The 72,089-nt window shown below is 41.2% G+C and overlaps 3 protein-coding genes and 1 pseudogene across 3 annotated transcripts in view; 1 reads left to right on the top strand and 3 right to left on the bottom strand.

Moving 5' to 3' along the window:
* Defb131b (defensin beta 131B) overlaps positions 1-2,019 on the bottom strand; it is a 5,555-nt gene extending 3,536 nt beyond the window's left edge. Inside the window, exon 1 of the mRNA XM_046459342.2 lies at positions 1,759-2,019. Within this exon, the coding sequence (XP_046315298.1) occupies positions 1,759-1,816 (58 nt within the window). The 5' untranslated portion in view covers positions 1,817-2,019. The remainder of the gene's footprint in view (positions 1-1,758) is intronic.
* Positions 2,020-16,785: 14,766 nt separating this feature from the next.
* Defb130b (defensin beta 130B) lies at positions 16,786-19,456 on the bottom strand. Its single transcript, XM_046459298.1, has 2 exons — positions 19,399-19,456; positions 16,786-16,967 (listed from the first exon to the last, which is right to left on the bottom strand). The coding sequence occupies exons 1-2, from the start codon at positions 19,454-19,456 to the stop codon at positions 16,786-16,788; spliced, it is 240 nt and encodes a 79-aa protein (XP_046315254.1).
* Positions 19,457-44,113: 24,657 nt separating this feature from the next.
* Positions 44,114-49,035, bottom strand: Defb108b (defensin beta 108B). Its single transcript, XM_046459341.1, has 2 exons — positions 48,978-49,035; positions 44,114-44,277 (listed from the first exon to the last, which is right to left on the bottom strand). The coding sequence occupies exons 1-2, from the start codon at positions 49,033-49,035 to the stop codon at positions 44,114-44,116; spliced, it is 222 nt and encodes a 73-aa protein (XP_046315297.1).
* A 10,034-nt stretch (positions 49,036-59,069) lies between these two features.
* Positions 59,070-62,054, top strand: LOC124102897 (golgin subfamily A member 2-like; annotated as a pseudogene).
* Positions 62,055-72,089: the final 10,035 nt, after the last annotated feature.

Below are 72,089 nucleotides of genomic sequence, written 5' to 3'. Positions count from 1 at the left end.
CCAGGAGCAGGACTAAAGATAAATTGGACACCCTTCTAACACTTGGTGTTGCTAATCTGTTGAGCTAATGAGTTTTAGAACTGTCTGATTTTGGGATTCCTTGTTATGTGAAATCATAAATTTTACTGAAGGCTTCCAAGTCTGGGTTGTCTGTGACTTGAATCTGAAAACTTACTCACTTGACACAGTAAGTATGTCCAGTAAAATATTTTTTAAAAAACAATGTTCAGGATAAGAGAAACTACTTGAAATTTGTATCTGATAAGGATTTAGTATAAAAAATACACAAAGAACTCATAATCCAATAACAAAAAGGCAACCCAATAAAAATGGGCCAGTGATTTGGATAGACATTTCTCTAAAGAAGGTGTACCAATGGACAATCAACTTATGAAAGTATCCTCACTCTTCACAAATTAAAACTACAATAGGATATTGTTTCACACCAACTAGAATGACAGCCATGACCAACCAGAATGACATAGAACAGCAAATGCTGGTGAGGCTGTAGAGACACTGAAACTTTACATTGCTTAAGGGAATGCAAAATAAAGCACCCAGCTGTGGAAAGCACCTTAGCGATCCCCCAGAAAGCTGAACATAGAATCACTGTCTAACACAGCAATTGTAATTTTAGATTTATGTTTGCACAAAAACGTGGGCACAAATATCCTGAGTAGCTTTATTGACAAAAACCCTCAAAGTGGAACCATCCATGTGTCCATCAATGGATGAACAGAATATAGTATATTCATATAGTGAAATATTTTTCATCAGTAGAAAGCAATGAAGTACTGATACGTGGAAGATCCTTGAAAAATGCTAAGTGAAAGGAGGCAGAAAGGGTGGTGGGCTGTAGGATCCTATTTGTATTATATGTCCAGAATGGGCATATACAAAAAAAAAAAAAAGTAGGTGAGTGGTTGCCAAGGCCTGGGAGACAGGGAGAATGGATAGAGTTTCTCTTTGGGGTTATGAAAACTTCCTGGAATTAGACAAAGGTGGTGGCCGCAGACCTTTACAAACACTCTGAAAGCCACTGAACGGTACACTTTATAACAGTGAATCTTGTCTCAATAAAAACATAGAAAACAATAACAATGAGAAAAATCTTAAATTGTGAGGCATCAAACTGCTCTAAGGGAATTTGTGCATCAGAAAAACAAACAAATAAATAAATAGATAATAATACAAATCCAGGTGTGTGAATTTGTTATATAACACTGGCAAATTTTAAAATTAATTGGAGATTGATTATTCAATAAACATATTTATAGATTTGATTAGTTATTTCATTACAAATTAAGGTATACTATTAATTTCCCCCAGACATAAAATAATTTCCACATAATGTAGATAAAACCATGAAAATTTTAACAGACTTGAAGCCTAGGCCCTTGCCCCGACCAGTGGCAGGAATTCTGAGGACCAGCCGTTAAGGTGGAGCACACACCCCCTCACCCTGCCACCTGCTGCCTTCTAGTTACTCCTTTCTCATTTTCTCAGTTCTCCAGATTTCCTTTGTTCTGCCTCCTACCATCTTCAGGTCAAGCAGAGCCTTGAAGTTAAAGTTTGTAGGTTAAGTTACTAAAAAGAAGCCCCCCCCCCCTTGATATTGACCTTGACACCAGCCCCCCAGCCCCCCCAGCAGCCTTCATGCTGCAGTGATGTCTGACCTTGTTTATTTTCAAACTCTTGGAAGACCTTCCATTCCCTTTCTTTTGTTTCAGTCACAGGAATGAAAACCCTCTGTCTTACCTGGGGGGACGACAGACAACAAGATGAGGACTCCCAGGACGGAAAGCAAGACCCTCATGGAGGAAGAGGTAAGCTATAATCAGTGGCTGTGATGAAGAGAAGTTCTCAAGAGGTGTGCTGCTGTCTGATTATTGAACCTTCAGGAACAAGAACATTATTATGTTCCAGTGAGACTCTTCAGGAGATAGCACAGAAAGGGCACGGCTATCAGTCACTCAAAGAACATCTGCTGAGTGCCCACAGGGTGTGGGCCAGGGTGGTCAGAGGGCCCAGCCCGAGGGGCTCTGTGAAGCAGGAGAGAGAGTCTGTTAACAATTGACATTATCTACCGTTTCTGGAGGAACTACAGAAGATAAAGTAACATTTATGGAGTAAAATTATGCACTTTATTGCCCTAATAATAGAGAAGAACTAGAAGTAACAGCATGCCAACTTATTAATATTTTTTGGGGGTATACATTAGCCCACTTGAGCAATGACGTGAAGGTACACACAGGCTGGTGAGGTATAAAAAGCTTTGGTTTGTAAATGAGTTTTGTAAATGTAATGTGCAGTAAAATAATTGGACTTTCTGTCCAAGCTCTAAATGAGATCCACCAACTTGTGTTTAAGTATTAGTGAACACAGAGTCTTTACACTTCAGCTGTATGTAACACGGGAAGCCAAAGAAAGAAGAGAGAGCCTTAGGGGACCTGCCGCACACTTAGGAATGCAAACGATGTGCAAAACCAGTGGTGCTGCCAACGGAGTGGATCTCTGACTAAATGGCACCCGCGACTTCTTTGACAACAGAGATGAACATAAGGGAACCGAGAGCAGTGTGGGTGGCCAGGAAGGCTTCAGGAGGGCCTGTGAACGCATCTGCACCCCTGGTCTCCTAGGGCCCTCATGACATTCCGGCTGGCCTCATTCTGGGTCTGTACTTTCCAGCACCAAGAAGGAAGCCAGCGGTCTCCTCCCAGGGTGCTCCTTGGGCTTTAGGGTTTCAGAGAATGGAACATGAAGTCGTGTGGTCTAAGCAGTCCTCTGGGGCTGTTGAGACTTTGAAAGTGACCTGGTGAGCTGAGTGGGGGCTGAGGGATGGAGGGGAGCCGTGGTACCACTGCTGGAGCTCCTGGAAGAGGCCGAGTCAGGGAATAAAAGTGCTGGGGACGATTCTCCAAGTCTGGGTCCACCTTCTTTCTCTTCTCAAAAGGCTGGAGCCGCCCCCAGCTGCCTAGAAACTGAGTGGACATGGAGGTCACTGCACTGCACCAGGGTGTGTGCTAGTTATTGAACACTGTTCTATTCTCCAAAATCAGACTGGTCTAGGATCGTTATCATACCTGATCATGAGTCCTAAATTTCATGATTTTTCTCATGCATCTGTGAGTTCTTGGTTTCTTGATCACAAGGAAAAGTTTGGAAGCATAGTTTACATGGCAGAGCAATACAGTTTTTTTTTTTTTTACTTTAAGTACTTTTTTAGTTATACATGGGCACAATATCTTTATTTTGTTTATTTATTTTTATGAGGTGCTGAGGATCGAACCCAGTGCTTCACATATGTGAGACAAGCGCTCTCTCACTGAGCCACATCCCCAGCCCAGAGCAATAAAAATTTATGAGGACAAATTAATTGAAGTCCTTTAGGGAGCACAAAGGGCAGAATGTTCAGTGACTTTTTGACATTTTCTAAAAACATTTGTTTCCCTGCTTGATAGATCTGGAGCTGGGCAGCAGGCCTGGAATGCTGCCCAGGAAGCCCATGAACATTGTGTGATCCCTGGGCCGGCAACTGGGGACATCAAAGGAAGGGTGATTGCATTCCGGGGGTGAGGCAGTGGACGGCCGGTTAAGTGTGGAAAAGTACTGCACATTGAGCAGCAGCCTGAAGGAGACACGGTGCTTCGACCAATGTGGTTTCTCAAAAGAACACAGAGTAGAGAATCAGGTAGATATCAAGGTATCAAGCACACATCGTTACAGAAGGAGACAGAAGCGAACTTGCCCTGACACAGTGGGTTGGGCCTAGGAATCCTCGGGTTTTACTGAGAATAGCTTTCTAGAAGGGTCCTAGATAGTCAACAAATAACGTCAATCAAGTACTCGTTGTTTACTTTTCTTCCCTCTGGTCTGCAATATCAGAATCTTGGAGGCTATGGTGGATTAATTATCTTTTCCTCCTTGTTGCAATTTAAAAACATATTTTCCTCTTTACCGTCTGTGAATAAATCCCCATATGTTAAAAACAAACACGAAATTCCTTCCTTGTGTCAAGTGTGCTTTTTACTCAACACCCCAGCTTTCCTGTTTCTTCTTGGGAAAATAAAGTTCTGGATGCTCTATTTCTACCTCTTTATCCTTCATTCACTGCTTTTTTGAAAGTTATAGATAGATTATTTTTATGAATATTATTCAGAAAGAGGAAGGCAGCTAAATATTCCACATATATGTAGATTTTTGAGAAATGTACTTATTCTGTCTTAAATTTCCCCCCCCCCATAGTTTAAACATCATTTAGTTTCCACTTAAGTAAAATCCTGACTTTCTCTAGGACAGAGACAGTAAGCTTCTCATTCATTTTTCACCCACAGGTTTTTGACATTTTCCCACATTTTTCTTTTCTTTCTCCCCCATTTTTCTATTGAAAAAACTTCTGCTAAATCACTAATAAACTTTTCTTGTATAAAATAAATTCATATATACATGTAAATATATGCCTATATACTGTGTGCATATTTTGTTTTTCATTATTGTTCTTATTTGTGTATTTTTTATTTAAAATTTAGAAAACCAATAAGGTTATCAATATAATAATGGGAATAACATATTACTCTGTTGGTCAGTTTTTTTTTTTTGTCATTGTGCCTCAAATACCTGACAAACACTATTTAGAGAAGGACAAATTTATTTTGGGCCATGGTTTCAGGGGTCTAGTCCATGGTTGGTGGATTCCCTTGCTCTGGACCCAACGTGAAGCAGAGCACCATGTGGAAGGGTATGGTGAAGGAGTGCTGCTCCATTCATGGCTGCCAGGAAGCAGAGAAAGGGGCCACGGGGAAGAGAAACCTTCCAGGGCAGCCCCCAGTGACAGACCTCCTTCAGCCACATCCCACATGCCCACAGTTACCACCCAGTCAGCCCGTTCAAAGTAGGATGGATATTTATTTCAGAGATTCAAGGATGGCCTAATCTACACAAATCAATATATGTCATTCATCACATAAATGAAATTAAGGACAAAAATTACTTAGTTATCTCAATAGATTCAGAGAAAGCCCTTGACAAAATTCAGCACCTATTCATGATAAAAATAGTGAAGAAACTAAGATAGAAGGAACCTATCTCAACACATAAAGGCTATTTACAAAAAATCCAAAGCAAACCTCATAGTAAGTGGGGAAAAACTAAAAGAATTCCCTTTAAAATCTTGGAAAAGACAAGGATGTCTGCTCTCACAATTCCTATTTAATATAGTGCTAGGTATTCTTCTAGCCAGAGCAATTAGAGAAGGAAATTAAAGGGGAAAAATGGGAAAGGAAGAAGTCAAATTATCACTTTTTGTATATTGATACAATCCTTTACTTAGAAAGTTCAAAAACTCTACCAAAAGACTGCTAGAGCTAATAAGCAGACTTGGCAAAGTAGCAGGTTACAAAATCAATACACAAACATCAATAGCTTTCCAATATACCACAATTAATCTGCTGAGAAAGAAATCAGGAAAAATTTCATTCACAATAGCTTCAGAAAAATAAAATACTTAGGAATAGATCTATCCAAGGAGGTGAAAGACTTATATAATGAAACTATAGAAAATTGAAGAAAGAAATTGAAGACCTCAGAAGATGGAAAAACCTCTCAAATTCATGGGTAGGCAGAATTAATATTGTTAAAATGGGCATACTAACCAAAGCAATATAGACATTCAAAGCAGTCCTATCAAAATACCAAGGACAATCTTCAAAGAACTAGAAAAAGGTCCTAAAATTAATTTGGAAGAATAAAAGACCCAGGATAGACAAAGCAATTCTAAGCCAAACAAAATAAAACAATCAAACAAACAAAAAGCAATGCTGGATGCCTCACAATACTTGACTTCCAATTATACTATAGTAACAAAAATTGCATGGTATTGGCATGACCACAGACACATAGACCAATGGTACAGAATAGAAGACACAGAGACAAACCCACCTAGATAGAGTCATCTGGTACTTAACAATGGTGCCAAAAACATAATGGAAGAAAAGGAGCATTTTAAACAAATGGTGCTGGGCAAATTGGTTCTCCATATGTGGAAGAGTGAAACTAGACCCTTATCTCTCACCCTGCACAAAAGTCAACTCAAAAGAGACCAAAGACTTTGGAATTGGACCAGAAACTATGCAACTCCTAGAAGAAAATGTAGGGTCAATACTCCAGTATATAGGCACAGGCAACCACTTTCTCACTAGAACGCCTAAAGCTCAGGATACAACGCCAAGAGTTAGTAAATGGGATGGCATCAAATTAAGAAGCTTCTACACAGCAAAGAAAATAATTAGGAATATGAAGAGATAACCTACAGAATATGAGAAAATCTTTGCTAGCTGCTCTACTGACAGAGGATTAATATTTAGAATATATACAGAACTGAAAAACTTAACCCCCCCAATTAATAAATGGGCAAATGAATTAAACAGACATTTCTCAAAAGAAGAAATACAAAGGCCAACAAATATATGAAAAAATGTTCAAGATCATTAGCAATCAGGAAGACGCAGTCAACACTACACTGGGTTTTACCTTACTCCAGTCATAATAGCAGTGTTCAAGAAAATAAATAACAGCAAGTGATGGAGAGAATGTGGAGAAAAAGGAACATTTTTATATTGTTGGCGGGACTGTAAACTAGTACGACCGCTATATAAGTCAGTATGGAGTTTTCTTAAAACACTACAGTAATAGTGGAACCATCATATGATCCAGCTCTACCCCTCCTCATGTTTATCCTGAAAAATTAGAGTCATCCTACTACAGTGATACATGCATACCCATGTGTATAGCAGCACAAGCCACAGTAATCAAGCCATGGTGCCAGCCTAGGTGTCCATCAAATGATGAATAGATAAAAAAAATGTGGTCTATACACACAATGGAGTCTTTTTCAGCCATAAAGAAGAATGTAATATGTCATTTGCAGGGAAATGGATGGAACTAGATACCAGGATGTTAAATGAAATAAAACTCAGAAGGTCCAGTGACTTATGTTTCTTCTCATATGTGGAAGCTAGAGAAGAAAAAGGAAAATAAAGTTGGGAACAGATCTCATGGAAATCGTAGGGAGATCAGTAGAGGAAAGGGATTAAAGGGTGGGGTTAGGTATCGGAGGGGGGGAGTTCTGGGGAGTGATAGTGGCCAAATTATATTGTTACATCGTATGCCTGTAGAGGTACACAAATCCCATCATTATGTATAACTATAATGCAATAAAATGTGGAAAAAATAAAACAAAGGAGAAAAAGCAAAGGAAAAAATACAAAGTAGGATGGACTGATCAGGTTATAGCTTTATAATCTAGTAATTTCAACTCTGAACATTTTGCATTAACACAGGGCTTTGAGGGGGAAAACCTCACATCCAAACCATAACATTCTACCACTTAAAAGAGTATTGCTATTTTGGTTTATTTATTTTCCATCAAATTTCTCTCTCTCATAATTCACTTTTAACTTTAATTTTACGAATACTAGTTTATTATGAATATTTTCCCATGTCTTTTTAGAATATGCTAAAACAGTAATTTTAATTTCTACATGCTATTCTACTTTGTGAATTTCCATAATATATGTGATAATTCTTATATTTTTGGTGTTGTTTTGTTGTTAGGCAGTTTTCTCAGGCTTTTTATATCAGAGTGGATGATGTTCTACAAGCCTCCAGGAAACATACTGCACAAGGTAGCTCTTCCTCTCTGTGCAACTGAAACAGTAGCTCTAACCTGGACATTTTACTGAGCCTGGGGAAAAAAAATCCAACTGTTTACCTGACATTTATGCATGGGTGTGCACTAAGCAACTCAAATAGAACACTTGATTACTACCACCTTCCCTAGTAAAACTCACTCTCCTTTCCTCTCCCTCTCAGTGAAGAATACTTCCATGCACCTACCAGCTTTGGTAGGACAAAACAAAATAAAAACTCAGGTGACATATTTGAATCTTAATTATTATATATAATTATGAAATTATGATTTCATAATTCCTTTGGTCAATTTAACTCTGTCTTTAAAATGCATCTGGAGACAAACCTTTTCATCTAACAGTGTTTGGTCTCTATAATTGGGAAACCTTTCCTCACCGCCTCTGACACTGCGGCCTTTTCCAAGTCACCTGTCTTCCTGGAAACAGTCCCCCAGCTGGTCTCTGTTTTGATTATTGGTTTTCATATTCTATGCCCAGCCACCCAAGTAATGTCTTAAACACGTAAATTAATTCCCACTACTTCCTATGGAAACCTAAGGTTTGCTCGTTTTACCATACGTAGGGTACAGTCGGTCGGTCTTTTTACATGGCCTCCCTGTGATGTCCTCCCTCATCTGGTTGAGGAGTATTTCTGCAACCTCTTTTGCTGCTGTTTCTTCTCTTTCATTCTGTTCTACTCCTTCTGGTCTCCTTGTTCTTCCTTAAGCACACCAAGGTAATTTCTACCCCTACTTTGCCTTTGCTCCTGCTGTTGCCTCTGCAAACTCTTCTTCCCCAAGATGTTCCCACAGAACCTCATCTCCCCGTTTCATTCACGCTCTGTGTCTGCGTCACCATCTTGGTGAAGCCTTACCTGATCATTGCCACAGTCCAGCTGCAGCAAAATAACCCGGGGGTGACGTGCAACTTGTGTAGATTGATACAGCAGGAGTGGGAGCTGTTTATTGTAGGACAACAGAGGTATTTATACATTCCACACAGCTTATCTTAATTAACATAAACTCAATACAGCAGTCAACCAATCAGGAATCTCCACACTTAATGGCTCACTGGCGTTACTTCTCAAACCACTCCCTCTGGCATTTTGCCAGGCGCCATCCAGACTTGTTTACAGACTCTAACAGATCATGAATAGATTCTGAAATAAGATTGATAGCACAAGGACTAGCTTTCTGAGGCAAGATGATTACACTGGAAGTGCACAACCATGAGCTGTATCCCCCAACACGTACATACAGAAGTTAAAACACAACCCATTCCTTCCTAACACTTGGGATAAGGAAACATGAAAGTTAAAATGAACTATTCACACCTGAAAACATTATAACAACATAAATCAAATCCTGAAGGATAGAACCAAGGGGACTTTTGTGTTTTTAAATGCATTTACTAGAAGTCATGAAAGTATGAAAATAAATTAGTATAGTGTTCAGCTAAAGAATCAAAAGAACAGAAAATAAAAGATACAAAATAGAAAACAGTAAACAATACAAAATAGGAAATACAAAATAGAAAACAGTAAACAATACAAAATAGTAATACAAAATAGGAAAACAGTAAACAAAGACAGTATCATACAAAAATAAAAGAGAACACAAAACAAAGCAAGAAACATATAATTTCCCTCTGTATTTGTTGTTGAGACTTGTTTTATGGTTTATTTTTATTTTATGGTTTATCTTAAAGAATATGAATTCTGCATCAGTTGGGTGAAATGTTCTGTAGGCTGTTAGGTACTTTTGGCATACAGTATGGTTTACTTACTCTAATGTTTCTTTGCTGAGTTTTTGGTCCAAATGATCTGTTCATTGATGGAGTGGGATATTGCAGTCCCTCGCTATTGTTGTGTTGGAGTCAGTCCCTCCCTTTTCATCTAACAGTGTTTGGTCTCTATAATACAAAATAGTAATACAAAATAGATGTGGTACTTCAGCAGGGAGTGCCTATGTGTTTATCGTTGTTATTTCCTCTATTGACTGGATCTTCACACGGTGTCCTTTGTCTCTTTTTGTAGTTTTGACTTAAAGTCTATTTTATCAGATACAGGTGTACCTTCCACTTACATTGGGCTTTCATTTGCATGGAATACCTTTTCCAACTCTTCACTTTCAGTGTGGGTGTGCTTTTATGGTAAAGTGAGAAGATGCACCCCTCAGACTCAGTGGTGGTGCATGCTGATGGCAGCAGAGGGCAGAAGGGTAGGGTCAGGGATGAGCTCCAGGACTCAGGGGCAAGTTTGTTTGTTCCTCTGGTCCTGGGGCTGTCCTCCCACTTCTTGAACCACCTGTCTGTCCCCTGCAGTGCAGGGTACCCATGGGCTTGGGTGCTGCGGTCACAATCACATGTCTGGGTCTAGTTGGGTATGTGAGGCTGCAGCCTTTTGTGCAAGTGTAGTGGAACCCCAGGGCTGGGGAGGTGCTGAGGCACCTCTGTGGCACGACATACTCTGGAGTTCTCAAGGTGGTACTGGATTGCAGCAGCTGGGACTCAGAGGTTGGGGGCAGACAGTGGGAGTCCTTCTACGAAGCAAAGCTACTGTGCAGACCCTGGTAACTCCCTTAACTGGACCCGTGACAGCTTTGGAACTCTCCTGCAGCGAGGCTCGCTGTGGATGTGCAGTGGCACCTGCTGAGACTTGCCTTCCACTCTTTTTCCTATAATGGGATGTCCCCTGGAACGTGGGTCATGTTTGCTAGGGAACTTTTCTACCTGTTATGGTTTGGATCTAGGAACATCCTCCCAAAGCTCACACATCATGTGATGCAATAATGATCGGAGGTGAGGAGATTGGATGCTGAGAACTGTCACCTTGATGGCGGATTATTCCATTTGGTGGATTCATCATTTGAATGGACTGATGGGCGGCAATTGGAGGCAGGTGGGAATGGTTGGAGGAAGTGGGCCATTGGGGGCCTAGCCTTGGTCTGTATCCATTCCTGGCCCCTTCCCTTCTCTTTGTCTCTTTCTCTCTCTTTCTGCTTCCTGACTGCCATGAACGGAGCACCTTTCCTCCACCATGACTTCCTGCAATGGAGTCAGCCAGCCGTGATTCGAGACCTGGAAACCTCGAGCCAAATGCCTTCCTCCTCCTTCCGGTTGCTCTTGGCAGGTGTTCTGGTCACAGCAATGAAAACAGGACTAACACAGGCCTCTGTGCTGCTAAAATCCCCAGGCTTCCCCTCTCTCCCTTGCCGAGTCCCGGTGCTCACGGGTGCTCACTGTGACATGTGGCTCTTCATTTGTTGTTTTGGTTCTTCTCTGTGGAGGAGACCCCACTGGTCACCTCTGTTTGGTATGTATTCTTCTGATTCTCTCCCACCCCCATTGTTGTTGTTTTTCTTTCCCTTACCTATTTGTTCTTGCTCAGAGATGAAGAACAGGGATCACAGTAGACTCGGAGTTTCATTAATCTTCCTTGAATAACTGAAGGAAGTTTCTAGTGGAGAAGGAGCAACAGGTGATGATGATTTTGTTTTTCACTCCAGTTGAAAATTGGGGGCTTTAATAAAGGGAAGATAATTTCATTTTGGGAAGTAATTTGTATTCTAATATTTTGGGGATTTAGTATGTCTTTGAAAAGATTCAATCTTTGAACTTTAGTCTCAAAATTTAATTTCTTTCTAGAAATTTTTTAAGGAGAGGAGTTACATTCAAATATGGGGAGTTCTTTTTGCATTTAGCTTTTTATTACAGGGGAATACTTATGACAAAAGTATCTCTTGTTTTTTTTATTAGTGCATATTAATTATACAGGGGGTTCACTGTGGCATATCTGTATGTGTACATAACACAAGTTGATCAGTCTCTCCCAGTACTTCCCCTTCCCCTCACTCCCTCCCTCAGGTCCCCTTCCTCTACCCTAATGGTCTCCCTTCTATTCCTTTTATTTCCATGAGAACACTTTTTTTCCTTCTCTTTTTGCCCTCCGGCTTCCACAAATAGAAGAAAACATATAATACTTGTTTTTCTGAGTTTGACTTATTTTGCTTAACATGATGCTCTCCTGTTTCATCCTTTTTATTGCAGTTGACACAATTTCACCATTATTTATGGATGAATAAAATTTCATTGTGTTTATATACTATGTTTTCTCTATTAATTCATACTTGACAGACACCTAGTCTCGTCCTGTAACTTGGCTATTGTGAATTTTGCTGCTATAAAGATGAGAATGCATATTTCTTCAAAGTATGCTGTTTTAAATTATTTTGGATAAATACTGAAAAGTAGTATAGCTGGGTCATATGGTGGTTCCATTCATAGTCTTCTGAGGAATCTCCATATTCATTTTCATAGTGGCTGTACTAATTTTATTTTCCTACCAAGACTGTGTCAGGGTTCCTTTCCCCCCACATCCTCATAGAGTTTATTGTTATTTGTATTCTTGATGGCTGCCTTTCTAATTGGAGTGAGATGAAATACCAATATAGTTTTTTTCTACATTTCCAGAGTAAATGTAAATAAAAGTGTAAATAAAATAAAAATAAAATTTTTATTTTAACAACAGTTTGTAGGAAATGCTGCAAAATTATGTTCAGAACAGCTTTCAACATTTATTTACACACTTAGACATGTTAAAGGTTCACATCTTAACAATTTGATACCTCAGTAAGCACTCTATACAGACAACTTAGCACTGTGGATGAACTGGATTTACTTATATGTTTATCAGTAAAATATAGAACATGCTAACTAATTTATTTTTGTCTACATAGAAAAGCAACACTGATAGTCAACCTTTAAATAAAAGTCTGAACCTATTACTTAGCCATTTTGCCTGGCAGTAGAAGTGAGTATCAACTAAAGGTTGTTGTTCAGAATTAGAAATGTGCAAGATAACTGCAAATTTATTTATTACTACTAGTTTATTTCATCACACGAACACCTGAATAACAATAATAAAGGGACATTTTTCAGGTACATTTTTCCCTATAACACGGAAAACATTTTTTTTTCCAGTGCTGGGGATTGATCTCAGGGCCTTGTGCATCCTAGGAAAGTGCTCTACCACTGAACTAAATCATCAGCTCACTTTTTTCCTTTATGATGGAGAAAATAATATTTACTATTGTACAGAGCATAACATTTGACTTTGTCATCCCATAGTAGTTTGGATTTGTTTTTCCTGTATGGCTAAAGACTTGAACAGTTTTCACATAATTATTGGCCTTTGTATTTCTTTTGAGAGGCATCTGTTTAGTTCATTTACCCATTTATTGATTGGGTTATTTGGAGTTTTTATTGGTGCTGAGTTTTTGGAGTTCTTTTGGAGTTCTTTATATAGTCTGGATATTAATCTTCTGCTAGAAGAGTAGCTGGTAAAGTTTTTCTTCTCTTCTGTAGGCTCTCCCTCTATGCTCTTGTTTTCTTTGCTGTGCAGAAGCTTTCCAATTTGATGCACCGACTCAATAATTCTCTTTTATTTTCTGCCTGTATGTTGGACAGAACACTGAAAGAATAAATCAAAGAAGACAACTGAAGAAGGAAAGACCTTCCACATACATAGGCAGGCTAAATTAATATTGCTAAAATGGCCATACTACCGAAAGCTATACAAAAGTTCAATATGATCCACATCAAAATACCAACAACACTCCTCTCAGAACTAGACAAAACAATCCTAAAGTTCATATGAAGAAAAGATGCAAAATAGCCAAAGCAATCCTGAGCGAGGGTAACAATGCTGGAGTTATTGCAATACCCAACTCCCAATTGTACCACAGAGCTCTGCTAACAAAAATAACAATGCTACAGGCATGGAAACGGAACAGCACCGAGGACACAGACAAGCCCACATAGCTACAGTCATCAGATTCTTGACCAGGATGCCAAAAACGTAAGTTTGAGAACAGTCTCTTTAACAAATGATGCTGGGAAAACTGGACATCCATATGGAACACTGAATCTAGACTCCTATCTCTCACACTGCACACGTCAGCTCAGATTGCATCAAAGGCCTAGAAAAGACAGCCAGAAACTTGACAGTTGCTAGAAGAAAACAGGGGAAACACTTCCATCTGTAGACTTATGAACCATCTTCTGTAACAGGGTTGCTAAAGAATCTTAATGTTGCTATTTAATGTGCTATGTTCCATAATGTGGCAGCTACATTTTGAAATGTTTGAAATGTTTTGAAATGTTTGAAATGAAAGGCAATAAGAAGCAAATTTTAAACTGAGTATAGTGTGATTGGTAAAGATTTAATCAATATATTATCCTGAGACCAAGTTCTCAACTGCGCAAGAGTAGTCCTAAGAGGACACTGGAAAGAATAATGGTTATTAAAAAACAGATCCAGAAAGATGGGATTAAAGTTAATTCAGGAGGACTCCGATGTTGCCTCTGTTTAGGGAGATAACTTACCTTCTCCTGATTCATTGAATTGACTTTGTGGTAAAGAAAACGAGAAGGCTTGAAATTTATTTATGTGATAATTTGGCCTCATTCTCCAAGAGTCATTCCATTTTCTTGGGACTCATGTCATGTACCACCCCTGGTCTCTTCCTCACTCTTTAATTTTCTTAGCTCTAGAAAGTGGTATTGTGCAATGGTGTAGTTGGAAAGAACTAATTTGGCATGCTAAATTCTCAGCTCCTCTGGGCTCCAGCTTCCCTATTCCTCCTGATGAGCCTACTTGTAGGGTGCAGGTTCTCTATTTCTCCAGAAGTAGGGTATAGTGAAGGGGATCTCTCCGGTTCAGGTTCACTACTGGCATGACTGGGGATAAGTAGAGTCCCTTGGTACTGATCATAATCCCAACAAAGAGAATCCTGAACTCCATAATCCTAAATGTCAAAACCCCGAAAGATCAAAATCCCTAAGATTTAAAAATCCTAAGTCTAAAATCCTGAAAAACTAAAATCCTTGATATTGAATCCTGGAAGCTGAAATTCCCTTAGCCAGGATCAGGCTGTAAAAAAGGGATAAAAAGCTGAATCCTGGGGAAAGGATTGGAAATGCAATACAGCAATGAAGAAGACCTTGATTTAAAAATGCCTCCTTTGCCTGAATTTTCATTCCTTCTAACAGATGAGATTCCAGAAGCTTTCAGTGAATTAGCCCGAGGAAGCCATTAATTACTGAGTGCTTCGAAACAATTTTGTGCTTAGTAGAATTAGGAAGACACTTATGAAATGGTATTGCTGTTCAATCACTAATATTTCTGCCATTTTGGTCTGTATATGGGAACATGCAGAATGATTTCCATGTACACAAAACAATTTAGAAGCATGACACAGAAGATAGAAAAATTAACTAGGAAATGCTTATATTGGTGTATGCTGACTCATAAAAGAATATCAAAAGGAGAGACCTCATCTAGAAAATCAATGTGACATTTTCTCTGAGAACGGCCATGCTGTGAAGGAAAATATGGTAGGTGTTCATCACATTGTAACACTTCCACACAAAGTTAATATTCACAATTCTGAAGGTTGGTCAGCTCTCAAGGACTACCTTCACACAAATGCCCACAACCTATTTGACTTTTTTCCTGTCAAAATTTCTTTTTAGTTTTTTTTTTAAAGTTTTTTCCCTACTAATTTAAATTGTCAGCATTTAAAAAAATAATTTTCTATGGCCACAGAAATCTTTGCATCATTTTCTATACCAGAGTTATAAATTCTGTAAAGACTTTTACAGAGTTCTAATTCCCTTTATGCATTTTTCTTTTTTTTTTTTTTGCAAACTTGACTCCACAAAAGCATATTATCACAACACTGATATTGTGTTTTAATATTGTGCCTGTACATAGAAATGTTGAAACTTTATTAGTAAGTGAAGATATATACTTTTTTTGTACATCTGCATTAGTGAAAGAAAATTTTTTGAGAGTTTGACTTTTTGGGTGATTGCATGTACTTTGGGGACTCATTGCAGTTTTTGATTGGTCTTGTCAGTAGACTTAAGCTGTTCATCATGGTATTTCGAATGACCACAGCTATAAAGCAGGGTCATTAACCAGAGTGGTATTTATGCATTTCACTTTTTGGCTAATTTCTTTATGAGTATACTTCATCTGTTCATAATTGTTATACTTGTGCAACTGCCTCCAATATACCTGAGTTTTATGCTTGCAAAAATATGTGTTATTCTTGCCTATTTTTTTTTTTTTGGGTAAACTGGCTCATGGAATGTTCTGTCATGCTTTTATATGTTTTCAAATTAATCCCCCTTTTAATATAAATAAGTTCCACTTAAATGATTAAATTTTTTTTTCCCAGAATTATATCTTAGGGATTTTGATCTTTTGGAATTGTAGACTTTAGGAATTTTAATCTTTTTGGATTTCAAAAATTAGGATTGTCATTTGGGATTATGGCCCAAACCTGTGTGCCCAATTCTTGGGAGTACTGTTAACAAGGCTGTATGATTAGCCAGCTTTAGCCCCTATGCTCAGAGTAGATCTCTATTAATAGTAAATGTCATTGTTGTTGTGCTGGGAATTGATCATATGGCCTTGTGCATACTAAGCAAGTTCTCTATCACTTAGCCATATCCCCAGCCCCTCAAAACGATATTTTTTCCAGAACTAGAGAACAAAGAGGGTTGATATTCTACTTCAGATAGCCAACTCTATCAATTGATGTTTCATACTCTTATTATTTTACATATTTTAGATTTTTATCTTTTTTTTCCTTAAAAACTTGAATTTTTTATAAATGTCTTCAGATTATGAAATTCTTCTATAAGTTAGATTACTCTCGTAGTTTTTTTTTTTTTTTGTATTGGGGATTGAACCCAGGGGTACTTAAACACTGAGCCACTGAGCCCTTTTTAAATATTTTATTTACTTAGAGACAGGGTCTCACTGAGTTGCTTAGGATCTTGTTAAGTTGCTAAGGCTAGCTTTGAAATTGAGATCCTCCTGAGCTGCTGGGATTACAGACAGGGGCTACCACATGGGGCTATTCTTTTCATTTTTAAGAGGATTGAATGTACATTGAGAAGAAACACCCCAGGGACCTGTGGAGTTAGGACAATATTTATTTGTGGTCAAGGGAGAAAAGTAAGTTTGGTTCAAGATGTTTGCAGTTGCTCATGCATTCCAGAGTTCGAAGGGCTTCCAGTTTGCTCCAGTCTAAGGAGATTTTCCTTTGGGAACTGGTGTTGGGTAGGGTTCAAATATCCACCACTTTCTACAACACTTTTTCTCATTATTGCACACACCAATGGTGTCATCTAAAGGTGAGCATGCGAAATCTCTGCACATCCCTTGCAAAGCGATGCACTGCTTTTCTCCTGGGATAACACCAGTCTTTCCTGCACAGGAAGAGATTTGACAATCATTAATTCACTCTCAAATGGTTGGAAATGTACATAAAGCAATAAACCTCCAGAAGGATGGCTTTGGAATAGGGGACACATATTGCCTACACGAAAGGATTGGATACAGATGAAGCTCAACATTTTTAGGGAGAGGGGCTCAAAGTATGGGATTATACGCACCTTGGAGGGGTAGGCTGATTTTTAAAAGATTTCAGAGATATAGCCTTTGCCTGGAGCAGTACATTTTGAAAGGTGTGGGACTGTATGTTACTGTTGCTTGACTAGGAAGTTCCCTGAGGAATTTAGTGGGTAAGGCACGGTATTGTAAGTTTCTTCTCCAACAGATTGTTCTATGCACAATGCTACAATGCACAATGTCCACCAAGAAGCACCATTTCAAAAGTGGTACCCACCCTTATTCCTGTCTGTGCCTGTGTCATGCCTATCAAATGGCATATGGTCTCACTTCATCTCCTTTTGCAGAAATATACCAATCCTTCATTTTAACTGTTCTCACTTCAGAACTCTGAGTAGTGTTTTCCATGATTGGCTGGAGAGACTGTTCTTTCCGTGAAAGATAGCCTAACCTCTATGGTTTGACGAACAGTTTGATGGCTTTTTGGGATCTGAATATTTTTGTTGTTGTTTTATACTTAAACTCTAGGTTATCATTATTGTTTCTCTACTCTGTAGTGAAATATTTCCAGTCAGGTGAGCCAGTGCACCCTCCGAGGCAGCGTCCACCCAGCGTGGTTTTCTTACACTCTGCTGTTAGGTAGTAGATTAGAAACTCAGGGTCTTTGTGCAGCAAAGAGAATGGAATAATAGGGGAGTTGGGTAATATCCTGCTAATACTTCCCATTCTGCCCGCTTTTTCTGGAAGAGAAAGTGGCTATCTTTCACGGAAAGAACAGTCTCGCCAGCCAATCATGGAAAACACTACTCAGCTCTGGGTCTTCACAGGGCACAGACTTCCTGCTCAGTGGCCTGCTGGACCTGGTGCCGCTGTTGGTCTTGTTACTTCCCATGCATTTAGTGCAATATCTGATAACATTTACAAGTTTTGCTTTTTCTTTCCTTTTTCTTTTTTTCCCCCTTGAGGTACTGGAGATTGCTTAGGGGTGGTCTACCACTGAGACATATCTATAGCCCTTTTTACTTTTTTGAAACAAAAAGTTTCTGAGGCTGGCCTTGAACTTGAGATCCTCATGCCTCAGCCTCCTAAGTTGCTGGAATTATGCACGACTGAACCCAGCTGACAGGTTTTTAATGAAGCTAAAGTGAAGAGTTATTAGTACCAGACAAACAGAGGCAGTCCTGTGTCATATGAACTTGGAGGTATCCCATGCAGAGTGAGGTGGAATATATGAACTGTGCTAAAAAAGGAGCAAAAATGATTCATCCCACTGGTGCTGTGCTTCCTGCTAAATGTAACGTTTAATTTAAGGCAGTATCTTCAGAACAGAAAGCCAAAGAGTTGTTTTGCCAGTCTTTTGCCAATGACTGTGACATGCCCATGGCACTTGCTCAAGTCAAGAAGATAATATAAAATTACTTGATTCATAAGGAAGAATATTCCTTCTTAGATACTGAAATTTATTTTCAGACTTATTGACATTATCATAGACATATAGAGCAATGGAGCAAATGACTCTCTAACAGCTTCAGAAGATCAAACAAGTGAGTGGCTTCAATTGCACTTAAAAGAATTTTAGAGATGAATCAAGAAAGAAATCAAGTTCAGTGCCCACAGACATTAGTTTGAAAGATGTGAACATCTTGCCATAAATAATGGAGAAAATTTTGTCAGGTCTGCCAGGATCTGGATGAAACAGCCAGAGATGATCATATTACCTTCTCACTTTGATTCCACATTTTAACATTCAAACTTCTGAATCATATGTCTTATGCTTATAAATTTGTTTCTTTGGAGCTTCATTCCATTGTTTGTATTGTCTCCAAATTCCTCTGATCCTCAATTTATACTGGTGTTGTGTAACTTGATGCAATCCTTTCTTGTTGAGCTCTATCTTAATGGCCTAACTTTTACCTTTCACATATGTTTTTCACTAATAGACTCCATATTCTTCCTTTCCATAACCAAGTCTGAACCAATGGCTGCCATTTTTGTTTTCCTTTTAGGAGACTGGTGCCCTTGTGCCCCAGTTTTTATATTAAGCCTTAAGTCTCATGGCCATGGTTCTGTACTTCTAGTTCTCTACTTGGGTCCTATTTTCTAATCATGGAGCTTTTGGGCTCCACTTTATGTTAATGGAACTCTTTGGTTTGCTCCTTAATTTTGACCTCATCAGTTCTAGGGACATGTTAGACTTCTGAGTTCCCAAGGCCATGTATTGCATCAGAGTTTTGTGCATCTGAGTGGGTTTCTTAAGAACTCACCTCTACAATCGTTTCACCATCTTACCTTTTGGTGTTATAGTCACAAAGAGGAATAGAAAAGAAAGAAGGGAACGGAATCTCATGGTTGTGTGCCCAGTAGAATGGTGAGCGGTCAGTGATGGTGAAACACAGGGCTTTTATTTATTTCTGGGGGCCTGAGGTTCCCCTTGGTCAGTGAAGCTTAACAAGTGAAGAAATAAACAACTTCGTTGGAATAATTCCAAACCTCAGAATCTCTAAATTTGGTAACAGATTAACCGAATCATAGGAAACCAGATGGCTAATCTCTGGGTTCTCAATTTCACTAGAAATCAATACCTTTAGCCAATTTTCTTTCTGTAAAAACTTTTAAAAAGAATTTCTTATTTCTGCTTTTTCAAAGTTTTTAAACTGGGATATGATATTTGCATTTATATATGGAACTTACTGTTGTAATTCAATACATGCATATAATGCATAATGACCAAATCAGGGTACATAGAATTTCCATTTTCTCAAATATTATAATTTCTATTGGAAAGCTTCAAACTCTCCTCTATTTTTTCTCTTTTTTCCTCCTTTACATTTTTGATGTACAATTAATTAATGGCTGTAGATGATAGCTCTCTACTCTGTGGTTGGTACTTTCTTACCTTCTCCACTTTCTGTCCCCTTCCCATCTCTAGTTAATTTTATTCTAGTCTCTACTTCTATGTGACAAAGTTTTTTACCTTCCACAAATGATTGAGAACTTGCTATATTTGTATTTCTGTACCTGGCTTATTTCAGTTAATGTAATGTTCTCCAGTTTCATCTGTTTCACAAATGACAACAATGTCAGAATCCTTTGGGAAACATCCTGGAAAGAGTTTTGCTGGTTTGGTAAAGTTGTCCAATTCATTTAAAGAACTTAGTGGAGTGAAATCATGTGGTATTTGTCTTTCTGTACCTGACTTATTTTACTCAATATTGTTATCTTCAGTTCTATCTGCAGTCCTACAAATAACGGGATTTCATGCATTTTTTAAATGGTAAACAGCTGTTCATTGGATACACATTCCACATGTTCTTTATTCATTTGTTAGTGGATACTTAGGGTGATTCCATAGGTAGGCTATTGTGAATAGTGTTGCAATAAACATCAGAGTCAGGTATCTTTTTAATATAATGTGTCATTTCCTGTGAAAAATATAATGTAGTGGGATTGCAGGATCATATGGTAGCTTTCCTTTTAATTCTTGAGGGAGCTCCATGAGGTTTGTTTTTTAATTAATTAATTTTATTTTAATTTTTGGCACAAATGGAGCACAACTTTTCATTTCTCTGTTGTTGGTGATGTAGAATCACACCATTCATGCAATCATACCCATACATAAGGGTAATAATGTCCATCTCATTCCACCATCTTCCCCCACCCAACACCCTTCCCTTCCCTCCCCTCTGCTCAATCCAAATTTCCTCCATTCTTCCATTACCCCCCTGCCCCCCATTATAGGTCAGCATCCACTTATCAAAGGAAACATTCATCCTTTGGTTCTTTGGGATTGGCTTGCTTCACTTAGCATGCTATTCTCCATGGGGTTTTTTAATAGTGGATGTACTAATTTATATTCCCACCAACAGGTATGAGTTTTCGTTCTCCATATCCTCACTAACATTGGTAATTTTTTTGTCTTTTTGATAATAGCCATCCTTCATCTTCGTCCACTATTACTTCCCCCTGCCCCTCCTCCTCCTCCTTCTTTTTTTTGCTACTGAATTGTTTGAGTTCCTCACAAATTCTGGAATTTAATCCCTTGTCAGATAAACAGTTTGCAAATATTTTATCCTATTCTGTAGGTTGTCTCTTGACTCTGTTGATTGTTTCTTTAGCTGTTTAGGTTGATGTAATTCCATTTGTCTAGTTTTGCTTTTGTTGCCTTTGCTTTGGGCTCCCATTCAAATTATCTTTGCCTACTCTAATATATTGAAGTGTTACCTTTGTTTTATTTTAGTATTTTCATAGTTGGAGTCTTTGGATCATTTTGAGTTGGTTTTGTGCAGGGTAAGAGAGGTCTAGTTTCATTCTTTTGCAGGTGTATATTCAGTTTTCTGAGCACCATTTATTGAAGAGGCTATCTTTTCTCCATTGTATGTTTTTGACTCCTTTGTTGAGAATCAGTGGTTGTGAATGCTTGGGTTATTCATGTACTTCTATTTTGCTACCTTGATCCTTTATGCCAATACCATGCTGTTTTAATGTTTAATGTCTCTGTCGTTGAACATGTTTGGAAACTTTTTAATTTCCTATACCTGGATGTTCTTATGTTCCAGTTTCTTTCTTTAGGTAAGCTTTCTGTCTCCTCATCAATAACACTCATAGTGCAAATGGTAGTTCTCTTGATGGTACCCTATAAGTCCTGGAGGTTGTTTTCATTGCCATTCTTTTTACTTTTTCTCCTTTGAATATTTTCTGAGTTGACAGACACTTTTTTCTACTTGATAAATTCTGGTTTGGATACTCTATATTGAAATTTTCATTTCTTTCATTATAGTCTTCAGTTTAGAATTCTGTTTGGTTCTTTTTTATGTTGAATTTTGTAGGTAGGATGTTTTCCTGATTTCACTGTGTCATCTCTCTGTGCCCCCTTCTTTCTTGCTGAAATACCTTAAAACAAATATTTTGAATGATTTGCCAGTCAGTTCATAGATTTCCATTTCTCTGGGGTTGGTACTCCAAAATTATGGTTACTTGGCTGGTGTCATGTTTCTTCAGTTTTTCTTTCTTTCTTTTTCCTTTTTTTCATTAATATATGTACATTGGATGGCGCAGTCACCACTCCCAGATTTTACAGGATGGTGTTTGTGGGAGAATATTTTCTCCTATGGATGAGTGCTGGTTGGGTGAACTGGTAGTTTCTACTCCAGGGAAGACATAGAGGCACAGTCCCTGTGTAGTTCTATCTAATGAGGATGTTAGCAGTGATTTCAGGGGTCCTCATCTGCCATAGCTCTGGGTATCTAAAGTGGCAGTCAGTTTTGGTGGTGAATGCTGCTGGGGTCCCCCTGATCTCCTTTTCTTTTGTGGGGGTTATGTGGTTGAGGGTATCCTCTTGGCACTGGATCTGGCTCATGGGCTTGCACAGTAGCAGTGGTCCTGGTGTCTGACACCTGGCATCTGTGGTGCAGTGATGGAGTTGAGGTCTGGAGCAGGCACATGTGGAGAGACCAGGGCTGGAGTCCAGGGAAGCTGTGGTACTGGTAGGCAGCATGTAGGCACCCCATGCTGCCATGTTGGTAATGGTTTGAAAGCTACAAGTGCATGACAGCATGTGTGTGTGTGTGTGTGTGTGTGTGCGCACCCATGCCTATGTATGTGTGCAGTGCTATGGTGACCCTGGGTCAGAGTTGAGGTGCTTCTGGAACAGCTGCAAAAGCAGGGTCTGGAATGTGGGCATTTGCTGAATCACTGCTGCCTTGAAGATTGGAATATGAACATGTCTGCTTTATTGACAGCTCCAGTGTCTGTAGCACAGGTGCTGATGGAGTAGTCATGTAGCTGGCATTGGAAACGTGGAGCAATAATGGATCTGGGTTTAGGGTGTGGGCTAGCTCACTACGGCAGTGCCTCTGATATTTGAGTCTGAGAACTTGAGTTTAAGGAATAGTGAGAGGAGTCCACAGCCAGAGACAATGTAGTGTGTTTGCAGAGCCAAGATCTGGAGTGCAGGTGTGTGTGGAGTGGCCATTGCCCTGGGGTATAGGGGATGTGCAGGGCTGATAAGGATGGTGATCACAGCATCAGGACAGCACCAAAGGGGCCTTTCTTGGGGGAGTTATGTACGCAGTGTTTCCTATCCTGGAGTTTGCGGCAGCAATAGGCATTGGTGCACCCACCCTGTAGCTGATACTGACAGCCCTCACCACTTGTTCCTGGCCATCTGCAGATATCTCACGTGTGCCCCTCTCCCTCAGCAATGCAGTTGTCCTCCACTTTTCTTTCTTTCTTTTTTTTCTACATTGTGTTACTTTGGGATCACCATAAATCTTGAGCCTCCCAAGGCTCTTTGCAGTCACAGATAGTTATCTAAATATCTCTCCTTGTGGGGCAAGAAGGATGGCGTCTCCTACTCCTCCAACTTTTTGATATCACACTCAGTACCCATTTTTTAAAACATAAAAGTAATTTATTCCATATTTTAAAATAGCCTTAAAATTAAACCCTAAAGACTCATTAGGCATCACAATTTTTAAAAATTTAATAAAAAGCATAAATTTTCCCCCTCAAATCATGGTCTTCTTTTTCCTTTATTATGCTACTATTAGCTTTTCACAATCTCAAATTGGATGCAGGATTTCATGCATTGTGTTCAGAGTTCATAGATACATTCTTTTTTTTGAGCCTACTTCTTCAGCTTTTGTGTGAAGTTAGTTTCTTCTTCTTCTTTTTTTTTAAATGAGTAGATTTTAAGTTTTAGGGAAATTTTAGGTTCATGGAAAAGTTGAATGAGTTCCCACATACACCCTCCCACTGACCCAACACACAGCCTCTGCACAGTTGACTCCCATTGCCACAGTCTGGCTGGGCACACAATCACGAGCCACCACACAGCTTGTAGATTCAAACAGCAACTCTTTATTCCCGAACTCACACCAGCCGTCTACAATCACGTTCTGGGGAAATCCACGTTCTCTGCCCAAATCCACCTCCACTGGGTTTCTGTCTCCAAAATATACTGTCTGAATCCCGTGAGAACTCAAGGGGAACTCAGGCAGCAGGATACGCCCTATTCCCAGCAGGAATAATCTTAAACCTTAAACCTGGAACCTAAACCGGGAACGCCCTAATCCGCCTTGGTCCTTGAGCAAGGTCACCTACATTCAATGTCACTGCAACATGGGGTACGCTGGCAAGGAAATTGTCATACCTACTTGGCTAATGGCTCCCAGCATCTCCCCCCTTCTGATTAATTAAACAACAAGCAATGTGGCTTAAGGACCGTGCCTGGTAGGTTGTCCAATTCAACATATGGTTCTTACCCGTCATCGGAAAACTGACCTTTAGGCGTCAGCCTCCTGTCTTAGGTTGATACCACTGCAATTGAATCATACCCGTCACTGACTACCGGTCCAGCATACAGCCATACTTGTGGATAGGTCTATGCACCAGTGGGGGGGGGGTGAGGTTCTTTGCCTCACCTCTGTTGGCCCCCAAATTTGGCCTCGGTGCCAGTGGGGGAGTGAGGTTAATGTGGCTTAAGGACCGTGCCTGGTAGGTTGTCCAATTCAACATATGGTTCTTACCCGTCATCGGAAAACTGACCTTTAGGCGTCAGCCTCCTGTCTTAGGTTGATACCACTGCAATTGGATCATACCCGTCACTGACTACCGGTCCAGCATAAGCCATTGGCCCCCAAATTTTAGACCATCACTAGCAGAAGGGAGGAGGATACAGAAATGCCACGACACCAAGCCAATTGACGGCTCCTTGGGAAAAATTGCATCACTGGTGACACCATCAGCAAAGATATGTCAGCACTACCACAATTAACATGGGGTGCGCTGGCAAGGAAATAAAAATTGCATCACTAGTGACACCATCAGCAAAGATATGCCAGCATTACCACAATTCGCTGCACCAAACGATAGTTACATAGTCCAGGCAAGTTCTGCAAGCAGTTCAGAGCGGAGGAATCTATCAATATGTCCATTTCCTCCCAAAATACGTCTCCTCCCAAAGTAAGTTAACTCCTTGATTGAGCATTACTTGTTGAGTTATATTCATTGATGCATCAGTTTATACAGCTTACTGTGATAGCTATCATAGAAGCTGTAGTCTGGTTGTATCTTTGTCTTCACCGGCACTGGGATGAAGATAGGAATTCTGGCAATGATGCTAAAGAGACATTATCCTGAAAAGAATTATTAAATATAATGAAAAAGAAAGGTGAAAGTAAACAAACAGATCTGTTAACCTACTTTAAAAACACTCCTTAACAGCTGTTTACCTAATTTAAATTAAACCATTTAAATCACGTGAATAAAAAAAAATAATAATAATTCAGATCCATTTTTTCATGAGCGCTCCTCATATAAGAAATATGGACATACGCACATACAGACATACAACACAAGAGTGTACACAAACGTACAACACATAAGAAAATAGTAAAGGCCTTGTAGCTTTACCTGGGTGAAATCTCCATTGCAATGTTTAAAAACTCCACAGTCAAAAAATAAAACTGATCAGAAAAACATTAACCTAGGTTTGTATGAGCTCAAAAAATAAAAATATAGAACCTTATGATGTGGAAAAATGCAATAATAAAATGGCTATTGAAAAAAGCATCCTGGTTAATCACTGTCGCAGATGTAAGAATGGCCAAGCTGGAGTTCTGGATATCAGCTGTTATGGATTTGAGTCAAATCATCTTCTTTTCGATCTGTAGAAATTGTTTTAGTTAATCTCTCTGGAATCCAAATCGACTGCTGTTCTCCCTGTGGAAACGCATAAACAGACCCCCGACTCCAGACAATTACTGGGTCAGGACCTTTCCATTGTCCTGTTAGAATATCCTTCCAAAGTACCTTGGGCTTATGCACATTTTTTGGACACATATGCCTTTCTGCAGCACTAAGTCCTGAAGAATACAAATTTAAAAAGTTTAGAGTAAAAAGCGTTATTTTAAGTTTATCTTTGGGGGATATATACCCCCTTCCAATTCCCTCTTTTTGCTTTAATAAGTATGTTTTAATAGTTTGATGAGCTCTTTCAACTATGCCTTGTCCCTGTGGATTGTATGGGATTCCTGTTATATGAGTAATACCAAATGATGAGCAAAATTGTTTAAAAGAGGTAGAGGTATAGCCAGGACCATTATCGGTTTTTAACTGTTTAGGAACGCCCACAGTGGCAAAATTTTGTAAGCAATGAGCTATAACATCTTTAGTTTTTTCTCCGGCATGAAGGGAGCCCATCAAAAATCCAGAAGAAGTATCAACTGTAACGTGTAAATATTTTAATTTTCCAAATTCTGGCAAGTGTGTGACGTCCATCTGCCAAATATGGTTAGGTATCAATCCTCTAGGATTGACTCCAAGATTAACTTGTGGTAAAAATGTCACACAATTTTGACATTGTTTTATTATATGTCTGGCTTGTTCCTTAGTTATTTTAAAATGCTTTTGTAAAGTATTAGCATTAACATGAAACCTTTTATGAAAATTTGTAGCTTTTTCAAATGTAGAGAAAATATGTATGTCATGTGTAGTTTTATCTGCTAAATCATTGCCTAAACTAAGGGCTCCAGGCAATCCTGTATGTGCCCTAATATGTCCTATGAAGAATGGATCTTTTCTGTCCCAGATTAGACTTTGTATAGTGGAAAACAAAGAGAAACAGTAGAAGAAGGGGAAATCCTACCAGCATCTTCAAGAGATACTATAGCATTAACTACATACTGACTATCAGAAAATAAATTAAATACAGAATCTTTAAACATCAAAAAAGCTTGTAAAACTGCATTAAGCTCTACATTTTGAGCTGATTGTTTCGGTACTAAAAAGGTAAAAGTTCGATCTGGGGTAACTACTGCCGCTGTACCATTTTTAGACCCATCAGTGAATATATTTGGAGCATTCATTTTTTTTTCCTTTGAAAAAATGTATTTATTTATTTATTTTTCATTTTTTAATTTTTTTTATTGGTTGTTCAAAACATTATAAAGCTCTTGACATATCATATTTCATACATTAGATTCAAGTTGGTTATGAACTCCCAATTTTACCCCAAATACAGATTGCAGAATCACATCGGTTACACATCCACATTTTTACATAATGCCCTATTAGTAACTGTTGTATTCTGCTACCTTTCCTATCCTCTACCATCCTCCCTCCCTCCCCTCCCATCTTCTCTCTCTACCCCATCCACTGTAATTCATATCTCTCCTTGTTTATTTTCCCATTCCCCTCACAACCTCTTATATGTAATTTTGTATAACAATGAGGGTCTCCCTCCATTACCATGCAATTTCCCTTTTCTCTCCCTTTCCATCCCACCTCATGTATCTGTTTAATGTTAATCTTTTCTTCCTGCTCTTCCTCCCTGCTCTGTTCTTAGTTGCTCTCATTATATCAAAGAAGACATTTGGTATTTGTTTTTTAGGGATTGGCTAGCTTCACTAAGCATAATCTGCTCTAGTGCCATCCATTTCCCTGCAAATTCTATGATTTTGTCATTTTTTAGTGCTGCATAATACTCCGTGGTGTATAAATGCCACATTTTTTTTATCCATTCATCTATTGAAGGGCATCTGGGTTGGTTCCACAGCCTAGCAATTGTGAATTGTGCTGCTATGAACATCGATGTAGCAGTATCCCTGTAGTACGCTCTTTTAAGGTCTTCAGGGAAAAGTCCAAGAAGGGCAATAGCTGGGTCAAATGGTGGTTCCATTCCCAGCTTTCCCAGGAATCTCCATACTGCTTTCCAGATTGGCCGCACCAGTTTGCAGTCCCACCAGCAATGTACAAGAGTACCCTTTTCCCCACATCCTCTCCAGCACTTGTTGTTGTTTGACTTCATAATGGCTGCCAATCTTACTGGAGTGAGATGGTATCTTAGGGTGGTTTTGATTTGCATTTCTCTGACTGCTAGAGATGGTGAGCATTTTTTCATGTACTTGTTGATTGATTGTATGTCCTCCTCTGAGAAGTGTCTGTTCAGGTCTTTGGCCCATTTGTTGATTGGGTTATTTGTTTTCTTATTGTTTAATTTTTTGAGTTCTTTGTATACTCTGGATATTAGGGCTCTATCTGAAGTGTGAGGAGTAAAAATTTGTTCCCATGATGTAGGCTCCCTATTTACCTCTTTTATTGTTTCTCTTGCTGAGAGAAAACTTTTCAGTTTAAGTAAGTCCCATTTGTTGATTTTTGTTATCAACTTTTGTGCTATGGGTGTCCTATTAAGGAATTTGGAGCCCGACCCTACAATATGTAGATCGGAGCCAACTTTTTCTTCTATCAGACGCAGAGTCTCTGATTTGATATCTAGCTCCTTGATCCACTTTGAGTTAACTTTTGTGCATGGCGAGAGGAGGGGATTCAGTTTCATTTTGTTGCATATGGATTTCCAGTTTTCCCAGCACCATTTGTTGAAGATGCTATCCTCCCTCCATTGCATGCTTTTAGCTCCTTTATCAAATATAAGATAGTTGTAGCTTTGTGGATTAGTCTCTGTGTCCTCTATTCTGTACCATTGGTCCACCCTCCTGTTTTGGTACCAGTACCATGCTGTTTTTGTTACTATTGCTCTGTAATATAGTTTTAAGTCTGGTATCGCTATACCGCCTGATTCGCACTTCCTGCTTAGAATTGCTTTTGCTATTCTGGGTCTTTTATTTTTCCATATGAATTTCATGATTGCTTTATCCATTTCTACAAGAAATGCCGTTGGGATTTTGATTGGTATTGCATTAAACCTATAGAGAACTTTTGGTAATATCGCCATTTTGATGATGTTAGTTCTGCCTATCCATGAACAGGGTATATTTTTCCATCTTCTAAGATCTTCTTCTACTTCTCTTTTTAGGGTTTTGTAGTTTTAATTATATAAATCTTTCACCTCTTTTGTTAGGTTGATTCCCAAGTATTTTATTTTTTTGAGGATATTGTGAATGGAGTGTTTTTCCTCATTTCCATTTCAGAAGTTTTGTCGCTGATATACAGAAATGCCTTTGATTTATGCGTGTTGATTTTATATCCTGCCACTTTGCTGAATTCATTTATTAGTTCTAGTAGTTTTTTTGTAGACCCTTTTGGGTCTTCTAGGTATAGAATCATGTCATCTGCAAATAGTGATAATTTAAGTTCTTCCTTTCCTATTTTTATGCCTTTAATTTCTTTCGTCTGTCTAATTGCTCTGGCCAGTGTTTCGAGAACTATATTGAATAGAAGTGGTGATAGAGGGCATCCCTGTCTTGTTCCAGATTTTAGAGGGAATGCCTTCAGTTTTTCTCCATTGAGAATGATGCTAGCCTGAGGCTTAGCATAGATAGCTTTTACAATGTCGAGGTAAGTTCCTGTTATCCCTAGTTTTTCTAATGTTTTGAACATAAAGGGATGCTATACTTTGTCGAATGCTTTTTCTGCATCTATTGAGATGATCATATGGTTCTTATTTTTAAGTCTATTGATGTGGTGAATAACATTTATTGATTTCCGTATATTGAACCATCCTTGCATCCCAGGGATGAATCCTACTTGATCATGGTGCACAATTTTTTTGATGTGCCTTTGTATCCGATTCGCCAGAATTTTATTGAGGATTTTTGCATCTTGGTTCATCAGAGATATTGGTCTGTAGTTTTCTTTCTTTGAGGTGTCTTTGTGTGGTTTCGGAATCAGGGTGATATTGGCCTCATGGAATGAATTTGGCAGAGCTCCTTCTTTTTCTATTTCCTGAAATAACTTGAAAAGTATTGGTATTAATTCTTCCTTAAAGGTTTTGTAAAACTCCGCTGTATACCCATCCGGTCCTGGGCTTTTCTTGGTTGGAAGTCTTTTGATTTCTTCTTCTATTTCATCTATTGTTTTTGGTCTGTTTAAGTTGTGAGTATCCTCCTGACTCAGTCTGGGCAAATCATATGACTTAAGGAATTTATCGATGTCTTCACTATCTTCTATTTTATTGGAATATAGGTTTTCAAAATAATTTCTAATTGTCTTCTGTATTTCCGTAGTGTCTGTTGTGATATTGCCTTTTTCATCCCGTATGTTAGTGATTTGAGTTTTCTCTCTTCTTCTCTTCGTTAGCATGGCTAAGGGTCTGTTGATCTTATTTATTTTTTCAAAGAACCAACTTTTAGTTTTGTTAATTTTTTCAATAGTTTCTTTTGTTTCAATTTCGTTGATTTCCGCTCTGATTTTAATTATTTCTTGCCTTCTGCTACATTTGCTGTTGTTTTGCTCTTCCTTTTCTAGGGCTTTGACATGAAGTGTGAGCACATTTATTTGTTGGTTTTTCCTTTTTTTGAGGAATGACCTCCAAGCGATGAATTTCCCTCTTAAAACTGCTTTCATTGTGTCCCATAGATTCTGATATGTTGTGTCTGTATTTTCATTTATCTCTAAGAATTTTTTGATTTCCTCCTTTATGTCTTCTGTAACCCATTGATCATTCAGTAACATATTGTTCATTTTCCATGTGATGTAGGATTTTTCCTTCCTTCTTTTATCATTGATTTCCAGTTTCATTCCATTATGATCAGATAAAATGCATGGTATTATCTCCACCCCTGTATATTTACTGAGGGTTGCCCTATGGCATAATATATGGTCTATTTTTGAGGAGGATCCATGTGCTGCTGAGAAAAAAGTATATCCACTTGATGATGGTTGATATATTCTATATATGTCAGTTAAGTCTAGGTTGTTGATTGTGATATTGAGTTCTATAGTTTCTTTATTCAGCTTTTGTTTGGAGGATCTGTCCAATTGTGAGAGAGGTGTGTTGAAGTCACCCATAATTGTTGTGTTGTGGTCTATTTGATTCTTGAACTTGAGGAGAATTTGTTTTATGAACATCGCAGCACCATTATTTGGTGCATAAATATTGATAATTGTTATGTCTTGTTGGTGAATGGTTCCTTTTAACAGTATATAATGTCATTCCTTATCCCTTTTGATTAATTTAGTCTTGAAGTCAATTTTATTCGATATGAGGATGGCCTCCCCTGCTTGCTTACGAGGACCTTGTGCGTGGTATATTTTTTCCCAACCTTTCACCTTCAGCCTGTGTATGTCTTTTCCAATCAGATGTGTCTCCTGGAGGCAGCATATTGTTGGATTTGTTTTTTTAATCCATGTTACCAGCCTATGTCGCTTTATTGGAGAGTTTAAGCCATTAATGTTTAGAGTTAGTATTGATATATGGTTTGTACTTCCAGCCATGTTTGATTATTTATCTTCTTCTTTTTTTTTTTTAATTTAGTTTGTTTCTCCATGGTTAGCTTTCCCCCCGCCCTCTGTCTTTATAGAGGCACTTCCCACTGATGGTTTTGGTTATTGTTTTTCATTTCTTCCTCGTGTAGTGTTTTGCTCAAGATGCTTTGCAATGCTGGTTTTCTGGCTGCAAATTCTTTTAGCTTTTGTTTATCATGAAAGATTTTCATTTCGTTATCGTACCTGAAGCTTAATTTTGCTGGATACAGAATTCTTGGTTGGCATCCATTGTCTTTCAGTGTTTGAAATACGTTGTTCCAGGATCTTCTCGCTTTCAGTGTCTGTGATGAAAAATCTGTTGTTAACCTTATTGGTTTACCCCTGAATGTAATCTGCCTCCTTTCTCTTGTAGCTTTTAGTATTTTCTCTTTGTTCTGTATATTGGATATCTTCATAACAATGTGTCTTGGCATTGGTCTACTGTGATTTTGTGTGCTCGGTGTCCTGTATGCATCTACAATTTGTATATCGGTTTCCTTTTTTATTTCTGGAAAGTTTTCTGTAATTATTTCTTTCAGCAGATTACTCATTCCCTTGGTTTGAATCTCTGTACCTTCTTCTATCCCGATGACTCTTAGGTTTGGTTTCTTTATGTTATCCCATATCTCTTGGATGTTTTTCTCGTGGTTTTTAACCAGCCTTTCTGAGTTGGCTAGGCTCTTTTCAAGATGATATATTTTGTCTTCATTATCTGATGTTCTGGCTTCTACTTGCTCCACTCTGTTAGTGATACTCTCAATTGAGTTTTTAATTTGGTTTATCGTTTCCTTCATTTCTAGAATTATTTGTTTTTTTTTTATAATCTCAATCTCCTGATAAAGATGCTTAACTTCTTCTTTTATCTGTCTATGTAATTCATTTTCAAAGTGTTCTTTCACTGTTTGGATTTGCTGTCTCTTATCTTCTTTAAGGTTCCATTCCATCTGTCTAAGGTATTCCTTGAGTTCTTTATATGACCATTTTTCTGCTGACTCTAGGTCCTCCTGAATATTTAGGCTGTCCTTCATTGTTTGTACTCCTTTTCTTCCTTGCTTTTTTATGCTGCTCATGTTACTTCTTGTTCTGTTTGACTGCTGAGTTCCTATTTACTCTTATAGATTTATTTGATGCTTGAGAGGAAAGATATTAGAAGGGAAGGGAAGAAGTCACTAAAGAGAATGAGAGTAGGCAGGTAGAATTCAAGGAAGGGGGAATAAGAAAATTGAAAAGAAATGAAAAGACAAAAGAAACAAGAATAACAAAGATTAGATAATAAAGAAAGAAAGAAAAGACGAAAAAAATTTTTAACAAAAATAATAGCGATAATAAAAAAATGAAAATTAAAATTAAAAAATAATAATAATAAAATTAAAAAATTAAAAAAATAGAAACATTGAAAAAAAAGTTAAAGAACAACAACAAATAAAAATTGAAAATGAAAGAAAAAGAAAAAAAAAAAGAAAAAGAAAAAAAAAATGATAATAATAATAATAAATGCAGTCCTAGAGTTCTATTAACTTCTCTTCCAGTAGGTGGAGCTGTGCCCACTGGGCCAAGCTTCTCCTCTCAATAGGTGGGAACCATTCACTGTGCAGCAGCTCTTTCTCCTAGACTGGGCGGGTCTCCAATCCTGAGTGTCTAGGGCCTTGTCTTGTGTTTCCTCAAGCCAGGCCGTGCTCACCTGTGGCTCTCACCACAATACTGGCTACACGCCAGGTCTGCTGCTCCTGGGAGCCCTGTTTTCATGAACACCTGGGCTCACTCTCCCTGTTTGCCTCCCTCAGACCCTAAGTTTGTAGAGCTTGGGGCTGAGATCCCCCAGCGAATTTGCTTGCCCTCCTGTAGCCATGCCCCCGGTAGCTGGTGCAAGAGACCTCAGTTGTCAGCACTGGTGGGAGCGGTAGCCGGGAGTTCCGCGCCGTGAGTCCCACGCCACTCTTGATTCCCTCGGTCTGGTTATTGCGTTCACAGGAGAGCTGGGAGTGGCCCTTAAGGTTTCCCCGCTGTGTGGAGAGAGATGACTAGGGGATTACACACCTGTCGCGCTGGTTTCAATGCAGTTATCTCCTCCACCCGTGACGCCATTTCTCTGCCATGGTGGTATCCCTTGCAAATGGTGACCGTTTGTTCCCTTTGCCGGGTGACCAATGCAACGGGTGGGTCCTGACTGTCTCTCCCAATCCCCGTTTCAGTCCTGTGGCCACTGCCTATGAAGGCTCGGTTGGCTTTTACCTCTGTAAGTTCCTAAGGGCCGGCCAATTATTTCAGCGGGATCGTTAGTGCTGAGTCACATGAAGCAGGCGAACCGGAGCTTAATTGCCTCTGATTCGGGCTCTGTGTGTGTGTTCTGAGGGGCCCAGCCTGTACACCCCAGATCCACGTCAGCTCAGCATTGCCTAGTGATCCTGAGCAAACAGCATTTAGACAGTTTACGGCTCCCTATGCCCGCGCAGTTGAAGATGTCAGAGACTTGATCTCTCTGCGCCTGCCACCATGTTACATCTCCTCAGTGATATTCATGTTGCCCTTACAGCTTCCTGGTATAAGCAAGTTCTTGGGATTATACAAACTTCTGCTTCTGTTTCCAGTCCAGATTTCTAGAAATGAAACCCTGCCGCCGTCGCCTCCGTCTCTGGGCTGCGCTCACGAGCGCCGCGCTTGTCTGCGACCGTAGCAGAGCCGCCCTGGCCTCCGCAGCTCTTCAGCCTGGTGCCTGGCCCCAGGGGCCCAAGCGGCTGCTGCCGCGGCTCTCCGTCCCCCTCCTCCGGAGCACGGGTCCCCTGGCAGGGGGGTGCAGAATGACCCCAGAGCAGGCTCTGCCCGAAGGTGCAGCGGCGAACAGGCCACCGAGATGCTCGAGGCTGCAGTCCAGCCTTCGGAGGACAGGGCTCGGCACGCAGCCCAGCTCCAACCTCTAGGTGCGGCTGCCGGACAGTGTATACAGAGGCATCAAGACAGCAAGCAGAAAGCAAATGGCGGCTCCCGCGGAGTGGATTTTCGGCACAGAAACCACAGCCCCGCCAACAATCCCAATCCACAAACTCTCCCTGTATAAAAAATATTCAAAAAAAGAAGAAAAAAAAAAAAGAAAAAAAAAAAAAAAGGCGGGGCGCACTGAGCTTTCTTTGCCTCGGGTACTTACAATCCACTGCTGATTACACACTCAGCTTCTCCGCCCAGAGCGAAGCGAAAGAGGAAGCAGATGGGAGCAAAGCGCCCGCGGCTCTGAGAGGCCAAGCGTCTCTTTTTCGATTTCTTTGTTCTTCCTGCTCCTTGGCAAAGTGGTCCGCTACAGATTAACGGTGAAAGGAGCTCTAACAGACTGTGCGAAATCTCTATTAAAGCCGCTGCTTTGAGCACCATGCTCAGCACTTCAGCAACCCCCGTACGCAGCGGCCATCTTCTCCGAGCATTCATGATAGGTGTTTTTCTTGTCATTTTAGGAAAAACTACAGGATGCTTAGACCAAAAAGACAACAAAGGATTAGATGGTAAATGATTATCAAATGAAACATTAGATTTACACATGATTATTGCCCAAGTATTTAACTCATTAGCTAACTCATCAATTTGATCCATAGTATATGGAGTAATAATTTTATTGGGAGAAATTCCAAACACTCCCTTCGCTGCTTTTATTCCTTTGAGTATTAATTGTCCTACAGCCTCAGGATACCTAATAAGAATAGTGTTAGGAGAATAAGATAAATGTATCCACAATAATGGACCTTCTTGCCAAAATACTCCTGTAGGAATATTTTTTGTTGGTAGTACAATAAATAATAAAGGCAAACTTATATCAATTCTATCCAAATGTATGTTTTCCATATATGTTTCAATAATTTTTAATGCCTTTCTTGCTTTAGGAGTTAACATGCGGGGTGAATTTGGATCTGATGGACCTTTTAGAATATCAAATAAAGGTCCCAACTCTCCTGTTGGTATACCTAGATAAGGCCTTATCCAATTTATGTCTCCCAATAACTTTTGAAAGTCGTTAAGTGATTTGAGTTGATCTACTCGTATTTGAATTTTTGGTGGATGGACCATGGTTGAGGATAATAGAACTCCTAAATAATTAATTGGAAAATTTAATTGTACTTTATCTATTGCTATCTCTAGATTATAATTTTTTAATAAGTTTGCAAGTGTGGCATAACATTCCAGCAATATGTTTTTATCTTTATGTGCCAATAATACATCATCCATATAGTGAAATATTTGTAGTTCAGGATTTTGATTTCTAAGTGGCTGGATTGCTTTGTTAACATATATTTGACACATAGTTGGACTGTTAGCCATCCCTTGAGGGAGTACTTTCCATTCATATCTCTGATCAGGACCTTCATGATTTAATGCAGGGATAGTAAATGCAAAACGTGGACTATCCTCGGGATGAATTGGAATTGAAAAAAAACAATCTTTAATATCTATAGCTAAAACATGCCAGGTTTTTGGCAAAGCAGACAATTGAGGAATCCCTGATTGAGCAGGTCCCATAATAACCATCTCATTATTAATGGCTCTTAAATCTTGCAATAATCTCCATTTACCAGATTTCTTTTTGATGACAAAAATGGGAGTATTATGGGGAGATATGGAAGGTTGTATATGTCCTTCCGCTAATTGTTGTTTGACCAGATCATGGGCTACTTGTGTCTTTTCTTTAGTCAGGGGCCACTGAGGAACCCACACTGGTCTTTCTGATTTCCAAGTAATTTTGATTGTCTCAGTGGCCCTTTCTGAAAATCCAACCCATGTCTGTCTGTTCCTTGATCTATTTGTACTGGTGCTGCTATACCTTGCCCTTGTTTTCCTAATCTTTTCTCTTTCCTAAAGCCTTGTCTAGCCCTAGTAGTGGGCGCATTAGGATTGATGTTATTTGTTAACGTCAAACCTAATTGATCTAGGACATCTCGTCCCCATAAATTTATAGGAAGATGATCCAATACATATGGCTGTATAGTTCCTTCACATCCTTCAGGATCCTTCCAATCTAATATCATAGAACTTCTATGGGGATTAGTCGCCACTCCTAGGCCTCGAAGCGTTTGAGTGGCTTGTTGTAATGGCCAATGTTTTGGCCATTCTTGATGAGATATGATGCTAAGGTCAGCTCCTGTGTCCAGTAGCCCATTCAACTCATGACCTTGAATATTTAGTTTTAGCATTGGGTGAGAATCTAAATTTAAAGACAACATAGCCCAATCTACACCTGTGGAGCATAATCCCCTGGAACCTCTTTCTACACTATGACTAGGAAATTTATTATGTAGGCTGGGTATTATTAACAACTGTGCTATTCTATCTCCAGGTGAAATTACTGATATACCTCTTGGAGAACTAGCTATAATTTTTATTTTACCTACATAATCGGGATCAATTACCCCAGGACTTATCATAAGTCCTTTTAACGTAGATGAACTACATCCCAATAATAAGCCTACTGTTCCTTGGGGAAGAGGTCCTTTTACTCCTGTGGGAATGATTTGAACTCCCATCTCTGGAGTTAATACTGCTCTGGCAGAGGCGCAGATGTCCAACCCTGCACTCCCTAGGGTTTGTCTGATGAGGGATTTAATGGACAATGTGTCCTGGGCACTACCTTGATGGTGTTGCTGGGATCCTCCACTGCCCCGTATATTTGTGGTTGTGGGCCCCGGAGCATTGGGCCCCCCTGTCCGTTTTTTGGCAATGGAGCCTGATGCCTTTCTCCACGATATCGTGGATAAATACCTGGTCTTTGTCCGTTTTTTGATAAAGGAGTACCCTCAATGGTGGTTTGAGAATGGCATTCATTAGCCCAATGTCTCCCTCTACGGCATCGTGGGCAAATACCCGGTATTCTATTCCTTTGATACCTACTTTTGTTAAACCCTCCTCCTATGGGGCAATTCCTTTTAAAATGTCCTGTTTGTTCACAATCATAGCATGTTTTTGGCCTGGCATCTAAAGCCTGTTGTACGGCAGCTGCCAAGACTTGCCCTTGTTCATTAATATCTCTACATAATTTAATATATGTGTTTAGATCTTCATGTCTCCATGGTCTAATAACCTCTCTGCAGCAACGATTTGCTTGGTCATAAGCCAGTTGTTTTATTAATGGCATTGCTTGTTCTGTATCCCCAAAAATTTTGGCAGCCGTTTGAATTAGCCTATCTACAAAGTCAGCGTAAGGTTCATTAGCTCTCTGTATTACCTTAGATAGCTGACCTTGTAAATCTCCATGTCCTTGTAAAGTCTTCCATGCCCTAACTGTGTCTGCAGCAATTTGTGCATATATAGCAGGATCATATTCAATTTGTTGCTGTTGACCCTCATAAGGTCCTTTTCCTAACAACATATCTAGATTTCTTTGAGGGTAACCGGCTGCTGCATTTCGCCTAGCTGTCTCCGTGCAAAATTCCTCATTGGCAACCTTCCATAACAAATATTGTCCTCCATTTAGTACAGATTTACACATGCTAGCCCAATCTGCTGGCGTCATGTCCAAGTTAGTAATGGACTCGACCATGCTTACCGTGAAGGGAGCTTGGGGACCATAGGTTGTTACAGCCTCCTTTAACTGCTTCACTGTTTTAAAATCTAAAGCACGGTGAATTCGCTGCCCTCCTGCCTGTTCAAGTACAGGGCATGCTAATCTTTGAGGTCCTGTCTCAGGATCCCATTTATCAACTACGGGGTTTGAGGGCCACTCAGCTGTCTCCATCGGTGGGGCTGTTGGTTGAATTACGCCCTCTTGTGATAAAACAGAGTTACTAACAGCCTCCTGTTGTGGCCTTTTTCCTAACAACCCCTTTTCCTTTAAATTTTCTTCCTCTGTCTGACTAGCTCGAGAGACCTTCTCTTTTGCTTGATCTAAAATGTCTTTCTCCATGGTCTGAATCTCTAACAATTTACTTAACATCTTTTTGGTTTGTTTTTTACTAATTTCTAATCTACTATAAAAATAACGCAACCCAATAAGATAACACAAAACAAAACCAAAACTGAAAGAAACAAAAACAGAATAAAAAAATCTTTGTATCAATTTTCTCTTCCTCAGGGCCGACAAACTTCAAACCTTTAGTCAACCATTTTTTCCAGTTTGCCTGAGAAATTTCTAGGGATAGGCAGCTTGAAACAAAAACAAGATAAATCAAAACAATAACACATTGTTTTTTGAATTGGTCACCCATTCTTTCGCTCTTCCTCAGGGGAGAGCAATTTCACTTACCTCCAAGCTTCAGAAGTTCCCCGTACGGGCCACCAAATGCCGCAGTCTGGCTGGGCACAAATGCCTCAGTCTGGCTGGGCACACAATCATGAGCCACCACACAGCTTGTAGATTCAAACAGCAACTCTTTATTCCCGAACTCACACCAGCCGTCTACAATCACGTTCTGGGGAAATCCACGTTCTGGGGAAATCCACGTTCTCTGCCCAAATCCACCTCCACTGGGTTTCTGTCTCCAAAATATACTGTCTGAATCCCGTGAGAACTCAAGGGGAACTCAGGCAGCAGGATATGCCCTATTCCCAGCAGGAATAATCTTAAACCTTAAACCTGGAACCTAAACCGGGAATGCCCTAATCTGCCTTGGTCCTTGAGCAAGGTCACCTACATTCAATGTCACTGCAACATGGGGTACGCTGGCAAGGAAATTGTCATACCTACTTGGCTAATGGCTCCCAGCATCCCATGACTGTGGTAGGTTTGTCAAAAATCAAGAAACAAACACTGACACATCATTGTCACCCAGAGTCCATATTTCACGTGAGAATTCACTTTTGTGTTGTATATTCTGTGAATTCTGACTAATGTACAATGACTTGTGTCTAAGATTATGGCACCCTACTCATCTCTGCACTAAGATGTCCTGTGTTCCGCCTACTCATCCCAAACCCGCCCTCTGCAGCACTGTGGCAGGTGGTGTGACCTCAGAACTCGAGGAAGGAAGTGAGGTCATGGGATGTGCCCTGAAGGAGAGCTGGGATCCTGGCCCCTCCTTTCTCCTTCCTTCTGCTTCCTGGTGCCCCAGGGGAGCAGTTTTGTTGGGCCACACACTCTCAATCGTGGTACTCTGCTTGTCACAGGCCCCAAACAAAGGGGTCAAATGACAATGGACTGACACTTCTGGGACTATGAGCCAAAGTCAATTTTCCTCCTTCTAGGTTGATGACCTCAGGCATTTTTCACAGCAATGGAAAGGTGATTAACAGACAATGGTTGCTGGAGGGGGGCTGTTTCTGTGAGTACCCCTGGCCAGTGGCTCAGACGCCTTCGGAATCAGTTTGTGGAAGGAGTTTGGAGAAGCCATCCAGAGAAGGCTTAGATGATGATGATGATAATGATAATGATGATGATGATGATGATTTAGTACTGATGACAGATATCAGGGGTGCTCTGCCACCGAGCTGTATCCCCAGACCTTCTTTATACTTTATTTTGAGACAGGGTCTAGTTAAATTAATGAAGCTGGCCTTGAACTTGCATCTTCTTGCCTTAGCCTCCCAAGTTGCTCAGATTACAAGTGTGCACCATCACATTCGTCTAATTATCACAATTTTGAGGACTGTGTGTCTCCCATTTTGGGGCAAGGGTGAGGAAATCAGAGTGACAGTGGCATATTGTTAGGTAAACAGATATGTATTTTTCTGTGTGAGGATTCAATGTGAGCACAAGAGTACCTGTGCAAGTTGCACAGTAAAAGGCAGTGAACTTTTTTTTTGAACCCTGACACAAAGAAAAGACCACCAACTCCAGTTTTAAATCAAATTAAAGCAAGCTTGTATTTGAGTACACAAAGAAAGCTGATCGCAACTGTCTTCCCTAACATGGGCTAGAGACCAGCACCCCCGCTCTCCAAGAACGAGATTTTATAGCACAAAAAGTTGCAAAGAGGGGTGTCTTGAGAACTTACAGATAACAGGATTTTGACAAGCATAATACAAAGGCAGATAGTAGGTTAGTGATCCACATGGCTTAACATTTCAAGGCAGAGAATACATTTAGATCCCAACACTAGAATTTATGAGGCACCACTGAGATTTTAGATAGAGTTGTTATCTGGTTAGGAAAAGCCAGGCATGGGTGAGTTCAAGGCATGGGCAGGAATTCCAAACAAGTTTAGAAGTCGCAGTAATTTATAGTAAAACAGAAAACAACTTTTCATGACTTTGTGATGAGGCTCCCAATCTTGAGATGGAATTGGGCTGGCTCCATCACTTTGCCTCTTTCCTGTACATTTACCCTTTTGGGCCTTCTCTGTAACAATGGATCTGGGTTCTTTAAATATTTTCCTTTGCCAGCTAACGTAATATTAAATCTTGTCAGTAGAGGGCAAGCCTTTGGCTCCTGAGTCTGTACCTGCTCTCCAGCACTCCTTCCCTGTAGGGCACAGGGCTTCTCCCCTCCCCCACCCCCACCCCCACCCCTTGCAGGCCCTTGCAGCACGGTAGCATGTTCAGAATCAAGCTTCTGCAGAGCACCTTGCTTTTCAAGCTCCCATCTCCTTCAGTATACAGGAGTCAGGAGCACCCAACAGCTGCTTTTCCTGGAGTGTAGTTTTTATAGTGGATTGCTTCTGGTGAAATACCATCATATAATCAGCTTTTTCTGACACTCTAAATGGTAGAAGTCTTACTCTTTTTTTTTTTTTTTAATGTGTGGCTATAACATAATACTGGAGGCTGGGTAACTTATAAAGAGATTTATTTGGCTCACAATTCTGATGTTGGAGGGTCGAAATACCAGGGCACCAGCATCCTGGTGTAGGCCTCTGGATGCATCACGGCAGAAGGGGCATGTTTGGGGGCAAGGAAGCTAGGGTTGGGGTATGTCTAGACTCACTCCTTTTATTACAACTCCCTGTTGAGGAGCTTAGCCACTCCCACTAGCTAAGCTACTCCCACAAGACAGCATGAACCCATTCCCCAAGGTGGAGCCCCCATGACAAAATTACTGTCCACCAGGCCCCACCTCTTAAAGATTCTACCACCTCTCAACATCACCACACTGGGGGCCACACTTCCAGCATGTGAAACATTTGGGGACAGGTCATACCCAAACCAGAGCTGAAGATTTCTGGTCATGCCCAGGGGGCAGTGTCACAGAAACTCTTTGTTTCAGTAACTCATAGCCGTGTCCTCACCAACCAGGACTTGACCTTGGTAATAAGCCAGGAGTGGTGAATGGTGTCCTGTGGATACTCCATCTCAGCTATAGGGATTAGCACCTAACATTTGTGTATCCGATATTCTTTAAAAGTCTCTTTACTTTTTACCAACCATTCCCATATCATTTCTATACTAATTGTAATCAATAGTTCTTTATAGGAAATTCTACCTGTTCAAATGTCTCTCTTGACTGAGTTCATACTAATATAGTGTGCACTATTTGAAGGCAGTGTAGTATAATGGTCAAGAGAAAAGTCCATCTGGTTTTAAATCCCATCCATCAATTATTTGGCTTTCATCAAGTTACATAATCAGTATGTGTTTCAGAGTCCTTATCTGTGGAATGTAGATAAATACAGTTTAATTGACTAGGGTTGCTATTCATGATAACTTATTTGAATAAGTTGTGATAGGTAATTCTCGTAGACCACTGTTTTGTGTAGAGTAATACATAGCTATTATTGGCCTTGGGAGATAGCAATTTTTGTGAGGCTTCTTGTGATTCCCTACATGTAGATATTCCATGAGTTCTCATCGCTGTGGTCATTCCAGGGTACAGGATCTGGGTTTCAGTGATCTGGGACCCTAAGCATTCTTTCTTCTCGTCTATTAGGCAGGAGAGTTCCTTTCTGGTTGGTGGGACAGGCACGGCCATTGTCACTAACTATCTCTTCTGTTGTAAATGTTCTCTAAATGATCCCATCACATCCCTTCTTTCAGTCCTTCTGTCCTACACCCAATTATCCTAAGTGCTTAAGTTCTTTAAGCATAGCATGCTTGGTGCTTTCAGCCTCTGCCCTACCACGTTAGACAAGGAGAGAAAGAGAAATTTGGGGCAAAAAGGGAAGAAAAGCAGCAAACATAATTTAGCATTAAAATATTATCAATCATTATTTTGATTAATGGGTTTAATAATTAGTGCTGACAGAGTGAAACAAGATGAATAATTTCAGGTGATTCTTATGTATGGCCAAGACACCTTGTTCAAAATGAATAAAAATTATGGAGGGATAAGAGTGAGTCAAAGGGATCTATTTTAATAACAGAACTGTGTATAAATTTGTCACAGAACTTAGGAAGAAGGGCTCGATCCCAATGTGAGGGTAAAATCCGTGGCGGCAACACACTTGCATGTCCCGAAGAATTCTCTTCAGATAGGTGCTTCCACCAAGTGCAAAAGTATGTTAAAGACTTAACTGGAGACGTGATTTCAGGAGTAGCACTGCGGAAAACACAGCACTTCAGCAAGAGTTGAGTTATGCTGAAATATGCGTCAGTTTCTGAGATTCTGAGTCCAACATGATGAACTCTCAGAGGTTTCGAGTGGCTCATGTGGCACAACTTAACATTCTCTTTTGGCCAAATCAGACCTAGTGGAGTCTAAAATCTGGTAAATATGCCTTAAAATATGTTGATTCTATCCTCTTTCTGCAACAAATGTGTGTGTGTGTGTGTGTGTGTGTGTGTGTGTGTGTGTTGGCTCCACAACTTCACACACAAAGGAAAGGAAACTATCAATGAGATTCTTTACACACAGCAACTTGCTTAAGTTCAACGAAATAGTGGTGTGTAGAAAAGCCCCTCGGTGGCCGCAGGAGGAGGGATAAACATGCCCTCCCCAGTTGTCCATGTCTTATCCCTGGAACCTGTGAGCACATCATCTTATGTGACAAAGGTGGAATTAAGGCTGCTAGTCAGCTGAATTTAAAATAGCTCACCTTGGATTACGCAGCTGGACCCAAAGTAATTGCAAGAATCCTAGAAAATGAAACAGAAAGTCAGGAGCTAAGTTCAGAAAGGACTCAACCCAGGAATGCTGAAAGGTGGGGAAGGGAGCAAGTGTTCTTGGAAGCAGGCCACCCTAGCTGGAAGAAAGGCAGAGGATGGGAAGCAGAGGGCCTCCAGGAGATCTGCGCCCCATGGACACCTTGATTTTGGCCCATCGAGATCCCTGTCAAACTTGTAATTCCCAGACCTGACAGATGATAAAACTGTATGGCTTTAAGCCACTAAGTCTGTGGTGATTGGTTAAGCAGCCATAGGAAGCCACGTGGTGGTTTACAAGCTGGAAGGAAATGCTTGATGGTTGTGCTCAGGGAAAGCGGGGTGGGGTGGGGGGCTAGAGAACTGGTGGCAGCTATGAGGGCCTGGCAGACCCAAGCACTGCCTTTGAAAGGGATGCAAAAGAAATGACCTTCCATCTGGGCTTCACTTTGTTCATGATTCAGGCTTTCGGCGAGTCCGATTTGGGGAAATTTGATTGCACATGCTACCCTTTTTTTGGTGAGGGGGACTCCGCAGATTGTGTGGAAGGAGGAAGCTGGGAGAGGGAAGGAGTCTCCTCAGATGCACAGGGAGGGCTGCAGGCTGGGCAAAAGCAGCGGGTGTGACCGAGTCCCCTCACCCTACCCCAGGAGCTCATCCAGACAAAAAGGGGATAGAATGGCTGAGAACCAGACAGTGATCAAGGGATGGTAAGGAACATGATTTAAAAACAAATGTTGCGTTTGCTAGTCTTGCTTTATTATTGATTGAGCACTCAGCAAGGATCCCTGTGAGAAAAAGAGATTTGAGAAAAAAGAAAAAAAGGAAAAGAGAGGAGGAGATGGGGGCGCAGAGAGAACAAACGATCCAAATAGAAGGCTTAGTGATCCTGGGGTACTGTGCCCCTGATTCTAGGTTGGTTCCCCAAAGGCAGGCAGCACGGGTTGCCGTCCAAACACCTCCCCGCGTAGACTTCGGTTGAGATGCAGTTATGTCGGCAGGATCCGTTGGGGCGCTCACAGATTTCCTTGAATCTGCCCCTGACTGCACACAGAGGAGGATTGTTTTAATCATTTATTGTTCTTCTGAGTTTTTATTAAGTTCAAGGGGGTGAGAGGGCAGGGTCTGGGAACAGTTTTGTGTAGACATTTCTTGTTATTTGATTTCTTACACCAATACTTAAAAATCTGGTGTCACATAAAACTTTGGAAACTTCTCTCAAAAAAATCTGGCAACCTTGGGTGCACGGAGTAGCAGAAAGCTACAGCTGAGTGGCCCTCCTGCCTTTATGGGCCCTGGGCACGCACGCTGCACTCAGTTCACTCATCTGACTTTCCTATCTCCTGACTCTGAAGGAAGACATGGACCAGTCCTGCTTAATATTACTTTTAGTACCACCAAATTTTCTAGCGTAGAAGAAAGGTTTTAGAGAAAAGGAATAGGGCCCAAGACATGTCCTATTGAAAACATTGAATAGCATTTGTTTTGTGTCCTAAGATATTGCTGTGCTGGCGGTGGGTCACACAGAATATATGATATGTCATAATATCACATCTATCTATCTGTCTCTGTCTACCTGTGCATCTTTGAAAAGGGGAACTGAAAAATAGATCTAAAAGATAGTAAGAAAATATACTTTGATGAAATTGGTAACAGGCTCTTTCCCTGGGAGCTGGCACCATATTCCTGCGTATGTAGCACACAGTTGTGCCTCAGCCTGGTGCTTCCTTCACCCCCCTCAGCCCCCTGGGGCTGGAGGCTGCAGTGCTGCTCTGGAGCCTTCGCCTGCATTGGGAGTGAGACATTCAAATGTACTTGTTCAAGACATTGAGTAGTATGTGATTTATGACCTGAGATATTCTTGTTCAGAAAAAATGTGGAAGGGGGGGGGGTGGATATCACTGTCCCAGGGGTGGGTTATGGGGATGGGTCACACACACTGATGTGCTCAGTTTAAAAAGTAGCTTAATTTGGAGCTGCCTCCTGTGTGTGTAACACAGCAGCTTTTCCAGGAAGAGGGGTAGCAAACTAAAACTTTCAGGATTTTGTTGTTGTTGTTGTTGTGTGTGTTCCCAAATACAAAGGCCAATTCTTGAATCTAGTATATATTAAATAAATGTCTACTGAATTGAACTGGACTGAACTGAAACCCAGGTGCATTAAATTGACTTAAACTCTTCAATGTTCATACAACAAATTGGTGAATGGATGTAAAGAACAAATAGGCAACATCGTATTTTTCCTAAAATGTGAACTGGGAAACAATTTTAATGGTGTAGGTTTCAGAAAAAAAATAAAAACTGATGGTCATTCTAAGTGTTGAGCACTATATAGAAACCGGCAGAAATCTGGGCTCTTGGATTCCTGACCTGTGCACCTTGTCTTCACTAGTCAGCAGTGATAGAGGGAGGCTTCCGTTAGCCTTAGGCGAAAAGCAGCCTACTGTACCCAGGTCTGTCGATGGCTGAAAATGAAGCCAGGGATCCCTGACTGGCCCCGGAGCGTGCTGAACCTCCTGCGCGCCCTCTGCTGGCCCTTCTTGCCCTCTACCACGGCTGAGGTTCCCTGCTCTCGCCTTACTCGCCGTGAAGGATCCCTTTAGGGCAGGACTCTCATCTTGTTCTTCTCTGTATATGTATCCCAGAATCGATCACAGAGAAATGCTCGTATAGACGCTTCCTCTCACTCGAGGTACACGTGTCCTGTGCTATCTTGTGCACAGTAGAATATACTGAGCGTTAAATCTCCAAACCGCAGGACTTTGTAAAAACATTGCTAGGAATTCAAGTGCATTTCTTTCTTTTCTTTGTTCTTTCCCATGAACCGTGCACAGTGAAAATAGAAGCCACGCCGTTCTTCCCCGATCTCGCTGTATTCCATTTTGACAGCAAGGAATTCCCTCGCCTCTGTTTGGCCACATTGTTTTCCTCTATTTTATTTGAGGAAATGTTAAAAAAAAGGAATAAGTTTTTCTAAATTTGTAAGTTTTAAAGCTGCACTAAAAGCATCAATTAGCTGTAGATATGACTGGCATGGAGATATATATATATATATATATATATATATACACACACATACATACACACAAATATATACATTATATACACATATACATTATATAAATATATAATAAATATTTTATATAATTAATAAAGAATATATATATATATATATAGTACTGGCAACTGAATCCCGTGGTGCTCTGTTGCTGAGCTACATACCCAGTCTATTTAAAAAAAATTTATTTTAGAAGCTGGAGCTATGACTCAGTGGTAACACACTTGCCTGGCATATGTGAGGCACTGGGTTCGATTCTCAGGATGGCATATAAATAAAATAAGGGTATATCAACAACTAAAAATTTTTTTAAAAAAAATTTATTTTAGACAGGGTCTTGTTAGGTTGCTCCTCAGGCTAGCCTTGAACTTGTGATCCTCCAGCCTCAGCCTCCTGAGTTGCTGCTATTATAGGGTTGCACCACTGCATCAGGCTTAAAATATTTTAAATTGATGTTTCCCCACCGAACCCATGTGTTTAGCTAATTGCTGTAGAAACAAAATTTAGATTTATAATGAACACCACAGATTGTCGTGTCTAACCACTTCCCTAAGAGGAAATGAGACCGGGAGAAGGACGCAGCTCACCCAAGAGCACCTGTGATCCAGTGAGGGGGTGGTAGGGACAGAGCCATGCTTGTGTCTAAGTCCCATTCTATTTCTGCCTCTTACTCCTCTCTGCATCCTCCTCACCTCTCCACCTTCCCCAATAAAAACCTGCAATCCTGCTGCCAATGTCCCCCTGAGGACCACCAGAGAGGACCTGTCTTCCTGCGTCGTCAGCTTGCTCCTCCCCATCTCGCTGCATTCCATCCTGACCATAAGTAATGCCCTCGCCTCTCTCTTCTACCACATCACTTTCCTTTGTCTTGTTAGAGTGACAATAAAAAAAAAGTTTGAGTGACAATGAATACAAAATAAGGTTTTCTGAATTTGGAATTGTTAAAGCTGAATTAGAAGCATTCATGTTCTGGGCATACAAATTTTAAAATATTTTAAATTTATTTTTCCTTCAAACCCATGTTTAGCAAGGGGAATGCTCAGTACTAATTGGATGGGTCTTCAGTAATGCCATAAGGACAAGTATCCCACTAGCTTTGTGAGCTCCTGAGCTAATAAGATTGGACTTGCTGTCCCCTATAGTCAGTCTCTGTAGGGTTATGCAAAGGAAGAAGGATGGCAGAACCCAGCAGTGGAAGGTGTAGAACATGCCAGGATGGGAAGAAGCAGCCCTGACTGCAGCTTGCAGCTTAGGCTTTCCCCCTGGGGGAGGCACACTGCTGAACAGGACTGTAATTGTCCCCCCTGTAGAACAGGAAAAATGGACCAGATATCTCTGAGGCTCTTCCTCATCTGGTTGCAAAATGATTTCATAGGATCTGTACTATCATAGCTGCTGTGCTAACTGTGACAAAGCTAACCTGCTTTGGTTTTGTTAAAAATAGTTTTGCACCAGCTTAAAAAACTTTTTCTTCCCTTCAAAGAATAGAAACTATTATTGAGGCCACTCATAAGAATTTCAGTTAATCTACACACTGCTCTTCACAGTGTGAGGGAGTATTTAACCTCAGCCCTGAGGACCTGGTTCCAGACCAGCCATTTGTTCACCCCAAAACCATATGGAGAGATGAATGGAGGATGTACTACACACACACACACACACACACACACACACAAACAGAAACACACACACACAGAGAAACAGAAACACACACACACACACACACACACACACGGTATTGCCTGAATAAATAGATTCAAGGAAGAATATGCAACTTACTGCTTGACATTAGAGAAGTACCTTCTCATCTTTCCCAAGAATGCAGGACTTTGAGAGTGGAAAGAACAGGGAAAAGGTCAGGGACATAAAGAGAAGTGTCTTCTCATCAAGCAGTAAATTGCATATTTTTCATTGAATTTACTTATTCAGGAGTTGTAGGAAAGGACCTGATCTATTTTCAGTATCCTGGGACCTGGGGTAAAAGCAAGAAGCTCTGCACACATTGCTTCAAAGCATGTCTGTGCAAGGGGGCTCATATCTATCATTTGTGTCATGCTGAGTGCAGGAGAAGGCTCTGTCTCAGGATGATCACTGATCCCTGCGACTGAGGTCTGTTCAGCAGGTTAAATGTTGAACAGAGACAGAGTCAGGGGATGGGATGAGCCTGGAGGAGCAGAGTCAAGCCCAAGGGCCAACAGTGTAGAGGCCGATGGACTGATACTTCTTAGGCTGTAGCAATGCTTTGAAGGAGACTGCTCCCACCAAACCCTTCTCCCTTCTGCCTGTGCCCACTATAGCTCTGGCATGGATCTTCTGCCGGTGTCTTCGAAAGACTAACTGTTGCTAAAGGAGTTTTGGAGACCAGTATTTGGGAGAATGCTTCCCCATTTCTTGTCATCTAGGTTTAGAAGCTGCTAGTAAACTTGCCTAATGACATGGAGGTTTAATGATGGCTTAAGAGGATTTCAACCCTTGGAACATCCTTGACCGATTTCATCTAACTGAGAGTTGCTGAGAGCTGATGTGTCGGGTGGTTAAGGGTCTCTCAGCCATCGGGTGTTCCAGATTTCCTAGGGCAACCCCTGGCCTGGGCATAGGTGATGGTGCTTTCTCTTTGAGTATTGGATCCCCATATGACCTTGGATACTCTTCACTTAACAAAGCTCCTGCAAGGTATATTTTGTTACCTGGTAGAACTTGGCTCATGAAGAAGAGAAGGGCAAAGAGGAGGACTGAGGTCCTCATGGCTGGAGGGAGAAGAAAGCTTGGCTTCATCTCCAGGAGGCAGTGAGAGCTTCGTCTGCAGCTCTAGCACCAGGGAAAGGTCTTTGGTAAGCTGCCATCTGTGCCTCACCAAGGGGAGCATGGACAGAGGCATTCTGTGCATGCAGAATGGCCTTCGGGGAAGGCTGAGTCCTTGTTTTCTTGGACATTCTGTTCAGTAAGCATGTGGGAGCAGTTTTGACCAGCAAACCTTGTTAAATAGGAACATCATCTACAAACATCTTGGCAATGGATCAAAGTTTCTGAACAAAGATCCATCTATATTAAGTCACAGTGAGTTGGGCATGTTAAAAGACCAGTTGGCTTAGTTCAGTGATGAGTTCTTTGGTTTGTGAACATCTCCCAGCCTTCTCAGCTTTGTTAATGGCTGATGGCCCCCTCACTCCTAGCCTCCTCTCTAATGTACTGTGCTTATGGTAGAGAGCTTACTGCATTTTGTGCCAGTAAACATTCTCCCAAATACTGAATGTGAATTTGCTTCCACCATGAACTTGTGAACTTCTCACTGGTTACTAGCATGTTGGAGTGTTGTTCAGAGCTGAGTGAGGAGTTGCATGAGGTTGTCATTTATCTTCAAAACTTGCTTTCAAGGGGAACAACTCATGACAGTAAAATGTCACTGCAAATGGAAGAGAGTGAGCCCCTGGCCGCTCGTGTCCATGCAGACATACTTTCTGCACAGCATTGAGTATAAATAGTAGAAATGCAGGGGCATCTTCCTGCCGGGATGTGTGGAAGCCAGCAACCAATGCAGGCAGGGGCTGAATGACATCCCCAGGGTGGCGGAGAGCCCGTGTCACGTGGGCTTGCATCACACACAGCATGCAGACCCTGTGACGAGGACAGCGTTGGCAGTGCTCCTGGGACAGCATGTAGTTGGCCAGGGGAGGTGTGTATGTCAGGCACTGCAGGGCTGCATTCACGTAGCAAGTGTTTCCCATGTTCCGCAGCCCAGCACCAGCCGCGGACGGTCTCTGCCAGTTCAGACAAAGTTTCCCTCTAGGAGCCAGCAGTGGCCCCACAGGAACCGAATTCTTATTTAAGTGTGCGTCAGGGCAAGGTGACAATGATGACTCTGCAGGTAGAGAAGGACCCAAATGGATTTGATGATCAGCTGCATTTGATGACCATTCAGGTTTTATACAGTCATCAAACTGAGACTCACCTCCACAGTGGAGTGAAGCTGCCTCCATGTCTCCAGGAGCAGTAACCACCAGGTTTCCCTGCTGAATCTCGAGAGGAGAGAGCTTCTCCTTCGGAGCTGGCCTTCGAAGGACAGGCTTTCCATATCCTCTGTTGGTAGCAGGTCTACCACCCATACCCACTCACTTGGTGTCAGATCCACCAATCACTTCTAAACACTTAATTGCATTGGAATCTTTGGGTGTGGTCTGTCCATTATCTGGAGGGTTTGGGTGAGTCCTTTCTTAGATTTGTGTTTGAGGAACATCAGAAACATAGAAGCAATTCTAATAATCAGGATTTTTGAAGAATATCCAGAGGCCTTCCATTTAGTTAAAATAATTTCCATGTGGGAGACCAACCTTACACGTGACTGGATTATACTCCCCAGCTGGGTGCTGAGGCGCTCAGTCGCAGAAATGTGGCAGAGCTTTCCCCACCCTTCTTGGGTCCGAGGGTTGGTGTCTCATGCATGGGTGTGTCTTGCTACAGCCCCATGGGTGAAGCTATGCTCACCTGTTCCTTTGTAATATAACCCCTTGCCCTGTTTAGGATAGAATCTTCCATGGACGTGCCTTGTGTGGGTCCCCTTCTCTTACTGTGCCCTTGGGTGTGGTCTACCCAGGTGTCAGTCAACCTGCTGACAGTGGACATCATAGACTCAGCCCCCTGAAACCTGACCCCTTGCCTCATTTGAATAGCTTCTTCTCAATAAAAGGGGTCAGCGTGTGCTCTTGTTCTCTCTCTTTCTTCGGGACCCTTAAGGTCAGAGGAGCCGTCACAGCGACCCCAAAGAAAAAGGTATTTGTGTCTCTTGTGTGGTTATTTTGCGCAGCCCAGTTAGCCCAGTTCAACTGGAGTGACCCCTGAGCTTTTTAGTCGTGAGAACAGAAACTCGGCATTTCCAGGCATTGGTGTGGCAATGATGTGATAGGGATATATTTGAATTAGTACTACAAACAAGGAAAGAGAAGAAAAAGTGTTTCGTGTGTGTGTGTGTGTGTGTGTGTGTGTGTTTGCGTGCTTGGGCGCGCGCGCTCGCACGCGCACCTACATGTTTATAAGTATTTTCAGGTATGGGCATTTGTATACTAATAAAATCCCTGTAGTATTAGAGTTTGCATTCTTTAAAAACAATTTTAAGGGATGCGGATGTGGCTCAAGTGGCAGCACACTCACCTGGCATGCGCGGGGCGCTGGGTTCAATCCTCAGCACCACATAAAAAATAAAATAAAGATATTGTGTCCACCAAAAACTAAAAAATAAATGTTAAAAAAATTCTCTCTCTCTCTCTCTCAAAAAAAAAAAAACAAAAAACAAAAAACAAACAACAAAACACCCCCCCCCCCCAATTTTCCCATTTAAGCCACCTCCAAGAAAAGGAAGCATTTTAACTCTTTCTCAATTAACCAAGTTGTCTTGACAGTCTTTCCTGACATATTTTTATGATGGTTTTGATGGAAGAGAAGTAGTATAGAAACAGCTCTACCTCTGTTTGGAAGAAATACTAAGGGAGCCAGGAGCAGGGGTTGCAGTAAGTTTTTTATGATGTTTTAGGTAATGCTCCATACAATACTCAGGTGCCGTGTGGACTGAGCTCTGTACCCACACACGACTACTTTAGAAGACCATAAACAATTAAGAACAAGATTTTAAAGAAAAGCTTTCTTTCTGTGGTTCTTTCTCTCTCTCAAATTTCATTCATAATTGGCATAGTAAGTAAAGTGGCTAAAAATATTAATCTATTTCTGTTGGGCCTATAAAATGTAACAATTTAAATCCCTGTCAATCAGTAAAAGCAGCCTGTACATTTTAATCTTCTATTTCCTAAAGTGGTTAGTATTCTCAGTCATAGAATTACCATGAGCACTATTGGTGTTATTCATTATTGTGTATACTATTCAATTTCTTTGCATGGGTTATTTTTGAACATTTCTCTGTTCAAGTTAGGTTTTACCTACTGATGATGTCCACTGAGGTTTCTCTACACCTTGGATGCCCACAGATACTCTTGGATGGCATATTTACTGGTGGTTGCCTCTGGATTAGAATCCCCTCATTAAATATTTCAATTGGTCTTCTGGAGACAGTGAGTAACCTGGGCTTGTAGGGTTGATTCAGGGAAGGTGTCTGCGCGGTTGAGCATCTAAAAAGATGTAAAATTTAGGGATTTAGTGTGTCCCACACAGCCTGAAAAGCTGTGGGTGAGGATCCTTCCCTCCATAGCTGTGGGTGGCAATCTTTCCAACCACAGTCACCACCTGCTCATCCAGGAAAACTTGAGGCCAGGAACTGGCTTGTCTTTTGTGAGAGGTTGGGGATGGTGCTTCCATCCCAACCCCATCATCATCCCTGGAATTTCCCCCCTGCAGATCTTGAGCCCAGCAACTGTATTTTCTGGAAATGGAAGGTTAGTGCATACTCTTTGTGCAGGCCTGAGCCCTGGGAAATGTTCCAGGTGCCCTGGGGTGAGCAGGAAAGGCTAATCTAACCTGGAAGGCATGAAGAAAGTAGTGATCCTCATAGGCACTGCTGAAGTTTCACGTACTCCGTGGAGGTTTGTTAGTATTCCAATGATCTTCTTCTTCTCTTCAGGCTAGGAAATATGATGATGATGATGATGACCAAAGTCCAGATCTTCCCAATGCAAATTTATGTGTCTGGAATTCTCTGGGACCAAGAAAGAGGGATACCATCAGGAAAGGTCTGGAACACAGCTGGGAATTTCTGTTGGTCAGGGAGAGGTTTGGGACCACTGGGCAGGGCAGAGGGCCACTGCTAACATTTCTGCCTGCCACAGGCACTGAGCAGCACTGATTGATTTGGCCAGGTGAGGGCCCCAGTGGACTCTCCAGGAGAAGGGCTGATGCCAGAGCCATATACTGCTCCTCAAATGGAACTCAGAAGCCCGACCCAAATCTCATAGCAAACCAGGGACAACATCCCTCAGCATCAGACTGTCCTTCGCCCATGTGGTCATTCTGGGCTTCATGTCCAGAAATGTCATTCCAAATTTTCAGGAAATAGAAAGTCTTTTCAAGGCAAACTGAGGTTCATGTTCACCACATAACAAGTATGTTTCTTGTAAATAATGGAATCATTGAAATGTATTACTTTTAATGAAGACATCATTAAGTAAAATGGCAGGAAAAAATCTTTCAGACCACAGTAACCAAAATTCATTAAAACCAAATGCCATTTAGATCAACTTGCATTTGCAATCTTTTAAAACTCTCAAAATCATTTTAACTGTTGATTTTGAGCTTGTATCTAAACAAGTATTGCCTCAGAAAGATTGGCAAAAGGGTCCAGGGATGTACACAATGATTGGCAGGTCAGATGCCCTGAGTAGAGTCATGTGAGGCAAAGGTGTGAGTCACTGATTAACAGAAAACTCCACTGGGGGATTAGGAGGCTTACGTTAGCTGAGGTGTTGGATCACATAACTGTGGGGCAGTATGAAAGTCCAGGGAAGGGACGCTCCCTCACTGCCCCTTGCACTGGCCTCCTGGAGGCTGCATCTCTTCCTGGGCTGTGTGTCCAGCAGCCACCTGTCTGACCACCTGCTGAAAGAAAAGAGCAACGGTGGGACCTCAGGTTGGTGTCCTTTTCCAGATTATTGCTGGAAAAAGTGGAGTGGAGACAATGGGATGACAGAGGGTTAAGTGCTAAGGGCAGTTTCATTTTCAAGAGTGTTTCTTTATACTGAGAAGGATAAAATAGATCATTCTATGTTTAGATCACCACAGAACTGCTGACGGTTCAGAGAACATTTACTCCAGCATTCTGATCCCCGTGGGCAGGTGGATGGATGGATGTGAAAACTGGCGTTTTTTACCATGGACATTTGTAAATGATGGTGACGAACACAGATAGATTGAGGAAGTCAATGGGATTCCCTGTGCTGTCTCCACACAGGCACAGAAAAGCCCTGGGTCCTCTCCACCCAGCCTTCCTCTACCCATTTCCCCCTCTCTTCTGACCTCTCCTCCCATACCCTCCCATGCCCCTAGCAATCCCTCTTCTACCTTTTGGTCATCTTCTCCCCTTAGTTTCCACACATGAGAGGAGACACTTGTTTTCTCTGTCTAGCACACGATGTCCTCCATTTCCATCCATTTTTTAAAAAATGATAGGATTTCATTTTTCTCTGTGGCTGAATATTTATCATTTTCTTTTTCTATAATGCCTGTGTCAGATTTTGGTAAAGAATCATGCTGTCCCCACAGAATGGGTTGGAAAGGAATCTTCCCTTTCAATTCTATGGAAGAGTTTGAGAAGCCTTGGTGTTATTACTTTCTTCAAAGTTTGGTAAAACCCAATAGTGAACCCATCCAGTCCTGGGGTTTTCTCTGTTGGGAGAATCATCACTACTAATTTTTTAAATCATTACTATTAATTTTTTAAATTAATTTATTTATTCTAATTGGGTCTATATGATTCATTGTATACAATTGCAGCACACATTTTCATTTCTCTCATATGTGCAGCCGTACCTGTACCTAGGGTAATGAAGTCCATCTCATTCCACACCATCTTTCTTGTCCCCATGCCTCCTCCCCTCCCTTCCCATATTTAGTTTTTAAAGTATTTTCTGAGGTCAATTTTGGTAGGCCTTATGTATTAGTAAATTCATCTATTTCTTCCAGATATTCCAGGATAGAATCACCATTCCATCCAAGTTTTATGAGGGACCTCCATGTCACATTCCAGAGTGGTTGCAGCAATTTGCAGTCCCACCAGCAATGTTTGAGTGTCCCTTTCCCTCACATCCTCACCGACATTTATTGTTACTTGTATTCTTGATAATTGCCATTCTGACTGGAGTGAGATGTAATCTCAAAGTAGTTTAAATTTACATTTCTGTAATTGCCACAGCTGTTGAATATTTTTTCATGTATTTGTTGATCATTTGTGTTTCTTCTTTTCAGAAGTGTCTGTTTAGTTCCTTTGCCCATTTATTGATTGGGTCATTAGGGTTTTTTTTTTTTTTTTTGGTGTTAAGTTCTTTGTGGGTCTTGAATATTTATGCCTATCTGGGGAGCAGGTGGCAAAGATCTTCTCCCATTCTGTTGCCTCTCTCTGAATGCTCTTTATTGTTTCCTTTGCTGTGAAGAAGTGTTTTAATTTTTTGCCTTACCATTTATGGTTTTTAAGTTTTACTTCTTGTGCTTTAGGAGTCTTGTTAAAGAAATCGGTTCTTGTGCAGACATTTTGAGTATTGGGCCTCCATTTTCTTCTAGCAGCTTCAGGGGTTCTGATTTAATTCCTAGGTCTTTGATCCACTTTGAGTTGAGAATTGTGCAAGGTGAGAGATAGAGGTTAAGTTTCATTCCAATACATGTGGATTTCCAGTTTTCCCAGCACCAATTGTTAAAAAAGGCTAATTTCTCCTATGTATATTTTTGCATGCTTGTCAAGTAGGAGATAACTGCACTTGTGTGTTTTTGTCTTTGTGTCTTCTGTTCTATTCCATTGATCCTCATGCCCCCATGCCTGTTTGGGTGCCAACACCATGCTGTTTTTGTTATTGTAGCTCTGCAGTATAATTTGAAGTTCAGTATTGGGATGCCTCCTTCTTCATTTTTCAGACAAAGGATTGCTTTGGCTATTCTGGATTTCTAATATTTCCAACTGAATATCATAACTGCTTATTGTTGTTCTGTGAAGAGCATAATTGGAATTTTAATGGAAAATGCATTGAATCTGTATAGTGTTTGGTAGTAAGGCTATTTTGACAATATTAATCCTGCCTATCCAAGAACATGGGATGTCTTTCCATCTCTGAATATGTGATAGTTGAGATAATTATGTGATTCTTGTCTTTAAGTCTATTTATGTGGTCAGTAACATATGTTTACCAACCTTGCATCCCTGGGATGAAACCCACTTGATCATGGTGCACTGCCTTTAAAAATGTGTTTTTGTATGCAGTTTTCCAATATTAAAAAGAAAACTTTTTGCATGTATGTTCATGAAGGGTATTGGTCTGAAGTTTACTTTCTTTGAGTTTTTTTCCCCTATTTTATTCATCTTTTCTGAATACCTGGACTTTGTTTCATTGGTCACTGTTCTTTGTGTCCCTGTCTCATTTTTTTCCTGTGACATTTATTATCTTTTTCTGTCTTCTGGTTTTGTGTTTAATTTTTCTTCCATTTTTCAGAACTAGGGATAACAAATTACATTAATTATTTGAGTGCTTTTAAATTCTTTCTAATGTAGGCAACTCATTAAAATTCCCTGCTCAGCATTGCTTTTGCTGTATCCCATAAATGCAGTGTGTTGTGTTTCCTTTTTCAGTTAATTCAGGCAATATGTAAAATTCCGTCCTTTCACTTTTTCAAAGAACCACTGTTTGTTTAAAGTGAGTTCTTCCATTTCCTACCTGTTGATAATTTGTAGTGTTTGTTTTGCTAATTATTAACATCTAGTTAAATAGTGGGGTGCTGATTAAAGCAACAAATAAGAATCCAGATCATCAGCTTCAAGTCTAGTATCTAAGACAAGAGATTTTCTATGTGAATTTGTGCCTGAAAATATTACCTCCTTTGATTCAAAAGTAGCAATTGAAATTTTGAAGGAGAGACTGAAGTGGGTTTCTAATTTTCAAGTAAGTGTGTAAGGAGATTACATACACCCATCCTGGTAGCCATGATTATTTCATAAGTCTGGGGAAACCCTTTCTTTAATAAACCTAAGTCACTGTGTAATGAAGGAAATGAACAGAGTCTCTAGAATTGGTCACCTGGGGTGCAAATCTAAAATAACCTTTCATATGTGATGTGTCTGGTCCGTGGCAGGGTCCTGTCCTTGGACCGAGTGCCTGTACCTGAGGGCGAAGACACATCTGGGAATGGACCTTCACACTGTGGGAAGCATTTCACTCTGTGGCCATGGGGTCTACTCAACACCACATGTGAAGAAAGAGCAAGAGAGGGTCCATTTTCTCCATGGTTATGAATTTGTTTTTCTTTTCCTTGTGACTCAAGAAATCCAAATGTCAACATCTGAGGAAGTCAGACCTGAGACAGGTGGAACCCCACAGCCTCTGCCTCAGAGGCTCATTGAAACCCAGCCTGAGAAGCCACAGAGGGGAGGTGTGGGGCAGAGGCCTTCCTCCACAGACGAGGAGATCCCAGGGTAGGTGCAGGCCTGGGTGAGAGGGGAGCCAGCGGGCAACATGGATCAAGTGTGGGTTGGATAATCAATGATTCTGAATTGTCCCTTTCCAACCCACGAGTGCCTTTCCTGGGACCTCCTCACCTGTTGGATTAATCCATTCATATGATGTGTGGAGATATCTTACCTCCAAATTTCAGACATATTTATTCAGTGAGAAGTTTGTCCTTCTGTTCAAATCTGGCCCAGTGTCCTCATGATTGATTGATTTAGTGATTCTCAATTAGTCATTCATGCAGGCAAAATTATATCTATCCGCTCACCATAGCAGGAGTAGTGACACATGCCTGTGATGTCAGCGTAGGTGTTGGCACAGCTTGTCCTCTCCCTCCAGGTCTCTTAGGAAGACACCAGGGAGGAGCCATTCTGTATCTTCACTATCAATTTAGTATTTGAGGGCATTCCTCACCACTAAATGACAGGCTTGAGATTTTCCAGTCTTCCCAGGAGTTTGAACCTGGATTTGGGTTCCTGGTTGTAGTGGTAGGGAACCTTCGTTCCTCACTGAACACTATGTTCTGCCAAAATTATGTTGACAAAAATAACTGACTTCTGTGAGCACGCCACTGTTCTTTTCCTTTCAATTCAGAACTACAGCCTAAAAAGCGAAGCTATTAAGTAGGGTTTTAGTCACCTGTTTCATCACTCTGACCAAAAGACCTGACAAGAACAATATAGAGGACGAAAAGTTTCAGAGGACTCAGTCCATAGTCAGGCTGTGACTGTTTCACAGCCCTGGGCCCAGAGTCAGGCAGAACATCATGGTGGAACAGTAGGGCAAAGGAAAGCAGCTCCGTAGTAACAAAAACCATATCCTACATTCATAAAAGCAGCCATATAGACCAAGTGCACAGAATAGAAGACAGAGAGAAACCCACACATCTATAGCCATCAGATCCTTGCTAAAGGTGCCCAAAACATACACTGGAGAAAAAACAGCCTCTTTAACAAATGGTGTTGGGATAACTGGTTATCCCATAAGAAGAGGAATGAAAATAGATGCTGTCTCTCATTCTGCACAAAAATCAACTCAAAATGCATCAAAGACCTTGAAATTAGACCAGAAACTATTCATTTCCTAGAAGAAAACATGAGGTTAAAACAGCACTTTTCAGGCTCAGGCAATGCCTTTCTCAATAGGACCCCTAAGGCTCATTAAATAAGGACAATAGTTAACAAATGGAACAAAGTCAATTAAAAATCTTTTCATAGCAAAATAAAAAATTTCAAATGTGAAGAGAGAACACACAGAATGGGAGAAAATCTCTGCAAACTATTCTACTGACAAAGGATTAATATCTAGAAAATATAAAGAGCTCAAAACACTTTATACCAAAAAATCAAATAACCCAATTACTAACTGGGCAAATGAACTAAACAGACACTTCTCAGGAGAAATACAAATGGCCAACAAATATGTGAAAAAATATTCAACAACATTAACAACTAGGGAAATGCAAATTAAAAAAAACAATGATATTTTATCTCACCCAGTCAGAATGGCCAATCATCAATAATAGAAATTTTAATCAATATGAAGATGATGTAGAGGAAAAAGGAACACTGTTGGTGGTACTGTAAATTAGTCGAACCATTAAGGAAATCACTATAGAGTCTCCTCAAAAGACTAGGCATGGAAACACCACATGGCACAGGTATACCACTTCTCAGTATGTACCCTGAAGAATTAAGGTAGTCTGACTAGGTGACACAGGCATACCCATGTTTATAGCAGCACAATTCACAATGGCTAAACTATAGAACCAGGCTTGGTGTCCATCAACAGATGGATGCACAATGTAAACATTAAACAGTAAGACCAAGACACTCTGGATCACCTGGAAAAAGAGAAGAAGGCAGGTCAACAGAAGTTGGCAAAGGGGCGGGGAGCTCTGAGGGAACAGGTTCAAGTTCAAATCCAGACAATAGAAATCCTGGTGACTGAGAAAGCAGAATTACAGACAGCCATGGCTCACACTCTGAATGCAGCCAGGCGGTGTGATGGTCTTGCCAGCCATCTACGGTTTTCCCAACAGTGTGTGGGAGAGCTGGAATGGACACTGGGTGCCCTCTCCACATAAGACAAGCAGGCAGACAGGCACAACACAGAGCTGACCAGAGAGAGAGATGCCCTCATTCTGGAGCTGAAGAACAACAAGCAATGAGGACGTGAAGCAGCAGAACTCAGAACTGCAAGAGAGGCTCCTCAGGAAGCCTACTGGGAGAGAAAGCAGCTATGTACTTGGGTCCTGGCAGAGAAAGCAGCTAAGCAGCTGGAGTGGAGGAGCTCCAAAAGAAGCTGGACGTGTCTGAGCTTCTGCTGCAACAACTCTCTAGCCAGCCTGAAGCCCCTGATAGTAACCAGCAGTCACAGCAGGTCATGAGGAGCGGGCACAGCTGGAGAAACATGGGGGGCAGCTGATGGAGTCACTGAAGCAACCGCAGGAGGATAGAGACCACTATGCAGAGAGCCTGAAAGGAGAGAGTGCCATGTGGCAGCAGAGAATGCAGCAAATGTCAGAGCAGATGCACACTTTGAGGGAGAAGAAAGACAGTGAGAGTCAAGTGCAGGAGCTGGAGACCAAGTTGGCAGAGCTGAGAAGCCAGATGGTGGAGCCCTCATGCTGTGGCCCTCCAAGGCAGAGCAAGGGCTGCAGGCAGAGATGAGGAGCTGCAGAGGGCACTGGAGAACCTGGCTGCACAGCTCCATGCCCAGGTGCAGGATAACAAAAGGCTGAGTCACCTGACTCTGGAGTAGGAACAGCAGCAGAGGGAGTTGGATTGGGCAGTGGAGGGCTGGAGCAAGCAGGTGGAGGGGCTAAAGCAGATCCTGGAGAGCAGGCAGAAGGACCACACCACCATCAGTCATGAGCACTCACAGAGCCATGAGCTCAAGGAGCAGCTGGCCGAGCTGCAGAGCGCTTCCTCAGGCTGGCCAGTGAGAACATGGAGATCACCATTGCGCTGCAGTCTGAGCAGCAAGTCAAGAAGCAGCTGGCCAGGAAGCTGGGTCAGCTGCAGAAGAAGCTGGGAGAGCTGAAGGAGACCATGGAGCTGAAGAGCCAAGGGGCCCGGGGTCTGCAGCAGCAGTGAGACCTGTACCTGTCCCACCTGCTGCAGTACATGGCTGCCAATCAGCAGCTGACCTCTGAGAAGGAGGCTCTGCACAAGCAACTTCTGCTGCAGAATCAGCTCATTGACCGGCTGCAGCATAAGGAGGTGCAGGGCAAGATGGAGTGGAGATGGCCCGCCAGGAGTTGCAGGAGACCCAGGAGCACCTAGAACCACCCATCAGCACCTAGAACCACCCATCAGCAGAACCAACAGCTACAGCCCAGCTGAGCCTGCTGGCTGTCCCTGGGGAAGAGGATGGAATGGACAAGGAAGAAAAGGATGAGGAGGCTATTCAGTCCAGTCTCACAATCCCAGAGGACGTAGACAGCCGGGAGGCCATGGTGACGTTTTATAATGTGGCTCTAGCCAGTGCTGAGGAAGAGAAGGCAGGGCTGCGTGAGACCCTGGCACACTACTGGCACCTGGCTCACTTGGCAGCCCCATCCTGCAGTGAGCACACAGAGCAAGTCCTGGTCCCCAGGAGTGGGGACAGCTGTGTGTCTGGGGAGATCCCCCAGGCTCCACAGGAGGCCATGGAGAAGCTGCAGAGCCGCTTCCTGGAGGTTATGCAGGAGAAGGTGGAGGTCAAGGAGCAGGTGGAGGAATTGGACCATCAATGCACCCAGCTCTCTGGAGAGACTGATACCACCGCAGAGTATACTGCCCTCTACCAAAAGCAGAGGGCAGTGTTGAAGGAGGGACACCAGGAGAAGGAGGCGTACCTCAGCCGCTGGCCCAGGACAAGCAGGAGAAGAAGGTCAAGTTGCTGGAGCTGCAGGAGCTGATTCTGAGGCTGGTGGGGGAACACAGTGAGTGGCAGGGCAGTTCCTGGCAGCAGCTCAGAGTCCTGCTGAGGAGCCCACTCCTGGACCCGCAAGCCCCCAGGAATTTGGAGCAGCTGTTGTTGGAGAGGTGAGCCTTGCGGACAGCAACACAAGAGGAGGCTGGGGGTTTCTCCCCCTCTGAACCCCACTGCACAGACCATGATCCAACTGCTGCATGAGACCCAGAACCCCCAGAAACACCTCAGCCTGGGCACCAAACCCTGCGTCCACTTCCTCTATTGTGTGCACACAAGCATGACCAGGTGAAGATCATGGTCTTGTGAGAGACTCTTGGTTGACGCTCGGAGACGTGGGACTAGGGCCTTTTCCCCAAACTTTCATGCCACCCTGACGCTGCCACTCCTTCCCTGTCACCCGTTTACTATAAGAACCCTGTGTAACGAGGGACAAAGAGGTATAGACCCTTTGCCACCTTCACTAGGGCTGAGTGTTAATCTCTGGACTCTTGTTCCAGAAAGAGCGCCAGAGGCTCATAATGTTACCAGGCTGCCTTTCTAGAGGGGCGGGAGCTCTCTGGTGGCCCCGTTACCCTCACCAAGCAGTCCTTCATTAGGGGGCTCCATCTCCTTGCACGGGGGCCCTTGGGGCAGGGAAGGTGGGCAGCATTTTCACGGCCCTTAAGATGGGGCTCACTGTAGGCAGGGCTGGGGCAGAGTCTGGTGATGGCAGTCCTCCATTCACTGAGGCTCCCATCTTCTTAGAGGCCCTGTGGGCCAGGTCAGCTGGGCCGCCTTCTCCTGGGTCTTCAGAGAGGTGGAGTCACTGAAGGCTAGAGGAGGGCAGGGTGGGTGCAGGCAGTCCTGGAGGCTCCGCTCCTCAGAAGCATCTTGTGCAGGGCCACTGGGCAGGGTTCTCAGGCCCTATGACACTTGAGGCTAACTGTAGGCCAGGCAGGGCCCAGGGGGCTGGAGCGTGGGCCACCCTCCCCAGTGGACATATTGTACCTGTGAAATATTTGTATATCTGGAGTAGGACTGCCCCCTGTGTCACAGCTGGAGCTAGCAACAGGAGAGGAGGTTCCAATTATATGGGACTGGGGAACTTCCATATTGATAGCTTTGGGCAAAGGAAGGAGATGGGACTGGTTGTGGTGGCCTGGTGATACGCCTCCCTTTTATTTTGCTTTTTATTTCATAATAAATGGATTTTGCCATAAAAAAGTTAATAAAAAATGTAAAAATCCAGTGTACTATGTTCTGTTTTTAAATACTCATGGGAAGAAATAGAAATAATAAGCTTAAGTTTTCTGAAATGATAGAAAAATTAATTTTTACTTGATAAAACTAAATTGTGCATATTACATAAAGATTACACAGGACAAGACACAAAATACTTAGAAATAGAGAACAGAATTAGATGGAAATATAAGATGTTTAGAATTTAAATAACATTCAGATTGTTGTGAGACTAAAGATAAAAATGAGTGATAAAATATATTTTATCTGATGTTAATAAGTTGATCACAAAATTGTGTCCACATTAATTGCAAGGACACTCTTAAATTTATAAATCACCTGAAGAATAAAGTAAATATAAAGAAAAAGGAATTCAGTGAAACCTATGATTTTGTTCTTTTTTTCCCTGTGATCTGTGGCTTATTCATCGTGTATAACTACAGGGTTCAAAGTGATGTTTCCATGCCTGCATACCTTGTGTAAATCTACTACCTCAAAAATACTTCACTATGGGGAGAGCTTCCGAACTCCCGTTCTATTCTGAAATACACGAAGCATTATTGTTATTGCCCATGGGTGGCACTGCAGGACAGCTCGTTGAGTGAAATGAGCTGTGCACAAAGTGGGAGTGATTTTTGCTGTTACAGCAGTGTCTTGGCCTCACCCTCACTGCCCAGGTGCTGGCTCCATGAAGTCCCAGGAGCTGAGTTCATGCCTGTGTCTCACTTGCAAATGCCAAATCCAAATGGAATTTGCCTCATCGGTGTGAAACTGCTCTTGTACACATTTTGCTACTTCACTTTCTAGTTCCTGCTATAAACAGTAAAAATCATACAAAAAATTATAATGGTCTGAGCCACAAGTATTGCTAACCCACCCATCACAAATGTCGAACTGCATGGACTTCCAAGCTTTGTGGACACTCTGTTCCACCCACTCCTACACACAAACAATTCGTTTTACTTCAACTGTTTCCATTCTGTAAAGAAAGAGACATGTCATCCCTCAGGTCAGGGGCCTCAGAGTTTTAAGCCTTAACCTTAAAGCATGAGTGTGGGGAGCCACCCTGGATGAACACGCATTTCAGTCTTGAAACCTGGGGTCCGGAACAATTATTGCTCTCCACAGTAACTCGGGCATCACCCCAGCTCAGATAGCAAGGCATGGCACCAGGTGTAGGTGTCACCTGCTGGGGTTGAGCTACACTCACCTGTTCCTTGTAATCCTACCCCTTCCGCCTTTTTTGGATAGAATGCTCTAAGAAACAGCGTCCCCCCAAATAAAAGCCCACCTCAGGGTGTGCTTGCTCTCTCTCTCATCAGCCTCCCATGACCTCCTCTTGCCCCGCTTCTTGAGGAGCCTGAGGCCAGGAGATGGAAAAGCCCTCCTGAAGCTTATTGAAGGTATTTTGTGTCTGTGTGGTACCTTGTGTCACCCCAAATTCATATGAGTCACTTAGTTCAGCCACTCGTGCTGGTGGGGGGTGGCACATGAGAATCCTCCACAGCTTTGACCCCATTTGTTATTTTTCTTTCTTTCCTAATGGTCATTCTAACTGGGCTGAGGTGGAATACTGGGATTCTCATTTATTTTTTCCTGATAGGTTAAGGATGTCAAGCATTTTTAATATATTTGTTGGTCATTTGTATTTCTTCTTTTAAAAGTGTGTACTCAGGTCATTTGCCCGTTTTTCAGTGGAGTAAGTTGTGTGTTTTGTGATTCATGTCAGTATTTTCTGGTTCCTTAAATATACTGGAGATTAACCCTAGGTCATATGAATATTTGCAACTACTTTCTACCATTATCTAGGTTGTCTCTTCACTGAGGATGTGGAGGAGGAGGAAATCACATTTACTCTTGGTGGGAACATAAATTAATTCACACGTTATGGCACACAGTATTGAGTTTCCTGAAAAATCTAAAAATAGGTATACCATGCGATGCAGGTATCCCACTTTTGGACATATATCCATAGGAACTGATAACAGCATATCAAGCAGACACCTGCTGAGCCTCGTTTCTTGCAGCTCTGTTCCCAGTAGCTAAGACACAGAATCAGGTGCTGCCTATTGACAGAGGACTGGATAGAGAAGATGTGCTCTGTACACACAATGGAGCAGCATTCAGCCAAATCTTGTCAGTTAAAGCACAAGTGTGAAGGTAGAAGGCCCTATGTTAGTGGAACCAAGCCAGACCCAGAACGACAAGAACCACATTCACTCTGTTATGTGGAAGATCAAATGTGCTGACCTGAAAGCGTACCAGTGGTCACTATAGATAGATCAAGTGCGTGTGCAGTGGTGGGTGGGAGTTGGACCTGAACTGTGTGAAGTGGCTGCTTGTAAGGAACTGCTGAAGGGCATGAGCCTGCTGCACACTGAGGAGCCATGGCAATGCTCCTCACCAGTTCCTGCATCATGCCAGAAACATGTCCACAGGTCACTCAGAGTAGAGGCTTGAGCCTATTAGAAAGCACAGGAAAAGGAGAAGGGAACTCTCTCAGGAGGGTCTTCTCAGGAGAAGGAAGGTGCCCTCCTCCTGCACTCCAGTCTGACTGGGGGTTCCAGGGGAGCTGCCAGAGAGCCCCGTCCAGGTTCCCCTTTGGACATCTGACTGAAGCATAGACACTGCATGGTCAGTGTTGGAGTCTTTAAGGAAATCGAGTCCCCCTTGGTTTTGGCCCAGCTTCCTGTGCCCTTTGTCAGTTTATCACCCTCTGGATAGCCCTTGGCAAGCTTTCTGTGAGCTTCTTGATGTTCTGTTGACAGGTGGATTGGTGGTTGTGACCATTTCAGTGATCAGGGAAGGTCCAGGGAGTGACACAATCTTGAAACAACAGTGTGTCCGAAGGTGGTGTCATTATGGCTGGGAAGGCTCTGTCACACCAAGCCCCCGACTCCCAAGTGCTTGTCTGTCAGGTAGTATTCCTGTGGCGTCCAGTCACCCATTATGCCTTCCCCTGACCAGCCACTCATTGCTGACTGAAATCCACCCCACACAAGATTTAAGGTCCCTGAATTATTTTAGGCCATTTATGGGTCTGCTCACTGGTGACAGATGGTCAAGGTGGGAGTGACCCAGTCCTGGTTCTCCATCAGGTGTGTCAGGGGCAGTTAAGGGTGTTTAGCATAAGGGGAATCAGGAGGTCCATGGTACAGCTGCCAGATGACTGATGAGTCATCCACAGGCAGGGATCTTGCTGGGACAACTATAAAATAGACAGCAAAGTATTATTTTTGTAAACCATTAGGACAAAGTCTTCGGTGGGGTATCATCAGCCAGGCTGTGGAAACCATGAAGGTAGTAAGTAACTCTTTAAAGCTTAAGGGGAATTCAAATTGTCATTGGTTTGTGAATGAAGGTCATTTAACCTTTGGAAACATTATCAATGTTTAAGACAATTTAAGATTTTTAATTTCATCAGATTAGTAAAAAAAAAATTTTAAAGCATTACCTCTGTATTTACCATAGGGATTCATTTAACTGTGTCCCTTCAGGCTGTCACATGCCACACTGCATGTTTTATGCGAGTCTGAGGGATACATCATGGGGTTTATCATGTTACCAGCAGAAAGCATGTCAAGTCCACATGTAGGAACTTAGAATGATTTTTAGGACTGAACAATTCCCAGGGCACATTTGCCACTCTGGCAGAGTCCTTGATGATAACTGTTATTACACATTCCTTACAGCCTCCTGTATGTATTTATCTTTGTTAGGGCTCACACAAGTACACATCTCAAGTTACAATGAAAGGACCATTTTCTTTCCTTCTAACTGTGTTTGCATGACTGTTAGTGATCCTACTTTCTTACCTGGTATTAAAAATCTAGTTGGTCAAAAGTTGTCTTTATTTTTATTACTGTTCATGTCCACTGAGGTTCCTCAGGGGTCACTCTTGGGAACTCATGAGAAGCCTCTGGGCTCCTTCAGCATTCCTGTACCAGTGCTGCCATCCTCCATGATGGGCCAGGGTCTTGCAGGTCACAAAATGAAGTTAACAAGGCCAAAAATATATTCAGTTTTATGATATGTTTCCACCATGAAACATAATGTGTATAATGACAATAATGTATCTTTGGAATCTATTTAGCCTCCACAAAGACCCAGAAGTTCATTACCTCAATCATACATGAAATCCGTGATAAGGGTTGCTTTCTTTTAAAAGATATTTTCATCTTCAACTAGATTTTACAATGTCCTAAACATTTCCTTCATTTTGTATTATAAACTTTTATTTTGAGATCACAGTAATCTTTACAATAAAAAACAATATTCGGCCCAAAATGGTAAATGAGCTTAAATCCTCTAACATTGGCTTCACTGTGGGAATGAGCAGGGTGAGTGGCGGAGCCTTATCCCAGGGAGGCTGGCCGTGGGCAAGTCTCAGTCAGTTAAAATGTTAGTTTTGAAGCTGACTTTTATCCCCATCATCAATTCACAAAGCTCTCAATATTGTTTCCTGACTCTATCTGAATATCAGTTTAACATAATAAAGTACAACCAAACAGAGGTAAGAGAGCTCTTAACTTCCTTTGTAAGGAAAAAGTGGAAAAATATTCCTTGTTCCAGGGTGCTCATCTTTAAAAAACCAGGAATGCTTTACTCACTTTTCAAACATATATTTAAAATTTCATCCCAGTGTGAAAGAGTAATATAAATTATACACACACACACATTTAATATGCATGCACACATATATGTATGTATATGCCATAGGAAAGTTATTGATAACAGGTTCCAGTAACTGAACTTTAAATTACATAAGACATTCCCTACAAATGTGTTGCTTTACATTTAAAAAATATGTATACTTGAAGATCATGAATATATTCAATGAAAAAGCCAGAACTAAATAGCATCAAATTTATACAGATATTCTTATATTACCTTAGATTCAACATGTAGAGTAAAATTTAGAATGTATGTGTATGTATGTATTTAGAATGTATGCCATGTCATTAAATTTGACCTAAAATTCGTGTGTATTTTCACAATGTCAGACTTCATGAATAAGTTATAGATGTAGATATAGATATTATTTATTTATATTACGCAAAGGCACCAAGAATACATGTTGGAGAAATGATAGTCTCTTCCACAAAACATGCTCAAAAAAGCAGGTACAGTGGTGTACACCTGTAATCCCAGCATTTCGGGAGGCTGAGGCAGCAGGATGGTGAGTTCAAAGCCAGCCTCAGCAACTTAGAGAGGCCCTAAACAACTTACTGAGAACCTGTGTCAAAATAAAAAATAAAAAAGGCTGGAGATGTGGCTCAGTGGTTAAATGCCCTTGGGTTCAATCCCCAGGACAAAAAAGAAAAAGAAAAATTCTAAAAACTATACATATATACGTGTGTGTGTGTGTGTGTGTGTGTGTGTGTACATATGAATGTGTTTTGAAGTTTAAAAAAATGTTCAGATAATTTAGAGAATAAAGAAAATATGGGTGGAAAGCTATAATATATCTGGAAATTAAAGAGTTGATCAAACTATAGAATATCACCCATTTTTGTGTCAAAGGCATTTAAATTTATGAATGAGCTGAAGTGTGAAAAAAGTAAATTAAATGAAAATAAAGAGAAGGCAACTTACATGCCACCTCTGTCTTTGTTTTTTTCCCTCATTAATTGACGTAATAATTGTGTATACTTGCCGAGCACCATCTGATATTTCCATACCTGTATACATTGAGTAAATCTACTACTTCAAAAATACCATGTAATTGTGGTGAGAACAACCAAAGCACCTACTCTACCTATTTTGAAATATACAAATCATCCCTGTCATGGCCACAGGGGTGGAACTGAAAGATGTCTTCTAAGTGGAATAAGCTGTGCAAAAAAATGGCGAGAAACTCTGCTGTATTAAAGCAAAGGCTCAGCCCTGTCCCAGCACTGCCCGGGGCGGGGCTTGTTCCATGAAGGGCCAGGAGGTGAGTCCACACATTGGTCTCTGTCACCCTTGCCAATAGGAAGTCAGAATGGAATTGGCCGCATGAGAGTGAAACTGCTCTTGCACAGAGAGGTTGGCATTGCACTCTCTAGTTCCTACTACAAAAGGAAACAGTCTACAAAATAAAAATCTCATGGCTAGAGCCTCAACTATTCCTAATCCACACATCAGAGATGTTAAATAGTATAGACTCCCAAGCTTTGTGGGGACTCTTGTCAATCTGCTTTCACTCACTCACACACACACACACACACACACACACACACCAGTTTAAATTCAACTATTTCCAACTCATTAGCAAAGAGATATGTTGTTGATCATCATATGCTTTAACATTAAAACAAACCTGTTGTCCTTTGAATAGCCCTCAGTGAGCTTTTTTTTTTTTTTTCTTTTTTTGAGGGTCTTGATGCTTTGGTTGCCAGGGTGTTTGGGATTGAGACAGTTGTGGCAAGAAGAGTCCAGGCCATGGGGTAGGGAGTGACCTGATCTTGAAACACTAGATTTTCTTAAGGGGACGCAATCACAGCTGAGGAGGCATTGACATCCCAAGGCTTCATCTTCCAGGAGTTCTCCCGTCAGATGAGGCTCCCTGTGGTTTTCAGTCATCTTCATTATCTTCTCCCTGCTCTCCCATTCATGACTTCGGTTTGGACATGCGGTGCCCCCCAAAACTCATGAGTGAGACAATGCAAGAAGGGTTAGAGGAGAAATGATTGGGTTCTAAGAGCCTTAACCCAATCTGTGAATTAAATTGGATGGTAACTGTAGACAGGAGGGTGTGGCCTGAGAAGGTAGATCCCCGGGGGCGTGCCTTTGGGGTATATATTTTATAACTGGTGAGCGGAGTCTCTCTCTGATTTCTGATTGTGATGTGAGCTGCTTCCCTTTGTCACACTCTTCTGTAATTATATTCAGCCACATCTTGAGCCTCAAGGAATGGAGCTATGAAACTGGGAGTCCCCACATAAACTTCTGCTCCTTAAAATTGTTCTGCTCAGGTCTTAGAGCAGTGAAAGTAGCTTACTAAAATAATGACTGACTAATGACTGACATTCCCACCTGCTAAGACTCAGTTACTTACATTCTTTGGGTATTTGGGCACTGATTCAATCTGACTTTTCCCTCATGAGAAAGGGTGAATTTGGGCAGAGTGACCTAAAGTCCTGTTCTCTATCGGGTGGGGCATAGGCAGTTAAGGGTACACAGCATCCTGGCATCCAGAAGTCTAGGTGACAATTGGGATCATGCTAGGACAATAATAAACAAGACAGCAAATTGTATATTGTGTACAATTATCACAAAAGCAATCAGCATAATAAGCCTTCTCTGAAACCATAAAGATAGTATATAACTGGAGTATATTAAGGCAGAGTCCAAAATACCATTGATTTGTGAGTGGAAGCCATTTAAGCATTTAAAACATTGGTAGAGAAGTTAAAAGTCTAAGTTGTTAGAAGTCATACCAAGGAATGCATAGTCAAACACAACTTTTCTCTTACTGTGTTCATAAATGCTTGTGTGTTTCTGTGTGTGGCATGACCTATGTATGTCATCAACATAGACTATATACATTTGTGTCTTTCTGCAATGTCAGAATTTGTTGAATGACGAATTCAGAGGCTACACCACTTTAATTAATGTCAGTTCTCTAAATACTTGCATGTCATCTGATTCTAAATACCTACCAAAGAAAATAAGAACATGTAAAGCTGTGAGAGAAAAATGTCAGGTCACATTTATATGTAATCCAATAAGGCTCACTTCCGACTTCACAACTCAGACCCTAAAATTTATGTGTTTCATTCCTTCTGCATTCTTGCCAGCATTTACTGGTATTTGTATTCTTGATGTTTGCCATTCTAGTTGCAGTGAGATAGAATCTCATTATAGCATTGATTTGCATTTCTCTGCTAGCTAAAGATTTTAAACAAAGTTTTCATATACCAGTTGGCCATTTGTACTTATTTTTTGAAATATGTCTATTTAGTTCATTGATTCCTTTACTGAATGAGTTGTTTTGCTAGTGGTAGGTTTTTTGAGTTTTTTTTTTATATGTTCTTGCTATTAATCTTCCTTTGGAAGAGAAGCTGCCCAAGACTTTCTTCTTTGGTGTAAGGTTCTCTCTTCATAATGCTAATTGTTTCTGGCCCTGTGCAAAAGCATTTTATCTCCTTACCATTCCATTGGTTGATTCTTGGTGGTGTTTTCTGAACTACCGGATTCTTGTGAAGAAAGTTGCTGCCTGGAGCTATATATAAAAGTGATTATTTTATATATACCTACTCTATCAGGTGCAAAGTTTCTGCTATTTCAAGTTTTTTGATCCATTTGCAGTTGACTTTTGTACAGGGTGAGAGATTTCTATTTTTAGTTTTTTTTTTTAACATGCATATCCAGTTTTCAAAGCACCATTTGATAAAGATGCTGTCTTTCCTCCAACACAAGATTGTGGCACCTATGTCAAGAAATAGATGCCTGCAACCTGTAACTATGCAGGTTTGTCCCTGTGTCTTCCATTTTGGTTCATTGCCCATGTGTTTAACTTTAGGCCAGAAATATCCTATGTTTGTTACTATGACTCTGTAGTACACTTGAGGTCAGGTATTGTAATTCCTCCACGTTAACTCTTTGGGGTCAGAATTATTTAACTATTATTGGGCTTTTGTTCTGTATAAATTTTAGGATTAGTTTTTCTCCTTGTAAGGAGAATATTATTGATATTTTCATGGGAATTTCATTGAATCTGTAGAATGCTTGGGGTATTCTGACTATTTTAACAAAATCAATGATACCTATTTATGTATATGAAAGTTTTTTTTCACCTTCTCATGGCTTCTTAGATCTCTCTCTCTCTCTCTCTCTCTCTCTCTCTCTCTCTCTCTCTCTGTGTGCGTGTGTGTGTGTGTGTTTGTGTGTCTCTGTGTGTGTGTGTGTCAGTTTGACTTGTAGAGATATTCCAATCTTTTGTTTAGATTCATTCCCAGTAATTTATTTTATTTTTAAAGCTCTTGTGAATGGAATTGTTCTGCAACAGATTCATTATTGGTATACTCTGAATGTGAATCCTGTTAATTTGGTGAATTTGCTTTTAGAATTTTGTCAACAAAATATCATATCATATCATTTGCAAAGAGGAACAATCTGACTTCTTTCTTTCCTAGTGGTATCCCTTGAGTGCTGTTGCTGAGGTTTCAAATAGTGTAATGAATAGGAGTGGGGAGAGGAGAATGGGCATCCTCAATCGTTTCTGATTACAAAGAAATGCTTTCAAGTTTTTTCCACTCACCATAATTTTGGCTTTGTGTGTGTCATGTAGAAACTTTATGATGTTAAGTTCCTTGTATTTTTAGTTTATTCAAAAATTTTATCATAAATGGATGTCAAATTTTGTCAAAGACTTTATGCATCTGTTGAGATGTTTGTGTGATTTTTGTCCTACATTCAATTTATGAAGCATATTACTTTTGTTGATTAGCCTGTGTTGGACCATTCTTTCATACTCAGAATGTAACCAACATGACCGTGATGAACAATGCTTAATGTGAGGTTGAATGTGATTTG

This window comes from Marmota monax, unplaced genomic scaffold, assembly GCF_021218885.2.
Source record: "Marmota monax isolate L192 unplaced genomic scaffold, Marmota_monax_Labrador192_F-V1.1 WCK01_AAM20220418_F8-fsc00288, whole genome shotgun sequence".
Classification (NCBI taxonomy): domain Eukaryota; kingdom Metazoa; phylum Chordata; class Mammalia; order Rodentia; family Sciuridae; genus Marmota; species Marmota monax.
The sequence above is the reverse complement of the archived record's forward strand: the minus strand, read 5'-3'. Positions and strand labels throughout refer to the sequence as shown.

What these genes read in the sequence shown, in the direction of transcription:
- Defb130b (XM_046459298.1), bottom strand. Translation starts at nt 19,456, where the DNA reads ATGAGATTCCGTTCCCTTCTTTCTTTTCTATTCCTCTTTGTGACTATA. An exon ending in TGTGACTATAACACCAAAAG is followed by an intron (nt 16,968 to 19,398) that starts GTAAGATGGTGA and finishes CTTCCTGTGCAG; the next exon opens with GAAAGACTGGTGTTATCCCA.
- Defb108b (XM_046459341.1), bottom strand. Translation starts at nt 49,035, where the DNA reads ATGAGGACCTCAGTCCTCCTCTTTGCCCTTCTCTTCTTCATGAGCCAA. An exon ending in CATGAGCCAAGTTCTACCAG is followed by an intron (nt 44,278 to 48,977) that starts GTAACAAAATAT and finishes CTCTGTGTGCAG; the next exon opens with TCAGGGGCAGATTCAAGGAA.